Raw genomic sequence first — 72,089 nt, 5'->3', positions numbered from 1 at the left:
TTTTAATTGGCCTCCCCTTTATTCTAAGACTGTGTGGCCCCTGGTTCTGGACTCGCCCAACATTGGGAACATTTTTCCTGCATCTAGCTTGTCCAGTCCTTTTATAATTTTATACGTCCATATCCCCTCTCATCCTTCTAAACTCCAGTGAATACAAGCCTCGTCTTTTCAATCTTTCCTCATATGTCAGTCCCGCCATCCCAGGGATCCTACGCACACGAGGGGCAAATAATTAGTTTCCAACCAAGCCAATTAACCTTTGGAGGTCTTTGGAGTGTGGGTGGGTCTTCCTGCTTTCCCAATGGACCACTCTCTCTGTGACTTACTGGTTGTTGCATCCCTTCCCGCTCCCCGCCAGCTCCCCATCCCCTCTCTCCCCCCCTCCATCCCCTCTCTCCCCCCCTCCATCCTCTCCCCATCCATTACCCAATCCACACCCTCCCCCCTCTCTCATCCCCTCCCCTCCACTCCACCACCCTCCATCCCCTCCTCATCCCCTCCCCTTCCATTCCCCCTCCCCTCCCCCTCCAGCCCCTCCCTCCCCCCTATCCATCCCCCCCTCCCCTCCCCTCCACCGTTCCTCCCCCTCCCCTTCTATCCCCTCTCCCTGGCCCCCTCCCCTCCACCTCCTCCACCCACTCCATTCCTTCCCTCCCCTCCCCATCCCCTCCCTCCCCTCCCCTGTCCCTCCCCTTCCCCTCCCCCCTCTATCCCCTCTCCCCACCCCCTCCATCCACTCCATCCCTTCCCCCACCCTCCATCCTCTCCCCCTCCCTCCACTCCCCTCCATCCTCCCTCCATTTCGTCCCCCTCTGTCTCCCATCCCCTCTCAATGCAGAAAACCAGTTTCTGTTTCGAAACTCAATCGACCAGCAATCTAACTGGTGTGCAGGAAGGAACTGCAGATTCTGGTTAAAACTGAGGATCGACACAAAATGCTGGAGTAACTCAGCGGGACAGGCAGCATCTCTGGAGAGAATGATTGGGTGATGTTTCCGGTCGAGACCCTTCACACTGGTCAGAGAAAAGGGAAACGATAGTTTAGTTGAGTTGAGTTGAGTTGAATTTAGTTTAGTTTAGTTTAGTTTAGGTTTAGTTTGGTTTAGTTTAGTTTAGTTTATTCAGTTTAGTTTAGATGAGTTCAGTTGAGTTTAGTATAGTTTAATTCAGTTCAGTTCAGTTTAGTTTACTTTGTCCCACAGACCAGCAATCCCCACACATTATCCTACACATACTAGGGACAATTTTACATTTCCAGCACAAATGTATGTACGATTCACACCAGCCTAATGATCTTTAGGATTGTTTGAATTACTGTCATTCCCAATAGTTCAGTCCCACCTTATTTACAGTAAACCAAAAATAAAACAAAGGGCGTTGAGGGTGAACAGGTTTTTAAAAATGATTAGAATTTTGATGCAGAAAGAATATGTCTTCTGAAGACAAGAATGTGGAACGTCAGCTTTTGAAATAAAAAAAGTTTGGTAACTTATTTTTCCTTAGTGGCACGCAGTTTGGTGTTTAGAGTTTCCTTCTCGAAGCTTAGTTCAGTTTATTTAAGTTTAGTTGAGTTGAGTTTAGTTTAGTTTTGTTTAGTTTACTTTAGTTTCATGTAGTTTACTTTAGTTTAGTTTAGAGATACAGTGCAGAAATAGGACCTTCGGCCCACCGAGTCCCTGCTGAGAATCGATCACTAGTTCACACTAGTTATCCCACTTTCGCATACACTCGCTACACACTAGGGGCAATTTACGGAGGGCCCATGGACCTACAAACCTTTGGGAATCTTTGGGAGTGTGGGAGGAAACCGGAGCACCCTGAGAAAACCCACGCAGGTCACGGGTAGCACGTACAAACTCCATATAGACAGCACCCGTGGTCAGGATCGAACCTGGGTCTCTGGCGTTGTGAGGCAGCAACTTTACCGCTGTGCCACCATGCCACTAGAGATTTAACCATTCAGGCTGACAACCTTACTTCAGAAATGATGAAAGATTATTTGCTCCAGAATGTTACCACTTACTACAGATGACTTTCATAACTTCATAGGTGATAGGAGTAGAATTAGGTAATTCGGCCCATCAAGTCTACTCCGCCATTCAATCACGGCTGATCTATCTCTCCCTCCTAACCCCATTCTCCTGCCTTCTCCCCATAACCCCTGCCACCCGCACTAATCAAGAATCTATCTATCTCTGCCTTAAAAATATCCACTGACTTGGCCTCCACAACCTACTGTGGCAAAGAATTTCACAGATTCACCACCCTCTGACTAAACAAATTTCTCCTCATCTCCTTCCTAAAGATATGTTCTTGTATTCTGACGCTGTGCCCTCTGGTCCTAGACTCTCCCACTATTGGAAACATCGTCTCCACATCCACTCTATCCAGGCCTTTCACTAGGATAGAACTCGTGTACGGGGTAATCGCTGGTCGGCGTGGACTCGGTGAGGGCCCTTTTCCATGCAGTATCTCTAACCTAAACTAAACTAAACATTGTATGACTGTTACAGGGAGAGGTTGAGCAGGCTGGGTCTCTATTCCCTGGAGCACAGGAGGATGAGGGGAGATCTTACAGAGGTGTACAAAATCATGAGAGGAATAGATCGGGTAGACGCACAGAGTTTTGCCCAGAGTAGGGGAATCGAGGACCCGAGGACATAGGTTCAAGATGAAGGGGAAAAGATTTAATAGAAATCTGACGGGTAGCTTTTTCACACAAAGGGTAGTGGGTGTAAGAAACGAGCTGCCAGAGGAGGGAGTTGAGGCAGGGACTAACGCATTGTTTAATAAACAGTTAGACAGGTACATGGATAGGACAGTTTTGGAAAGATATGGGCCAAATGCTGGCAGATGGGACTATTGTAGCAGGGACATCATGGCCGGTGTGGGCGAGTTGGGTCGAAGGGCCTGTTTCCACACTGTATCACTCTATGACTCTATGACTATGGTGTTTAGAGTTTCCTTCTAGAAGCTTAGTTCAGTTTATTTTAGTTTAGTTTGGATTAGTTGAGTTGAGTTGAGTTTAGTTTAGTTTACTTTAGTTTCATGTAGTTTAGTTTAGTTTAGAGATACAGCACGGAAACAGAACCTTCGGACCACCGAGTCCTCGCTGAGAATCGATCACCCGTTCACACTAGTTCTCTGTTATCCCACTTTCGCATACACTCGCTACACACTAGGGGCAATTTACAAAGGGCCCATGGACCTACAAACCTTTGGGAGTGTGGGAGGAAACCGGAGCACCCGGAGAAACCCATGCAGGTCACGGGGAGAATGTACAAACTCCGTACAGACAGCACCCGTGGTCAGGATCGAACCTGGGTCTCTGGCGCTGTGAGGCAGCAACTCTACGTCTGCGCCACCGTGCCACTAGAGATTTAACCATTCAGGTTGACAACCTTACTTCAGAAATGATGAAAGGTTATTTGCTCCAGAATGTTACCTCTTACTACAGATGAGTTTCATAATTTCATAGGTGAGAGGAGCAGAATTAGGCCATTCGGCCCATCATCTACTCCGCCATTCAATCACGGCTGATCTATCTCTCCCTCCTAACCCATTCTCCTGCCTTCTCCCCATAACCCCTGACACCCGCACTAATCAAGAATCTATCTATTTCTGCCTTAAAAATATCCACTGACGGCCTCCACAGCCTTCTGTGGCAAAGAATTCCACAGATTCACTACCCTCTGACTAAAGAAATTCCTCTTCATCTGTTTCCTTGTATTCTGAGGCTGTGCACTCTAGTCCTAGACTCTCCCACCAGTGGAAACATCCTCTCCGCATCCACTCTATCCAAGCCTTTCACTAGGATAGAACTAGTGTACGGGTAATCGCTGGTCGTAGTGGACTCGGTGAGTCAAAGGGCCTGTTTCCACGCTGTATCTCTAACCTAAACTAAACTAATAAAAAGTGAAAAAGTTGTTCCTCATCTCAGTGACACTCAGGATAGTGGCACTAGTCGGAGAACTGGGGACGGGGGGACGGGGGGAGGTGGAGAGGGGAGACAAAGGATGGGTATCTTAAAGTTGAAGGAACCAATATTCACAAGCCAGCTTGCTATATCTGGTGTAAGAAATAACTGCAGATGCTGGTACAAATCGAAGGTATGTATTTCACAAAATGTTGGAGTAACTCAGCAGGTCAGGCAGCATCTCAGGAGAGAAGGAATGGGTGACGTTTCGGCCGAGACCCTTCTTCAGACTGATGTCGGGGGGGGGGGGGGGGGGGGGGGGGGGGGGGGGGGGGGGGGGGGGGGGGGGGGGGGGGGGGGGGGGGGGGGGGGGGTGGGGGGGGGGGGGGGGGGGGAGGACAGGAGAGAACTGGGAACGAGGGGAGGGGAAGAGAGGGACAGAGGAACTATCTAAAGTTTAGAGAAGTGAAAGCTCAAGCAAAATATGAGATGCCTGCTCCTCCAATTTGGAGGTGGACCTCGCTCTGACAGTGGAGGAGACCCAGGACAGAAAGGTCAGACTGGGAATGGGATGGGGAGTTCAAGCTCAGCCTCGTTTGTGGGCAGACGGAAAGTGAAAGTGTATTCTCGCGGAATTCATTGCGATCTCCGGTGTGAAGATCACTGGGGAACAAACAGCTTTTCTCTGCAGATATCGCCGCTGACGTTGGAGTCGACTCGTGTGTTTGCTGAGAGAAGTGCCGGCACATCTCAGCTCCGAGCGCCCAGGTTGTGGTCGGTCCAGTGAGGTTCTGTGTCTGCACTCAACACCGATTGTGCCGGAGGGGAGCTCCAAGCAAGACCGTTCGTCCATCGCCAACGCTGCAATCCCCTTACAGCTGCAGACGGTCGCTTCCTCGATCGGTGAGTGTTGCAGGTTCGTGTCCCAGTGATGGACAAGAAACGAAACATGTGGGAATCTTCAGCTAAACGTCACCCATTCCTTCTCTCCAGAGATGCTGCCTGACCTGCCTGAGTTACTCCAGCTTTCTATGTATAAAACGATGGTGGAACTTAAGATAACTTCAAGTAACCCTTGCTCGCCATCCGTCCCTCCCTCCTTCCCAGTTCTCCGACCTGTCTGACTGTCACCGCTTACGTTATCTCTGCCTTGTTGTCCCTGGCTAACAACGATCTATTCTCCATGTTCCATGATCTCCACCCCCTTTGTCTCGTTGTCACACCTTAACCTTCCTTATCTCTATGTCTCCCACTCCCCTGACTCTCAGTCTGAAGAAGGGTCTCGACCCCAAACGTCTCCCATTCCTTCAATCCAGAGATGCTGTCAGTCCCGCTGAGTTACTCCGGCTTTTTGTGTCCATCTTCAGTTTAAACCAGCGTCTGCAGTTGCTTCCTGCACCTTTATAGGTTAACTTGACCAAGTGAACCCGTTGGGCCCAAACCTCTCCTGCATTGGTGCAGCACCCTCTCTTCTCCCCCTCTCTCCCCTCCCCCCCCCCTCAACCCCCCTCCTTCCCTAGGACATAGATTTAAACTTTAAAATGAAAATAACTTAAAAAATATAGCACCGATTTCAATGAAACTTCTTCCATTAGCACCAGAGAGACCAAACTACTTCCATTAGCACCAAAGAGACTAAAATTGTCGCACTATCGTGTACCGTTCTGGTTGTAGTTCATGGACAAACAAACAAACCCCAAACGAGAGTTTTAGTATATAGATAAGGGTTAGCATGAATGTCAGGGGTTATGGGGAGAAGGCAGGAGAACGGGGTTAGGAGGGAGAGATAGATTAGCTTGATGGTCCGAATGGCCTAATTCTGCTCCCATTACATAGTCTTTATAGACATAACTTAGAGGTTTAAGGTGTGGGGAAGGGGGTGGGGAATTTGCTGGGAACCTGAAGGGTGACATTTTCACACAAAGGGTGGTGAGTGTATGGGACGGGCTCCAAGAGCATGTAGTTGAGGAAGGGACTATCCCAATGTTTAAGACACATGTAGACGGGTACATGGATAGGTCAGGTTTGGAGGGACATGGACCAAATGCGGGCAGGTGGGACTAGTGTAGATGGCACATGTTAGCGGGTGTGGGCAAGTTGGGCCTAAGGGCCTGTTTCCACGCTGTAAAATTCTATTACTCTATGACCCGAAATGTCGTCTGTCCATTTCCAGATGCGGCCTGTTCCTCCAGCACTTTGTGTTCACCCCGGCTTACGATGCTTCGACTTGCGATATTTCGACTTTGCGATGGTGCAAACGGCCGCGACCCGTAGCGAGCTTCTGGCCACGTCATCAGATGGTTTAAATGCATTTCAATTTACAATATTATCGGTTTGCGATGGGTTTCTCGGAACGTAAACTCATCGTAAGCTGAGGAGCTCCAGTACTCATGTATCAGGGTATCTGTACAGTGGGGGTGTGTATCCATCTGTGTGTGTTGTTTTGTTAGTACAAAAGGTAGGGGTTCATCCTGACCATGGACCTTTGCCTCAGTGTACTACAGTAACTCCACCATAATCAGGTGCACATATTTTTCGTTTAGTTTAGACATAGAGGGGAAAGAGGCCCTTCGGCCCGCCAAGCAATGATCACCCCGTGCACTAACGCTATCCTACACCCGCTAGGGACAATCTGCAATTTTTACCGAAGCCAATTAACCTACAAACCCGCATGTCTTTGGAGTGTGGGAGGAAAGCTGGAGAGAACCCACGCAGTTCACAGGGAGAACTAGCAAACTCTGTGCAGACAGCACCCATAGTTGGGATGGAACCCGGGTCCGTGGCGCTGTGAGGCAGCAACTCTACCGCTGCGCCACTGCGCCACTAGACCACAATCAGGTAAAGCAAGTATTGAAGGCGTGTTGCGTTTTATAGCATGAAACAGCAGGGCTATGTGCGATGTTATGTGTAGGAAGGAACTGCAGATGCTGGTTTACACCAAAAGACAAACACAGGGTGCAGGAGTAACCCAGCCAGTGTCTCTGAGAAAGTGTGTAGGATGGAACTGCAGATGCTGGTTTAGACACAAAAAGCTGGAGTAATTCAGGCAACATCTCTGGAGAGAAGGAATGGATGGCATTTCGGGTCGAGACTCTTCGTCAGTACTTCAATAGGTTTTTACTTTGTTTTCGAAATCCCCCAAAAAACCTTTCCAGTTAGAACTACGGTCTCTGCATTTGTCGCTTCGGATGCACGTTTCCTTTTTAGGAACAGAGCTCCGGTTGGGTGGGAAATACTGATTTATAATGTTGATATCTCGGTCACGCAATTAAAGGACATTCTTTTAGGAAGGAGAGGAGGAATTACTTTCGTCAGAGGGTGGTGAATCTGTGGTATTCCTTACCACAGAAGGCTCTGGAGGCAAAGTCAGTGGATATATTTAGGCAGAGAAAGATTCGTGATTAGTACGGGCATCAGTTATAGGGAGAAGGCAGGAGGATGGGGTTACTAGGCAGACATAGATCAGCCATGATTGAATGGTGGAGTAGACTTGATGGGCCAAATGGCCTAATTCTGTTCCTGTCACATGATCTTCACCTTGTTTCCCTTCCCTTGTTTGAGGGGTATCTCCACTGGACACTGCCCCCCAATGTCCAACAGTGGAAGGACCCTAGACTGATCCTCCCCACATGGAGCCTTGGCGTTGGCTGCATCAAGCTTCAGTGAGTCCCTCAGCACGTACTCCTGCAATCTGGAGCAGGCCAGTCAGCAACATTCCCCGACAGATGTCTGGCTGTAATTTCCTCACGGAAAGGAAGGAATTTTCAAGGCAACTACGTGGGACCAGATGGATTGTTCTTACCCATAGCTAGTAGGGACTCAATGGGCAGAATGGCATTCATCCACACGAAAATCATATTGTGATTCTCAGTGCAATAGTTAACATCCCTCTACATAAACACTGGTGCAGCGGGAGAGTGGCTGCTGCACTATGCCAGGGACCCAGGTTCGATCCCGACCATGGCTGCTGTCTGTACGGATTTTGTACATTCTCCCCGTGGCCTGTGTGGGTTTTCTCCAAGATAGACAATAGGTGCAGGAGTAGCCCATTCGGCCCTTCGAGCCAGCACCGCCATTCACCGTGATCATGGCTGATCATCCACAATCAGTACCCTGTTCCTGCCTTCTCCCTATATCATTAACAGCTTTATCTAACTCTCTCTTGAAAACATCCAGGGAATTGGCCTCCACTGCCTTATGAGACAGAGTTCCACAGCTTCACAACTCTCTGAGTGAAAAAGTTTTTCCTCATCTCCGTTCTAAATGACCTACCCCTAATTCTTAAACTGTGACCCCTGGTTCGGGACTCCTCCAACATTGGGAACATGTTTCCTGCCTCTAGCGTGTCCAATCCATTAATAATCTTGTATGTTTCAATAAGATCCCCTCTTATCCTTCTAAATTCCAGAGTATACAAGTTTCTTCAGTTTCATCTCACACTCCAAAGACGTACGGGTTTATAGGTTAGTTGGCTTGGTATAAATGTAAATTGTCCGTAGTGTGTGTAGGATAGGTTGAGTGTGCGGGGATCGTGGCCGGCGTGGACTCAGTGGGCTGAAGGGCCTGTTTCCGCACTGTATCTCTAAACTAAACCTTTTTGGTCACATCTTCAAAAAAACATACGTCGAGTGGATTCAGCTTTATGTTTTATTCCTCTTTCTGTTTCAGATCGCTGGATTTTGTCGAGTGTCCACTTCCGGTTTAGTGATGAGTGAGTGCTTGCAACTGGCCACTCTGGGCCGGCCTTTCCAGTTGGGAATGCTGTACGACTGCCGATCAGACACCCTGATCCCAGGTACTGGAATGTCTTCACACAAATCACAAAGTCACATGAGCCCAGAGTAGGTGAATCGAAAGAAATGGCAAGGGAATAACGTAAAGAGTGCAAGGTAAAGCAAGCAAAGTCCAATCAAGGATAGTCCAAGGGTCACCAAGGAGGTAGATAGTGGTTCAGGACTGCTCTCTGGTTGTTGTAGGATTCACATATACCTTCCACTCAATGAATTTCAACATGAGGGATTTTGTCAAATGCCCTCTGACATGGATTGATATGAGGGGTGATTTTATAGAGCTGCGTAAAATCATGAGAGGTCTACATCAGGTAGATTCACAGAGGTTCTTGCCCAGAGTAGGAGAATCAAGGACCAGAGGACATAGGTTCAAGGTGAAGGGAAAAAGACTTAATAGGAATCTGAGGGGTAACTTTTTCACACAACGGGTGGTGGGTGTATGGAACAAGGCTGCCAGAGAAGGTAGTTGAGCCAGGGACCACCTCAATGGGTAAGAAACAGTTAAACGGTTACATGGATAGGACAGGTTTGGAGGGACATGGACCAAATGCGTGGTGGTGGTGGTCAATGCAGCGTCATGTTCAAGTGATCAATCTCACAATGGTGACCACAACTTTGTCAGTTCTAGTCCAGTATGCAATGGATTGAACATTTGGCGACACGATGCCGCAGCGGTAGAGTTGCTGCCTCACAACGCCAGAGATCCGGGTTCGATCCCGACTACAAGTGCTATTTGCACGGAGTTTGCACTTTCTCCCCGTGACCTGCGTGAGTTTTCTCCGGGATCTCCGGTTTACCTCTGCTCCATGTCTAAACTAAACATGGATATGTGGAGAATATTTGAAGAAGCCCCAAATCACCATCTATTCATGTTCTCCAGAATTGCCTCCTGACCCGCTGAGTACCACTCAATGTATTTTTCGTTCAGTTTAGTTTCGAGATACAGCGCAGAAACAGGCCCTTCGGCCTACCGAGTCCGCACCGACCAGCGATCCCCGCACATTGTCCTTAATGTGTGTAGGATAGAGTCAATGTTACATTGATACCAAGCCAAGTAACTGACAAACCTGTGTGTCTTTGGTGTACGGGAGGAAATCGAACATCTCGGAGAAAACCCACGCGGTCACGGGGAGAACGTACAAACTCTGCACAGACAGCATCCTTAGTCAGGAATGAACCTGGGTCTCTGGCGCTGTAAGGCAGCTACACTACCACTGCGCCATCATGCCGCACCTGATCACGTGATCAGTCCAGTGAGTGTAGAGTGTTGTACTTTCAGCCCAAGACACAGCCTGTACAGAGATGGAATCTACTGAAGGAATATTATTCACGTTGAGTAATTTTCACAACATTAACAGTTTTGATCGCTGATTTATCCTGTAGGCATCACCTTGTGGGACTTGCAGACACTGCAGAGTCACCTTGACCGCCGTGACCAGCCCAGCACTGAGTTCCACATCATTGCGTCAGACTCCATGGAGAACAAAGCCGCTGCCCTCAACGTGTCAGGGTCACTGAAGGCAAGTCTGCTGGGTGGGTTAGTGGAGATGAAAGGGTCGGCAAAGTATCTCAGCGACACGAAGACATCAAACCAACAAGCACGAGTTACCCTTCAGTACAAAGCCACAACCAGGTTTGAACAACTGACGATGAGTCACTTAGGGAGGCAGAATATTACCTACCCGGGTGTGTTTGATGAGGGCTCCGCCACCCATGTCATTACAGCAGTGCTGTACGGGGCCCAGGCCTTCTTTGTGTTTGATCGAGTGGCTTCATCAGCAGAGAACATGCAGGATATTCAGGGCAACATGGAGGCGATGATTAAACGTCTGCCGAAGATTGCGATTGAGGGAGAGGCCTCCCTAGCAATGACAGACGAACAGAGTTCTCATGCCGAGAAGCTTAGCTGCACCTTTTACGGAGACTTCTCGCTGAAGAACAATCCCACCACCTTCCGAGATGCCATGAATATCTACGCCACCCTCCCAAACCTCCTGGGCCCAGGTGGGGAGCATGCAGTGCCCTACACAGTTTGGCTCTATCCTCTCGTTAAACTCGACTCAAAAGCTGCTCAGATGGTGAGGGAGATCAGAGTGGAACTGGTGAGTCGCTGCCAGGGTGTCCTGGAACAGCTCAGTGAGGCCGTGATGAGGTGCAATGACCTGATGAAAGACAGCATCGCCACTCAGTTTCCCAAGATCGGGCACGGGATACTTCAATTCAGAGAGATGTGTCTGAAATACAAACTGGTTTTCCAGGGGACCTTAGCCATAGTTTTGCCGTCCATTCGGGGCGGAGGGAAGGAGGAAGGGTTGCTGGGGGACATACTGAGGAACAGGGAGCAGTCACCATTGAAACACCAAGCACTGACCGCATGGCTGGATGACAAGGAATGGGAGATGATGGTCGTGGGACTTTGCATCAAGATATTGAAAGACATACCTGTTGTGAAATCAAGGAGAGAGTTGCATGAAGTGTTGATGGATCCAGCAACAGAGTACGTGGGCTGCTTCACATTCACAACACTGCATCAGGATTTCTACCTGACCGAAGCAATCGACTACCTCCAATCTCTCACAGCAGAGAAAATGCAGATGTCACCTCCTGCTGGCAGAGCCTGTACACCACAACACAGCGAGCGCTGGTTTCACTTATCGTCCGTAACCGAGAAGTTGAAGGAACGATCGGAATTGTTCCTGGATTTTTCCACAGCCAACAGTGAGGACGGGAAAGTAAAATTCCTTGTTGGATCCATGCGGGACGACACTAACATGGGTGCCTCTATTTACCTGTACAGGGGAGGGATTGTGAGGAGCCGCTGCTTTGAACCCCCGTCTCAGCCCAAGAGACCAACAGCGAGTGGGACAACACACGACAGTGTGACGCTGCAGTTAGACCCACCCACATGTGGTTCTGATGAGATTGTGGGCTACAAGGTAGAGTATCGAGGTAGCCAGCAGGAGAAATGGACAATACTAGATACACCTGACACATCCCACTCCTTCACCATATCTGGGTTGGAGCCACACCAGGAATATCACTTCCGATACAGAGCCGTGACCAAGGTAGGGGTCAGCAAGGCCAGTGAGACCTACAAGGTCTCCTTCCGGCCGACAAGTCCACCTGGTAAACCGGTCTTCCAGGATCAGTCACCCAAACCAACACCAAGTCAGATTGGAGTGGACGAATTTCATTCCAGGAATGAATACAAGGAAGAACCTTCGTTCAAGTCTATCGCATTGGACGGATCATGGGAGGAGGTTCAGACAATAGGGAGACAATGCCACGATAGTTCAGACGGACCAAAGAGAATCGCCCTGAAACTTCTCCCACAAGCTCAATTAATATCCAGAGGAAACCCTTTCATTTACAAGCTCTTCCTTGAAAAGGAGGTGTTTAATAACTCCAAGCACCTTGTGAAATGCACCTTAGGAAAGCCCACCACTACGCACAAGACGAAGACAATTATGGTCCTGGGGGCAACTGGGTCAGGAAAGACAACCCTCATCAACGGGATGATCAACTACATCTTGGGCGTGGAGTGGGGGGACAACTTTAGATACCAGTTAATACAGGAGGACACGGGAAAATCTCAGGCTGAGAGCCAGACCTCCTCCATCACTGCCTACCATCTCCACCACCAGGCAGGTTTTACCATCGACTGCTCTCTGACAATCATCGACACGCCAGGGTTCGGGGACACCAGGGGCATCAGCCAGGATCAACTGATCACTGACCACATCCGCGAGTTCTTCAGTTCTCCACAGGGCGTTGATCAGATCGACGCGGTCTGTTTCGTCGCCCAGGCCGCCCTGGCTCGCCTGACCCCCACACAGAAATATATCTTCGATTCCATCCTTTCCATTTTTGGCAAAGATGTCGCGGAGAACATTCAGATACTGGTGACGTTTGCGGACGGGCAGCTGCCCCCAGTTCTGGAGGCCCTGAAAGCCGCCGAGGTACCCTGCCCCAAAGACAAAAAGGGATTGCCAGTGCACTTCAAGTTTAACAATTCCACCATTTTTGCCCCGCATCTGACCTCTGGCGATGAGGGGAGAACTGACGACAACGGGGACGAGGATAATGGCTTTGACCTGATGTTCTGGAAGATGGGGACAAACAGCATGAACAAGTTCTTCGCAGCCCTGTGCTCGATGCAGGCGAGGAGCCTGCGCCTGACCAGAGAGGTTCTGAAGGAACGTAGGCAGCTGGAGTCTGTAGTGGCCGGGTTGCAGACTCAGATCCAAGCAGGGCTGACCAAATTGGAGGAGCTCAAGAAAACCCAACAAGTTCTGAACCAAAACCAGTCCATCCTGGACGAAAACAAAGATTTTGAGTACGAGGTCGATGTGACTGTTAACGAAAGGGGGAAAATCGCCAACAATGCTCCATTAGTAAACAACTGTACGGTTTGTGAATACAGTTGTCACGACCCCTGTACGTCAGCAGGTTATATTTTCAAATACTGGTGTTCATCAATGGACGGGTGGGGAAATTGTAAAGTCTGTCCTAACAATTGCGCCATGCGCAAACACCTCAGGGAAGAGTACAGGTATGTCTGTGTAACAAAAAAGGAGAAGAGGACCTACAACGAACTGAAGGAAAAGTATGAGGAGGCATACGGTGAGAAGATAAGCCAGCAGAAGATTATGGAGTCACTTGAGCAGGAGTTTACTGAGGTGGGGAACACAGTGCTGATGCTGATTCAAGAATTATCCCGGGGCATGAGACGACTTGAAGAAATAGCCCTGAGACCAAACCGGTTGTCCACCCCGGCTTACATTGACCTCCTGATTCAGGCTGAGAAAGACGAGGCGAAGCCAGGCTTCATTGAGCGAATTCAGGCACTGACCGCTGTGAAGAAGCAGGCAGAGCTCCTCGAAAGAATTGCCAACAACCAGAAGCTGTTACCAGAGGAAGGTGCAGTGGGAGGGGAAAGTACTGGAGAAATGTTCAAGGAAAAAATGTCAAACGTGATGAGTTGGTTCTCCAATCTCTCCCCCTTCTCAGCTCACCAACCAGTCTGACCGTCCCCCCGATTACATTGTATCTCAAGTCAAATCAAGTCAAGTTTATTTGTCACATACATATACAAGATATGCAGTGAAATGAAAGTGGCAACGCCTGCGGATTGTGCTAAACTGCAAAACAAAATAGAAAAACTTTTTTTTTAACACAAAAAATAAACTAATACAGTAAATTAAATGAGTCCCTGGTGATATGAGAGTTAACAGTCCTGATGGCCTGTGGGAAGAAAGCATGCAGGGACCACGGACTTGGCCAAGGAGAGGTTGCATATTGTGGTGAGCACTGGAGCAAGCTGAGTGGCACAAGACGTACTCCAAAGACGTACAGGTATGTAGGTTAATTGGCTGGGTAAATGTAAAAAAAATTTAAAAAAATTGTCCCTAGTGGGTGTAGGATGGTGTTAATGTACGGGGATCGCTGGGCGGCACGGACTTGGGGGGCGAAAAGGCCTGTTTCCGGCTGTATATATATGATATGATATGATAAGACTTTAGTACTCGCCCAGATATACCATCTGGGCCTACAGCTTTCCTCGTGTTCACAAGCGTCAGAGCCTGTTTGCTTTGTTGTCACCTTGCCCTGAGTAACTGATCTATTCAGTCTGAAGATGGGTCTCGACCCGAAATGTCCCCCTTTCTTTCTCTCCAGAGATGCTGCCTAACCCGCTGAGTTACACCAGCTTTTTGTGTCTATCTTTGGTGTAATCCAGCAACTGCAGTTCCTTCATACACAGAGGAGAGGTTTTCATTTCAGACTTCACCAATACCTTGTGGTTCCACATAGAGATGGGTCGCTAATGGGTCCTGTCTTTTTACTGGATACATAGTGGCGCAGCAGTTGTGTTGCTGCCTTACAGCGACAGTGACTCGGGTTCGATCACGACTACGGATGCTGTCTGTACGGGGTTTGTACGTTCACCCCATAACAGCGTGGGTTTTCTCCGAAATCTTCGGTTTCCTCCCACACTACAAAAACGTACAGGTATGTAGGTTAATTGGCTTGGTGTATGTGTAAAATTGGCCCGAGTGTGTAGGATAGTGTTAATGTGCGGGGATCGCTGGTCGGTGCGGGCTCGGTGGGCCGAAGGGCCTGTTTCCACGCTGCATCTCTAAACTAAACTAAAACATAAAATGCTTTGGACCTGTCCTTAATCTTGTCTGCCACTGTGTCCCTTTGCACTTATAATCAATTTTTAATTATTCACTCTGTCGGTATGGTGGCGCAGTGATAGCGTAGCGGTAGCGTTGCTGCCTCACAGCGCCAGAGACCCGGGTTCGATCCTGACTACTAGTGCTGTCTGTGCAGTTTGTACGCGCTCCCCGTGACCTGGAGTCCCCGTGACCTGGAGTCCCCGGGACTTGGAGGGCCGAAAAGGCCTGTTTCCGGCTGTATATATATGATATGATATGACCTGCGTGGGATTTCTCCAGGATCTCCCAGTTCCTCCCACACTTCAAAGACGTACAGGTTTATAGGTTAATTGGCTGGTATAATTGTAAATTGTCCCTGGCGTATGTAGGATAGAGTTAGTGTCGGGATCTGTGGTTGGTGCGGACTTGGTGAGCCAAAGGGTCTGTTTGCGCACGGAGAAAACTAAACTACATCTCGTGGTTCCACATAGATTGGTCTCCGATGGGTCTTATCCTTTTACTGGATAAACATAAAATGCTTTGGACCTGTTCTTAATCTTGTCTGCCAGTATTATTTTTTAATGCTCTTTGCACTTGTAATTAAATGTTTAATTTCCGCTCTTTACATCTAATACAATCTTATCCTCTAATCCTTCTATTATAAGACAATAACTGTAGATGCTGGTACAAATCGAAGGTATTTATTCACAAAAAGCTGGAGTAACTCAGCAGGTCAGGCAGCATCTCAGGAGAGAAGGAATGGGTGACGTTTCTGGTCGAGACCCTTCTTCGGACTCTATTCAGACTCATCCCCTATTCCTTCTACATACTTCCCCCTTTCAATTCAATTTTTAGTAACTTTTCTCTTCCAAAACCAATAGGATAAATGGTAGACATCGATCTCGTGACAATTATATCTTATACCAGACATTATTCTTTCTGAAGACACAAAGAATCCACCAGGTGGTGCCACCAATGGCTGCCTCTCCAACAGTATGTCCTTTCCTTCTTTGTGTTTTAATTGTATGTGTTAAATGTATGTTTTTAGTCTTCTTGAGTTTGTTTTATGTGGGGGGGGGGGGGGTGGGTTGGGGGAAACCTTTTTCTAATCTCTTACATCGACGGGGATGTGATTTTGTTGCATATAGTATCTCCATTGCACTGCAGTCTAACATCGAGGAGCTGGCGCCCTTTGCTGGAGATCGATTTTGAGAGCTTTAACCGCAGTCCCCTACGGGACTTTAACATCATGGAGTCCGCGATCCCTTTGCCAAGGGCCGACCTCAGAACTCCAACTGTGGGTGCTTGCGGACTTAACAAAACAGAGACCGACTTTGGGAATTCCAAGACACAGTGGCTTCGACCGCCCCGACGCCGGGGCTTCGACCGCCCTGACTCCGGGGCTTCGACCGCCGGCTGCGGGAGCTTCGATCGCCCCGATTGTGGATGATTCGATTGCCCCGATCGCGGGAGAATAAAGAGGAAGAAGCTTGGACTTTTTTGCCTTCCATCACAGTGAGGAATGAGGAATCCGCTGTGGTGGATGTTTATGTTAACTTTTATGTAGTTGTGTGTCTTGTAACTTTTTCTTTCGTATGGGTGTATGGTAATTCGCATATCACTGTACCTTAATTGGTACACGTGACAATAAAGACCTTTGAAGAATTGCAGATGCAGGATTTTTGCTTACAACAAAGTGTTGGAGTAATTCAACGGGTCACGCAGCATCTCTGGAAGACATGGGTAGGCGACATTTCACGCTGTGCTGCTTTTTCAAATTATTGTAGTAGGAGGGAGAAAGCTGGAAATAAAGTGGGGATGGGGGAGAAGATACTTGACAGGCTTTGTCCTGTCCCATCCCTTCAGCTTTCTCCCGCCTATTTTGAAACGTCACCTGCCCACATCCTAGAGAAATGCTACTTGACCCGCTGAGTTACTCCGGCACTTTGTGTTTCTACGCATTATCCTTTCAGACATAATCTGTAACTTTCCAACGGACTATTGTTTCAGATGATACTACGTTGTTGCTTCTGCATTTTAATGCATGTATGCCTGCTTTACATTGTATTGCAATTAATATATGGCTTATTCCAATAGAAGCTAATTTTTGAATTAAACATTACAGATGCATTTGGATGAATTAATGTGTGTGTGTAAACTTTGACGATTTGTTCAGAAATCAGGTTCTTGATCTGGGACAATTGAGTAGTCACCGGAAGCTACAAATCAAGGAGAATGTACACTACCTATTGAGGAAGGACTAGCCACGTCTTCCCATCTCCACCCCTTTTCGCCATCTGCAGAGACCGTTACCTCTGCAACTCCCTGTTTAACTCATCCCTTCCCACCCAAACCACCTCCTCCCCAGGCACCTTCCCCTGCAACCACAGGAGATGCAACACCTGTCCCTCTACCTCTTCCCTCGACTCTGTCCAGGGACACCGACAGTCCTTTCAGTTTAGGTAGAGGTTCATTTGCACCTCCTCCAACCTCATCTACTGTATCGGCTGTTCAAGACATCAGCGAGACCATATGTAGACTGGACGATCGTTTTGCTGAACACCTTCGGTCAGTCCGCCTGGACCTACCTGATCTCCCGGTTGCTGAACACTTTAATTCTCCCACCCATTCGCACTCTGACCTTTCTGTCCTAGGCCGCCTCCATTGTCAGAGTGAGGCTAAATGCAAATTGGAGGAACATCTCATATTTCGCTTGGGCAGCTTGCAATCCAGTGGTATGATTTTTAATTTCTCTAACTCATATCATCATTCAAGTAACCCCTACATTCTCTCTCCATCCCACCCCCACCTAAGTCGCACCAGCTTCTCGTTCTCATCCAACAATCAGCTAGCAATGGCCTGTTTCCTTCATTTCTCTGAAAGTTCTCATCAAAATTGCTGTAAATAGAGCAGTTAGTTACAATAATCTCCAGATCAAACAGTGATGAAATAGGCAAGTAATAACAATGATGATATGATTTAAAGAAGGGCAAAGGGTTAGTAGTCAGTGACAGGATGGTATGACTGGGGCTGCACAGTGGCGCAGCACGAGAGTTGCTGCTGTACAGCGCCAGAGACCGGGAATCGATCCTTACTTTGGAGTGCTGTCTGTATAAAGTTTGCACGTTCTCCCCGTGACCTGCATGGGTTGCCCCCGGGTGCTCCGGTTTCCTCTCATGCTCCAAAGACGTGCAGATTTGTAGATTAATTGGCTTGGTATAATTGTAAATTGTCCCTTGTTTGTCGGATGGTGTTTGTGTGCGGGAATCGCTGGTCGGTGCAGACTCGGTGGGCCGAGGGGCATGTTTCTGCACTGTATCTCTGTATACAAAAATTTATCTCATTGCACCTCGGTAAGTGGCAAATAACATACTGTACCATAATTGCAATAGAAGTTGTGGAATTTCTGGATATTAAAGGCATTAAGTGATGAGAGGGCGACACTCGAGTCCAATGACTGACAATTTAAAGAATTGAAACAAGGAACTACAGATGATGGTCTTCCCCATAGGACACAAAATGCTGGAGTAACTCATATCAGGCAGCATCTGTGAAGAACATGGTCAGGCTGCATCCGTGGAGACGGACACAAAATACTGGAGTATCTCAGCAGATCAGGCAGCATCTCTGGAGAATATGGATTGATGATGTCTGGGTTCGAGACCCTTCTTCAGTCACAATGACTGACATTTAGGAATGAGTAGGAAGGAACTGCAAATGCTGGTTTACACTAAAGATAGACACAAAAAGCTGGAGAAACTCAGTGGGTCAGACAGTATCTCTGGACTTTAGTGCGGAATAGCGCAGAAACAGGCCCTTTGTCCCACAGAGTTCACGCCGACCAGCGATTCCTGCACACTCGTATGACGATGATAAAGGAAAGGACATTGTTAGCTGTTTGCTCGGTGAGAACTAGTTAGACAATATGACTCAACAAGAGAAGCACCATTATCTGTACTTAAAATGTGTCCAGATAATGTGTAAAAAGGAACTGCAGATGTTGGTTTAAACCGAAGATAGACACAAAAAGCTGGGGTAACTCAGCAGGACAGGGAGTATCGCTGGAGAGAAGGAATGGGTGATGTTTTGGGTCTAGACCCTTCGTCTGAAGAAGAATCTCGACCCAAAACATCTCCCGTTCCTTCTCTTCAGAGATGCTGCCTGTCCCACTGAGTTACTCCAGCTTTTTGCGTCTATCTTCGGTTTAAACCAACATCTGCAGTTCCTTTTTACACATTATCTCTACTTATTCTCACCCTGCAAACAGCTGTCAGTGGCCGCTGTTTCCTTTATCATCATTACTTTTTTGCATGTCTGAGAAATATAGGCAAACAGAAAATAGGTGTAGTCCATTTGAGCCATATGATCATGGCTGATTATCCAGAATCACTTCCCCATTCCTGCTTTCTCCCCACGTCCCTTGATTCCGTGAGTCATGAGAGTTAAATCTAACTCTCTCTTGAAAACATCCAGTGACTTGGCCTCCACTGCCCTTCTGTGGCAGAGAATTCCACAGATTCACAACTCTCTGGGTGAAAATGGTTTTCCTCATCCCAGTCCTAAATGGACAGCCTCTTATTCTTAAACTGTGACCCCCTGGTTCTGGACCCCATCCCCACTCCCCCCCCCCCCCTCCACACCCGCCCCCTGGCACACCCACCCCATCCAGACCTCCCCCACCCACCCAAATCCTACCCACCAACCCCATCCACACCCCCCATCCACACACACCACACCCCCAAACCAACCACACACCACACCCACCACAATCCCACCCTCCCAACCAAATTCACACCCCCCAACCCCACCTACACCACCACTCATATCCCCCCAACCCCACCCCCCACCCCCACCTACACCACCACCCATATCCCCCCAACCCCACCCCCAACCCCACCCCAACACGGGGAACATTTTTCCTGCGTCTAGCCTGTCGAATCTCTGAAGAATTGCACATGTTTCTTTCATTCATTTGTTATCTCCACATCAGAGTTAATTATGTGCGTCGGCATCATTGCCATTGCACTGACATGTCCACTTCACCTTGGTCCTTGCTTTCGCTTTCACAACTGGTCGAAGCTTCCCCCGCCGAGCCCACAACGCCTCTGGTTTCCCGGCTGCTGACCAGTCCCGGCTGGGGTTCATCGAGCCCCCGGGCCCGGGGAGAGTCTCGCCGTTCACCTCGCCGGTCCTCAAGAGTCAAGTCAAGTCAAGTCAAATTTATTTGTCACATACACATACTCGATGTGCAGTGAAATGAAAGTGGCAATGCCTGCGGGTTGTGCACAAAAAGAATTACAGTTACAGCATATAAATAAAGTTAATAAGTTACTAAACATAGCACAAAAAGTGTCGACAAAAATTTAGTCTCTGGGGTTATCAAAGTTGACAGTCCTGATGGCCTGTGGGAAGAAGCTCCGTCTCATCCTCTCCGTTTTCACAGCGTGACAGCGGAGGCGTTTGCCTGACCGTAGCATCTGGAACAGTCCGTTACTGGGGTGGCAGGGGTCCCTCATGATCTTGCTTGCTCTGGATCTGCACCTCCTGATGTATAGGTCCTGCAGGGGGACGAGTGTAGTTCCCATGGTGCGTTCTGCTGAACGCACTACTCTCTGCAGGGCCATCCTGTCCTGGGCAGAGCTGTTCCCAAACCAGACTGTAATGTTGCCGGACAGGATGCTCTCTACAGCCCCAGAGTAGAAGCAATGAAGGATCTTCAGCGACACTCTGAATTTCCTCAGTTGTCTAAGGTGGTAAAGGCGCTGCTTAGCCTTACCCACCAGTGCGGCAATGTGCGTTGCCCACGTCAGATCCTCTGCGATGCGGACACCCAAGTATTTGAAACTGCTCACCCTATCCACAATAGACCCATTTATCTCCAGTGGCGTGTACGTCCTTGGATGTTTAGCCCTTCTGAAGTCCACAATCAGCTCCTTTGTTTTAGTGACATTCAAGAGGAGGCTATTGTCCTGACACCAGAGGGCCAGATCAGCCACCTCCTCCCGGTAGGCCTTCTCATCGTTGTTGGAGATCCGGCCCACCACCACAGTGTCATCAGCAAACTTGATGATGGAGTTTGAGCTAAACCTGGCCCTACAGTCATGTGTGTACAGGGAGTACAGTAGGGGGCTAAGGACGCAGCCCTGGGGGGATCCTATGTTCAGGGTGAGGGAGCTAGATGTGTGTTCCCCCATCCTGACCACTTGGGGCCTGGCAGTGAGAAAGTCCAGGACCCAGGCACACAGAGGGGTGCTAAGCCCCAGTTCCAGCAGCTTTTCAACCAGTCTGCTGGGGACTATTGTGTTGAATGCTGAACTAAAGTCAATGAACAGCATCCTCACATAGCCCCCCTGGCTGTCCAGATGAGAGAGAGCGATGTGTAGAACCTGGGAGACCGCATCATCCGTGGACCTGTTCGGACGGTATGCGAACTGTAGTGGGTCCATGTTGCGAGGAAGGAGGGCGCAGATGTGCTTCTTGACTAGCCTCTCCAAGCATTTCATGACAACCGAGGTGAGGGCCACCGGTCGGTAGTCATTTAAACACGCTGGAGAGGCATTCTTTGGCACCGGTACAATGATGGATCTTTTGAAGCATGCAGGGACCACGGACTTTGCCAAGGAGAGGTTGAATATTGTGGTGAGCACTGGAGCAAGCTGAGTAGCACAAGACTTTAGTACTCGCCCAGATATACCATCTGGGCCTCCAGCTTTCCTCGTGTTCACACGCGTCAGAGCCCACCTCACCTCATGCTCGGACACCGAGAATGTGTGCACATCCCCGGCGGTGGATCCCCCTCCAGCCTCGCTAGCCAGCGCCCCTTCGTTGCTGTTTTTAGACGGCGAGCTGGTGGTGTTACCCGTCTCAAACCGTGCGTAAAAAGAGTTCAGGTCATCAGCTAAGGAGGAGCCGGCACTTCCGGTTGAGGGGGTGCTGGACCTGTAGCTAGTTATAGTCCGTAGCCCCTGCCAAAGGCGCCTGGTGTCCTGCTGCTCCATCTGTGACTCCATCTTGTCCCGGTACCTCTTTTTTGCATCCTTCACTGCCCTTCGCAGTCGGTAGGACTCTCCCTTGTAGTCGTCCATGTTGCCGGATGCCAGGCCGGAGTTGTAAGCAGCGGTGCGAGCATTCAAGGCCACGCGAATAGACCTGTCCACCCAGGGTTTTTGGTTAGGGAAGATACTGACCCTTACCGTGGGGATGATGGTATCGGCTATAGTGGCAATGAAGTCCGTAACCGCTTCCGCAAACTCATTTACGTCTATGGAACTTTCTTGGAACATGTTCCAGTCGACTTCGCTCAGTGCATCCTGCAGCATGGCCTCTGAATGGTCAGCCCACCGCTTTACGTCCCTCGTCACTGTCGCTTGTTTGTACTCCGGCAGCAGGAAAATGGCAGCGTGGTCAGATTTCCCAAAAGGAGGGAGAGAAACGGCCTTGTAGCCTTTCCTGAACGGCGTGTAGCAGTGGTCCAAAGTTCTTTCCCCCCTGGTGACACACGTGATGTGTTGGTAGAAGTTGGGCATGACCTTTTTGAGATTTCCCCTATTGAAGTCTCCAGCCACCAGCACAGCCGCATCAGGGTTCTTGTTTTGGTGTTGACACAACACATCGTGTAGGGTGGACAGTGCCACGTCGGTGTCCGCATGCGGTGGGATATAGACGGCTGTGATGATCATCGAGCTGAACTCCCGGGGTAGGTAGAATGGTCGGCATAGGATAGTTAGATGTTCCAGGTCCGGCGAGCAGGAACGAGAAAGCGTCTTAATATTCCCAGGATTGCACCAGTTATTATTGGTCAAGAAGCAGACTCCTCCGCCCTTGGATTTCCCGGATTCTTCCGTTCTGTCCGCCCGGAAAACAGTGAAGGACTCGGATGGGCAGATCACCTGGTCAGGCACCAGCGGGGTCAGCCATGTCTCGGTCAGACAAAGGATGTTACAGTTCTTTATGTCCCTCTGGAATCTGATCCTTGCCCTGAGGTCATCCAGCTTGTTCTCCAGGGACTGGACGTTGGCCAGAAGTATGCTGGGCAGAGGTGGACGTAAGGCTTGGATTCTCAGCCTGTTCCGAACCCCCCCTCGCTTCCCTCGGTGTTTTTTCCGACTTTCCCACTGACCTGCGCTCCCACTGCTGCTGCTGCGGTGCGCTCCTTTGATGATCTCTATCGGAGCCCGCACTGGCAGCCTGGGTGGGGCTCCCGCTCGGACATGTTGTGCGTCGCCCGTCGAAGTCTCTTGCTGCTGCTGCTGCTGCTGCTTTCACTGTTCGCGGTTTGTGCGCTGGACGCGGAAGGTAAGTGGACAGTTTAATTCAGGACTGGACAAGGGATCAGCTTCAAAAGATGGGTTATTATTATTATTTTACCCTGTCAAAAGCGCACGGAGCCCCCGACCCACACGTCCGCCGGCCGGTCGACTGACCGACGGAATGGCGCCAACAAGCCCGGGCAGCTCGAGCAGGAGTGTTGTCCACTCGTCACGTGACGCTCCCGGCGATGGCCGAGCGAGGGTCTGATGGTCACGTATCGCGGGCCCGGGCGGGGTTACGGGATGGTGACGCGACGCGCCCGCAGTGAGCCGAGCCGGAGCGGCTGCGGGAGGTTTCATTGATCACGTGGCGCTATTATCTGAATGGTGTCAAGTTAGGAGGAGGGGGAGTTCAACGAGATCTGGGTGTCCTAGTGCATCAGTCAATGAAAGGAAGCATGCAGGTTCAGCAGGCAGTGAAGAAAGCCAATGGAATGTTGGCCTTCGTAACAAGAGGAGTTGAGTATAGGAGCAAAGAGGTCCTTCTACAGTTGTACCGGGCCCTGGTGAGACCGCACCTGGAGTACTGTGTGCAGTTTTGGTCTCCAAATTTGAGGAAGGATATTCTTGCTATGGAGGGCGTGCAGCGTAGGTTCACTAGGTTAATTCCCGGAATGGCGGGACTGTCGTATGTTGAAAGGCTGGAGCGATTGGGCTTGTATACACTGGAATTTAGAAGGATGAGGGGGGATCTTATTGAAACATATAAGATAATTAGGGGATTGGACACATTAGAGGCAGATAACATGTTCCCAATGTTGGGGGAGTCCAGAACAAGGGGCCACAGTTTGAGAATAAGGGGTAGGCCATTTAGAACGGAGATGAGGAAGATCTTTTTCAGTCAGAGGGTGGTGAAGGTGTGGAATTCTCTGCCTCAGAAGGCAGTGGAGGCCAGTTCGTTGGATGCTTTCAAGAGAGAGCTGGAGAGAGCTCTTAAGGATAGCGGAGTGAGGGGGTATGGGGAGAAGGCAGGAATGGGGTACTGATTGAGAGTGATCAGCCATGATCGCATTGAATGGCGGTGCTGGCTCGAAGGGCTGAATGGCCTACTCCTGCACCTATTGTCTATTGTCTATTGTCTATTGTCTATTGTCTATTGTCTATTGCCCCTGGCGCGTGAGCCGGGCGCGAGCGGGGACCGTTGGCCCGTCACGTGTCGCGCTCGGAGATGCCCGAGCGGGGAGGGTCACGTGGCGCACGCGGAGTAGCCGTTGCTCATTGGTCCCAGTGTCCTCCATTGGTCCCAGTGTCCTCCATTGGTCCCAGTGTCCTCCATTGGTCCCAGTGTCCTCCATTGGTCCCAGTGTCTGCCCGTTGGTCCCAGTGTCCGTCCGTAGATCTTGTTGTCCGTTGGTCCCGGTGTCCGTTATTGAATGGCGGTGCTGGCTCAAAGGGCCGAATGGCCTACTCCTGCACCTATGTTTCTATTTCCTTCACAACGCCTGCTTTGTTGTCTCCTTTTTCACACCTTGTCCTTCCTTAAGTCCTTGTCTCCCTCATCCTTGACTCCCAGTCTGAAGAAGGGTCTCCACCTGAAAAGTCACCTATTCCTTGTCACCAGAGATGCTGGTCTGACCCCTGACCTACTGCAGCTTTTTGTGTCTATAATTTCTTTAACTGCTGATGAAAGGATAACCCTCACATTCCAACAATTAGCCCAGTGAACACGCAAGGAACTGCAGATGTTGGAATTAGCTCAATTAATCTCTTTTGGTCTTTCTCTAAAGCTGGTTGGTGAACCCTATCTGAAAATATGCACTGTACTCCAGTAGACAAAACTGCTCAACCTGGTATGCAACCATTTCTCCCACTATCTCCCTGTGGGAGCAAGATCTAGATAATCTAGAAAGGTGCACAAAATATTCACAAGGAAGTTGCTTTGATTGGAGGATTTGAATTATCACGTTAAATGAGATAGGTTGGGACCTGGAGGGAAGGAGACTGAGAGTTCACATGATACAGGTTCATAACATTTGAGAGGCATAGATAACCAGTGTTTGTTTCCCATGCTACGGGGCCTCTAAAACTAGAAGGCAGAGGTTTAATATGAGCTTTAAACGAGATCTGAGGCATAAATTTTCACACAGTTTTTGATATGTGAAAATCAAAAGCTAGGATATTATTTTAAACCAATATAAAGGTTTGGGGCAGCTGGGGTATTGTGCCCAACTCTGGGGTATATTGAAAGGTTATAATGCTGTGCAGAGGGGATTCCCCTCATGAAGATTACTGCTCTGTGGAATGACTGAAGGAGTTGAGGTTTGTGAACTGGTGCAGGGAAGTTTATCGGAAGATTTTACAGAGGTGGTTAAATTCAGCAGAAACTGTATGAGGCCAACAGAATCATATGAATAAAGAAACGCATGAACTTGAGTGGTTCTTACTGTTGCTCATTTATATTTAAACTTTCCTCAATGTTTGTTCTCTCTCAAATAATTGGTGAAGTAGTTGACCTTATCCATTTCATCAAGAGAAAACTACAAATAGCCAGATCCAGAATACCAACTAAATAACCCCATAATAGAGACACAAACAGCTGGGCACAACTCAGCAGGTCAGACAGCATCTCTGGAAAAAAGGAATAGGTGATGTTTTGGGTCGAGACCCTTCTTCACCGTACTTGACTTGCATTTGTTTCATTTGTTGCTGCATTTCAACGTTTTATTGCCTCGACAGTTCAAATGATTGTTTTCTTTTTATTCTATTCAGCAGAAACGGATGAAGTGGTGGGTTTCCTTGGTTCGTCATTTTTACTGGATCCCAAAATCACGGTTTGATCCCAGCAATGAGATGTTTTGGACCTCATGGCAGCAACGAAGGCATTGTTATTTTGGATCACGTCCCAGGTCTCTTCACAGTGGAACCAAGTGAACAGTTCAAGAACTGGTCACAGTTCAATGCTACTAATGGCGCGCTGATGATAAATGGACTAAAGCCAGTGATGAGGGAAATTATACCTTTACTGTAGATGGCAAAGATTTGAAAACATTACAACTGCTTGTCATTGGTAAGACTTTTCACTTTTTGTGGTGAAGCATGTGAAATCTGGGGCTGTTGGTTTCAAGAAAGGTTTTGTAGGAAGCCTGCCCTGGTAGAACAAGCACTGTAATGTTAGACATTCAGTCAGCTATGATGTTCCTGCCATCTTATGGAGCGGTTCACTTGGGATTATGATTCAATGTCCACCGCTGCGCTTGTGAGTTCAAAGTCGTTGAAAAGAAGATGGGGGAGGGAGGGAGCGATAGAACAAAGGCTCAATGCAAAATATTGGAGTATCTCAGCGGGACAGGCAGCATCTCCGGATAGAAGGAATGGGTGACGTTTCGGGTGAAGACACTTCTTCAGACCAATGGGAATATTTTTAATAGGGTGAGGCCAGAGAGGCCTCAGTGATAAAATGTTTACAATGTAATCTGTTTAAAGAGGGTAGTTCGAAGGAAGAGAGATAACATAAACAAAGGAGTGGAAACACTATGAAACCTCCAGCATGGCATCCCATACTAGTGGATAAAGAAAGACTGAGTCAATATTACAAATAGAAAATGTACATCGGAACTGGGTGGTCAGCTTCAGTACTGTCATGGTTGGCCAGGCCTGGTAAACACAACAGACTCCTCTCACTGAGAGCACGTGAGCCAGGTGAATAATTATGTAAATCCGTTAGATTCATTGTCACCATTCTTTTCATAATGTGAATTTAAATCTTGCAGTTGACAAGGTCAATTCCAAATTATTTAAACATCCTTTGCACCACCTCGCCCAGGATTCACAGCAACTGGGACCTCAACGCCTGTCATCTCGTCGCCCTTTCTCCCGTCATGCAGTGACCCTCTGTGGCTCCGGTTTCAACATACTAGGAGCATGGAGAACCAGCTGGGAACAGATTTTGCGACCTCCTCAACTCACTGTCGCACCGAACACCACAGCCTCACCCGGCTCGGACATGCCCCGCAAAGAGTGGGTCACCCTGAACCGGCTCCACACAGGGGTCGGACGGTTCAACGCCAACATGCATCGTTAGGGGTTGCGTTCATCAGCAGCCTGCATGTGTGGAGCAGACCAGCAAACAGGGCAGCACGTCATTTTTGACTGCGCTGTCCTCCGCCCGCTGGTGGAGGGGTAGACGTCACGGCCCTCGACAACAACACATTGCACTACAGCGCCTGGAGGGCGTTACATAACTTCTGCTGCCTCAAACGCAAGAAGAAGACAACTCTCTGGGTGAAAAAGCTTTTCCTCATCTTAGTCCTAAATGGCCAATCCCTTATTCTTCAACTGCGACCCCTGGTTCTGGACTCCCCCAACATCGGGAACATTTTTTCTGCATCTAGCCTGTCCAATCCCTTAATAATTTTACATGTTTCTATTAGATCCCGTCTCATCCTTCTAAATTCCAGTGAATACAAGCCAAGTGGACCCATTCTTTCATCATATGTCAGTCTCGCCATCCCGGGAATTAACCTGGTAACGCTGTACTCCCTCAATAGCAAGAACTCGTGTGAATGGGTGATAGATGGCGTGGATTCAGTGGGCCGAAAGTTCTTTTTCCATGCCGTATAGCTAAAACTAAAAAAATTAAAAGCCAAGCCTCACGCAGATATATAGTCACTGAATTAATCTGATATATAATTACTGAATTAATCTGAGCGTTGGTCAACATTCAAATTAATAACATTGTTTGAAATGAAATATGATATCGCAATTGGCAGAGAACTCCACAAATTCACAACTTTCTGGGTGAAAAAGTTCCTTCTCACCTCAGTTTTAAATGGCCTTCCCTTTATTCTAAGACAGTGGCCCCTGGTTCTGGACTCGCCCAACATTGGGAACATTTTTCCTGCTTGTCCAGTCCATTTGTAATTTTATACGTTTCTATAAGATCCCCTCTCATCTTTCTAAACTCCAGAAAATGTTTGCTGTAAATATCCCTGGATTGTAAGTGAGTGGTGGAAACTTGGGGAGTTGATGGGAACGTTGGAAAGTGTAGAAAGCAGAACCTAGATCAGTACGGAACAAGGACAAAGTGGCCACAGGGTGGCGCAGCGGTAGAGTTGCTGCCTCACAGCGCCAGAGACCCGGGTTCCATCCAGACTATGGATGCTGTCTGTACGGAGTTTGTACGTTCTCCCCGTGACCTGCGTGGGATTTCCCCCACACTCCAAAGATATACAAGTGTGCAGGTTAATCAGCTTGGTAAAAGTGTAAATTGGCCCTTGTGTGTGTAGGATAGTGTTAGTGTGCGGGAATAGAAACATAGCAACATAGGAAATAGGTGCTGGAGTAGGCTACTCGGCCCTTCGAGCCAGCACCACCATTCACTATGATCATGGCTGATCATCCACAATCAGTATCCTGTTCCTGCCTTTTCCCCATATCGCTTGATTCCATTAGCCCTAAGAACTGTATCAAAATCTCTCGAATACATCCAGTGAATTAACCCCTACTGCCTTCTGTTGCAAAGAATTCCACAGATTCACAACTCTTTGGGTGAAAAGGTTTATCCTCATCTCAGTCCTAAATGGCCTACCCCTTATTTTTAAACTGTGACCCCTGGTTCTGGACTCCCCCAACAACGGGAATTTTTTTCCTGCATCTAGCCAGTCCAATCATTTAAGAATTTTATGTGTTTCTATAAGATCCCCTCTCATCCTTTTAAATTCCAGTGAGTATAAGCCCAGTCAATCCATTCTTTCACCATATGTCCGTCCCTCCATCCCGGGAATTAACCTGGTGAACCTACGCTGCACTCCCTCAATAGCATCGGCTCACCAGGTTAATTCCCGGGATGGCGGGACTGACATATGCTATTGCTGGTCGGTGAGCCAATGGGCCTGTTTCCACACTGTATCTCTACACTAAACTAAACTAAACTAAAGTAAACAGGCCCTTCAGCCCACACAGTCTGAACCCTGTCAGATAACATGTTGAATTAATCTTTGCCTGCACCTAATCCACGGTTGAATGGTGGACTAGACTTGATGGGCCGAAGGGCATAATTCTGCTCCTAGAACATGAACTCGTGAATCCATATCTCACTTTAGAGATGCAGCACGGAAACAGGCCCTTTCAGCCCACCGGGTCGGTGGCCACCAGCGATCCCCGCACACTAACACTATCCTATACCCACCAGGGACAATTGTTACCTTTACCAAGCCAATTAACCTACATACCTGCACGTCTTTGGAGTGTGGGAGGAAACCGAAGATCTCGGAGAAAACCCACGCAGATCACGGGGAGAACGTACAAACTCCATACAAACAGCACCCGTAGTCGGGATCGAACCCGCTGTAATGCAACAACTCTACCGCTGCGCCACTGTGACCGCCCTATATCCCTACATATCCATATCTTTAAGTCTCTTAAAGCCTCTTAGAACCACTTAGAGCCTCTTAAAGCCTCTTAGAACCTCTTAAAGCCTCTTAGAACCTCTTAAAGCCTCTTAGAACCTCAAAGCCTCTTCGCCTCAGAACCTCTTAAAGCCTCTTAAAGCCTCCTTGAACCTCTTAAAGCATCTTAGAACCTCTTAGAACCTCTTAGAACCCCTTAAAACATCTTAGAACCTCTGAAAGCCTCTTAGAACATCTTAATGTCTCTTAAACCTCTTAGACCCTCTTAAAGTCTCTTGGAACCTCTTAGAACATCTTAAAGCCTCTTAAAGCCTCTTAGAACCTCTGAAATGCGTCTGAAATGCATCTGAAATGCCCGTGATAATAATGGGATTAGCATAGGATTAGTGCAGGTTTGGATGCTGAGTGCCGGCACGGATTCAGTGCCGAAGGACCTGTTTCTGTGCTGAATGACTCTAACTCGCCAAAGGTGAAATGACTTTACACGATCTTGTCCAGTTCAATTTGTGACACTGACTGAAATATTGTCAGGGCTTTGAGAATTACAGCGCAGAAACATTACCACAGACGGCTGTGGGGGCCAAGGCAATGGGTATTCTTAAAGCCTTTCCCCCCTCCCTCTACCCCCCTCCACTCTCCACCCTCTCTCCCCTTCCCTCTCCCCTTCCCTCTCCCCCTTCCTTCTCCCTCTGCCCTTCCTCCCCCTCTCTCCCCCCTCTCTCCACCCTCTCCCCCTTCACTACCCCTTCTCTCTCCCCTCCACCCTCTCTCCCCTCCCTCCACCCTCCCCACCCTCTCCTGCTCTCTCCCCTCTCCACCGCCCCTCTCTCACCCTCCACCCTCTCCTCCACCATCTCCCCCTCTCCCCTCTCCCCTCCACCCTTTCCACCTTCTCCCCCTCTCCTTTCCACCCTTTCCCCCCTCTCCCCCTCTCCCTCTCTCCTTTCCATCCTCTCCCCCTCTGCCCCTCCACCCTCTCCTCCACCATCTCCACCCTCTCCCCTCCACCCTCTCCCCTCCACCCTTTCCACCTTCTCCCCCTCTCCCCTCTCCCCCTCTCCTCTCACCTTTCCACCTTCTCCCCCTCTCCCCCTCCACTCTCTCCCCTTTCCACCCTCTCCCCCTCTCCCGTCCACCCTCTCCCCTGCAAGAGGTGCCCAATGATCAGGAAGGCGTTACGCACAAACTCACCGTAAAAGCAGTGACGTTCCTCTGGAAAAGAAAGGGGCCAAGTAACAGCGTTTGGCAGCAGGGCATCGATTCAAAATGAAAGTCAGATGTAAAGGGTATCTCTAGTGTTTTTCAAGGCGGTCACTTGTCCTGGAACTTTCCCCAGTGCCCTGAAGCAGTTCAGCTCGTATATTCACCCTGTGATGAAACCCTAACAGTTACATCGCCCCCACATTTTGCCACATTGACCTTCATCAGTCAGAGTATTGAGTATAGAAATTGTGAGATCATGTTACAGTTGTATAAGACGATGGCGAGACCACATTTGAAGTATTGTGTTCAGTTCAGGGCACCGTGTTACAGGAAAGACATTGTCGAGCTGGAAAGGGTACAGAGAAGATTACGAGGATGTTGCCAGGACTAGAGGGTGTGAGCTACAGGGAGAGGTTGAGCAGGCTGGTGCGCAGGAGGATGAGGGAAGATTCCCTGGTGCGCAGGAGGATGAGGGGAGATCTTATAGAGATGCACAAAATCATGAGAGGAATAGATCGGGTAGACGCACAGAGTCTCTTGCCCAGAGTAGGTTAATCGAGGACCAGAGGACATATGTTTGAGGTGAAGGGGAAAAGATTTAATAGGAATCTGAGGGGTAACATTTTCACACAAAGGATGGCGGGGGTGTGGAACGAGCTGCCAGAGGAGGTAGTTGAGGCTGGGACTATCCCATTGTTTAAAAAGCAGATGGACAGGTACATGGACAGGACAGGTTTGGAGGGATATGGTCCAAATGCAGGCAGGGGGGGACTAGTGTAACTGGGACATGTTGTCTGGTCTGGGCAAGATGGGCCCAAGGGCCTGTTTCCACGCTCTATGACTCCAAGATCCTTTCTCACTCTATAAATGAGTAGGAAGGAACTGCAGATGCTGGTTGACATCGAAGATAGACACAAAATGCTGGAGTAATTCAGCGGGTCAGGCAGCATCTCTGGAGAGAAGGAATTGTTGGTGTTTTGGGTCGAGACTTTTCTTCAGACTAAGAGATAGAGATGGGGTGGGGGGGGGGAATATACTGGAGGCCGGAACAAATCCATACAGCTACCTTCTCTGGCAGCTCGTTCCACACACCCACCACCCTCCTGCACCTATTTTCGATGTCTCAGTGTTTCTATCTATCTCTGCCTTGAATATATCCACTGACTTGGCCTCCATTGCCTTCTGTGGCAATGAATTCCAATGAATTTCAAGTCGAGAATCTTCCATACAGACTGGACTGGACAGTCCGACCTGTTCATCTTTGGAGACCCGGGTTTGATCCTGTCTACGGGTGCTGTCTGTACGGAGTTTGTACGTTCTCCCCGTGACCTGCGTGGGTTTTCTCCCAGATCTTCGCTTTCCTCCTACACTCCAAAGACGTGCAGGTTTGTAGGTTAATTGGCTTGGTATAAATGTAAGTTGTCCCCCAGTGTGTGTAGGATAGTGTAGTGTGCGGGGATCGCTGGTCGGTGCGGACTCGGTGGGCCTGTTTCCGCTTTAATTTAGTTTAAAGATACGACGCAGAAACTGGCCCTTTGGATAAGGTTTCGGGTCGGGACCCTAAATTCCGAAACATCACGTACTGTATCTATGTCGACCAGCGATCCCCACTACACCAGGGACAATTTACAATTTTTACAGAAGCCAATTCACCTACAAACATGCACGTCTTTGGCTTGTGGGAGGAACCCGGAAAAAAACCCACGCGGGTCACGGGGAGAATGTGCAAACTCCGTGCAGACAGCACCCGTGGTCAGGATTGAACCCGGGTCTCCGGCGCTGTGAGGCAGCAATTCTACCGCTGCGCCACCCTGCCCACAATTACTCAGAGACCGTAGGTAATGATAAGATGGAGCAGGACATTAGGATCATTTAATACTTAATGATTTGCCAAGTCCAGTGGTAGCGTGTAATATTGGAGGAACAGCACCTCATATCTCGCGTGGGCAGCTTATACCCCAGCGGTATGAACATTGACTTCTCTAACTTCAAGTAACCCTTGCTTTCCCTGTCTCTCCGTCCCTCCCCCACCCAAGTCGTACCAGCTTCAAGGTCACCTTGTTGCGTCTCATTGTCTGTAACTCGTTTTCACCTAGCCCACAGCTAACAATGGCCTGTTTCCTTTAACCCAACCCACGGCCTGTTTCCTTCCTCATCGTTACTTTTTTTGTGTATCTTCCATTCATTTGTTCCATACCCCACTACAACACCGTCTGTATCTTTCATTTCCCTCTCCCCTGTCTGAAGAAGGGTCTCGACCCGAAACGTCGCCCACTTCTTCTCTCCAGAGATGCTGCCTTGACCTGCTGAGATACTCCAGCACTTTGTGTCTATCTCCAGAGATGCTGCCTGACCCGCTGAGTTACTCCAGCACTTTGTGTCTATCTCCAGAGATGCTGCCTGACTCGCTGAGTTACTCCAGCACTTTGTGTCTATCTCCAGAGATGCTGCCTGACCCGCTGAGTTACTCCAGCACTTTGTGCCTATCTCTGTTTCCGCATGTGTGCTATCTTTAAGAGCTCTATCTAACTCTCTCTTGAAAGTATCCAGAGAATTGGCCTCCACTGCCTTTTGAGGCAGAGAATTCCACAGATTTACAACTCTCTGACTGAAAACGTTTTTCCTCGTCTCCGTTCTAAATGACCCACCCCTTTTTCTTAAACTGTGGCTCCTGGATCTGGACTCCCCCAACATTGGGAACATGTTTCCTGCTTCTAACGTGTCCAATCTCTTAATAATCTTATATGTTTCAATAAGACATCCGAACAGGTGCATGGCACCTCCTCCAACCTCATCTACCGCATCCGCTGTTGCTGCCGTGGGCAACGCAAGGTTTAACCGGACTATGCCAGCTCAAATGGACATTAGTTTAGTTTGGTTTGGAGATTCAGAGTGGAAACAGGCCCTTCGGCCCATCGAGACCGCGCCGACCAGCGATCCCTGCACACTAACACTATCGTAGAGTCATGGAGTGATACAGCGTGGAAACAGGCCCTTCGGCCCAACTTGCCCAAACCGGCCAACAATGTCCCATCTACACTAGTCCCACCTGCCTACGCAAGGAGTGGAGGGGGTGGAGTGGAAGGAAGGAAGGGGGAGAAGTTGGAGAGGGGAGGGAGGGCGAGAAGATGGAGAGGGAAGGGCGAGAAGATGGAGAGGGAAGGGAGGGGGAGAAGATGGAGAGGGGAGGGAAGGGCGAAAAGATGGAGAGGGAAGGGAGGGGGAGAAGATGGAAGGGTGCAGGGAGGGGGAGAAGATGGAGGGGTGCAGGGAGGGGAGGTGATGGGGGTGGAGTTTGGATGGGGAGGGGTGTGGAATGAATAGATGTGGAGCAATGAGTGGAGGGGGGGGTGTGGATTGGGTAATGGATGGGGAGAGGATGAGGGGGAGAGGGGGATGGGGGGGTTGGTGGGGAACGGGAGGGGATGCAACAACCAGTAAGTCACATAGAGCGTGGGTCTTTGGGAAAGCAGGAAGACCAAACCGTGGTGGGGTTGGGTTGCAGCTGGTGGCAAAGTCAAAGAATGACTTGGAGAAGGGTCTCCACCCGAAACGTCACCCAGCCCTTCTCTCCAGATATGCTGCCCGACCCGCTGAGTTACTCCAGCACTCTGTGTCTGTTTCCAGAGATGCTGCCCGGCCCGCTGAGTTACTCCAGCACTCTGTGTCTGTTTCCAGAGATGCTGCCTGACCTGCAGCGGGTGGAGCTAAAGGCAGTAGCGCCACTATATGATCTGAGCAACTTGTGCAAACCCGGACATCCACCGTCCAGTGAGTATGTTTCACTGTTTTTTACAAATTGGATCACTGGCTGAATCCAGAGTGGGGATGGAAGTTGCTGGATGGAAGAACTTGTCTATCCCTCCCCCGGCTTCTAGTAGTTCGTGTGAAACATTTTCACCAGTCCACGTTAAGCCGCCTGTAAATAATGTAGCAGTCTGTCTCACTGCAGAGAGACACAGAAGTGCTGGAGTCACTCAGCGGGAAGGGCAGCGTCTCTGGAGATGGAGACCAAGTGCTGGGTAACTCAGCGGGCAGGCGGCATCTGTGGAGGTAAATACAAAGTGCTGGGGTAACTTAGCGGGTCGGGCAGCACCTGTGGAGATAGACACAGGGTGCTGGAGTAACTCAGCGGGTCGGGCAGCATCTGTGGAGAGAAGGAATGGGTGACCTTTCGGGTGAAGACTGAAGTCTGACTTGAGTCTGAAGAAGGGTCTCGACCCGAAATGTAATCCATCCCTTCCCTTCACAGATGCTGCCTGGCCCGCTGAGTTACTCCAGCACATTGTATCTATCTCAAGGCAAACTGATAGCAAACACCAGTAGGCGGCGACTGATCCAAAGATAAGCTTGGACTGAGCTCGCAGCGCCTGTGTGTGTGTGTGTGTGTGTGTGTGTGTGTATGTGTGTGTGTGTATATGGGTGAGTGTGTGTGTGTATATGTGTGTGTGGGTGTGTGTGTGTGTGTATATGTGTGTGTGGGTGTGAGTGTGTGCGTGTGTGGCCGATGTTTCAATTTATCATTCTGAATATGAGTTGAGAAATTGTCACCCCCGACAGTGGGAGGCTTTCAAATCAGTTGAGTCTTTATAAGAAGCCTCCGTTCGCCGCGACCAGCCAGTCCACTTTCAAATCCACTCAGGGTAAGTAGGTTTGCTTTCAGTCTTTGCGAAAGTTAACCCGGGCGGTCGGATTCCCTCAAAGCGCGGCTCAACTTTCCACTCAACCTTTAAAGTCACTTATAGAGAACTTGTTAGACGACAAGGGAACTCAGATAGACACAGAGTGCTGGAGTAACTCAGCGGGTCGGGCAGCATCTGTGGAGATAGACACAGAGTGCTGGAGTAACTCAGCGGGTCAGGCAGCATCTGTGGAGATAGACACAAAGTGCTGGAGTAACTCAGCGGGTCGGGCAGCATCTGTGGAGATAGACACAGAGTGCTGGAGTAACTCAACGGGTCGGGCAGCATCTGTGGAGATAGACACAGAGTGCTGGAGTAACTCAGCGGGTCGGGCAGCATCTGTGGAGTTAGACACAGTGTGCTGGAGTAACTCAGCGGGTCGGGCAGCATCTGTGGAGATAGAGACAAAGTGCTGGAGACCAGGGTTCGATCCTGACCTCAGGTGCTGTGTGTGTGTGCGCCTGTGTGCCTCGTTTGTACGTTCTCCCTGTGAATGTGAGGGTTTTCTCCGGGTGCTCCGGTTTCGTCCTATATCTGAAAGACGTGCAGGTTTGTAGGTGAATTTGGCTTCGGTGAAAAATTGTAAGCTGTCCCCAGTGTGGGTAGGACCGTGCTAGTGTACGGGGTGATCGCTGGTCAGCACGGACTCAGTGGGCCAAAGGGCCTCTTTCAGTGTTGTATCTCCATAGTCTGAGGTCACTATCATACAACGGGTGATCACTGGTCACTGGCTTTGTACAGAGTTGTAGGGGAATGTTTCCGCATGTTTAATAAATATATGTATGTATCAACATCTATCTATATACTGAAACTCTCGTTTGTTTGTTTGTTTGTTCCTGAACTACAGCCAAAATGGTGCAAGTTAGCACAACAATTTTAGGCCCACCTCACTCACCGTCGTCCCTTTGGTGCTAATGGAAGAAATTTAATTGAAATCAGCATTATATTTTTAAAGTTATTCACATTTTAAAGTTTAAATCTATCTCCGAGGGAGGGGGAAGGGGTGGAGTGAGGGGGGGGGAGGAAGGAAGGGGGGTTGAGGGGGATGGAGTGGAGGGGAAGGGGGAGAGGGGAGTGGGAGGGGGAGAAGAGGGTGATGCAACAATGCAGGAGAGGTTTGGGTCGAACAGGTCCACTTGGTCTAGTAATGTATAATATTTTTTTTTAACTTACAGCTGTCCATGTTATCTTGGTGTTCTCAAATTCTTTGTTGTTTTGCCTGCATTATGATCGTAGCTTCATTGGCTGTGAAGTGCTTTGGTATATTTTGAGTAATTGAGGCAGTGCAGCATAGGTTCACGAGGTTGATCCCCGGGTTGGCAGGACTGGCATACGAGGAAAGATTGAGAAGACTAGGTTTGTATTCACCGGAATTTAGAAGGATGAGAGGGGATCTGACAGAGACATATAACATTATAAAAGGACTGGACAAGCTAGATGCAGGAAAAAAATTCCCAATGTAGGGGGAGTCCAGAACCAGGGGTCACAGTCTTAGAATAAAGGGGAGGCCATTTAAAACTGAAGTGAGAAAAAACCTTTTTCACCCAGAAAGTTGTGAACTTGTGGAATTTTCTGCCAAGTGGAGGCCAAATCACTGGATGAATTTAAGAGAGAGTTAGCTATTCGAGGGGCTAGTGGAATCAAGGGATATGGGGAGAAGGCAGGCACGGGGTACTGATTGTGGATGATCAGCAATGATTACAATGAATGGCGGTGCTGGCTCGAAGGGCCAAATGGCCTCCTCCTGCACCTATTTTCTGTGTTTCTATGTTTCTATGAGCTGCAGAATCTATTAAATACATGTCCCTTCTCGCATAAGGTCATAAGTGATAGGAGCAGAATTAGGCCATTTGGCCCATCAAGTCTATTCCGCCATTCAATCACGGCTGATCTGTCTCTCCCTCCTAACCCCATTCTCCTTCCTTCTCCCCATAACCCCTGACACCCGCACTAATCAAGAATCTATCTATCTCTGCCTTAAAAATATCCACTGACTTGGCCTCCACAGCCGTCTGTGGCAAAGAATTCCACAGATTCACCACCCTCTGACTAAAGAAATTCCTCCTCATTTCATTCCTGAAAGAACGTCCTTTAATTCTGTGGCTTTGACCTCCGTAGATGTTTTCAAGAGAGGGTTGGATAAAGCTCTTGGGGCAAACAGAATCAAGGGATATGGGGAGAAAGCAGGAATGGGGTAGTGATTTTGGATGATCAGCCACGATCATATTGAATGGCGGTACTGGCTCAAAGGGCCGAATGGCCTACTCCTGCACCTATCTAAACACTTAAACTCTCATTTGTTTGTTTGTTTGTTCCTGAACTACAGCCAAAATGGTACACGATAGCGCGACAATTTTAGGCCCACCTTTCTCACCGTCTCAATGGAAGAGAGTTCATGGAAATCGGTGTTATATTTTTAAAGTTATTCACATTTTAAAGTTTAAATCTATCTCCTAGGGAGGAGGGAGGGAGGGAGTGGGAGGAGGGATGATAAGGGGGGTTGAGGGGGATGTCGTGGGGGGGGAAGGGGAGAAGGAGGGGGAAGGAGGGGAAGAGGAGAGGGGCAAGGGGGAGGAGAAGGTGCTGCACCAATGCAGGAGAGGTTTGGGCCCAACTTGGTCTAGTTTTCTATGTTTCTATGACCTCTGGTCCCAGACTCTCCCACTCATGGAAACATCCTCTCCCCCTCTATCCAGGCCGCTCACTATTCTGAACGTAAACTCTCTCTCCCCATTTTGTTTCTGCACAGCTCATAAAAGGCTGCAGTGGGTAACCTTGCACATGAAGAAGCTTCACCCAGCAATAAGGTGATCCATAGGGACTGTTCAACACACCTACCTCAGGCAGTTTTGTTGCCGATATTTTTCGTTGGCTTCTCTACCTCAGCACCCTGCATTATTGTGTTTTGTTCACAGAAGGTAAGTCACAGTGAGGGAGGGAGGGAGGCCAGGGCGCCGACTCAGTGGGCCGAAGGGCCTGTTTCCACGCTATATCTCTCAAGTGCAAAGGATGATCGATGGTCAGCATGGATTCTGCGGGCCTAACTCACCGAAGCAGCAAACCTCTCCTAATTCCTCAGTGCGGTCCTTTACATGAGAGGGGATCTCAGTGAAACATATAAGATTATTAAGGGATTTGACACACTAGAGGCAGGAAACATGTTCCTGATGTTGGGGGAGACAAGAACCAGGAGTCAAAGCTAACCGTTGATTTACTACCCCCTCCGAGTTTAGTTTATAGTTTAATTTAGAGATACAGCGAGGAAACAGGCCCTTCGGCCCACCGAGTCCGCGCCGACCAGCGATCCCAGCATATTAAAACTACCCGACACACACTAGGGACAATTTTACACTTACACCAGCCAATTAACTTGCATACCCCTGTACGTCTTTGGAGTGTGGGAGGAAGGGGAAGATCTCAGAGAAAACCCACGCATGTCGCGGGGAGAACGTACAAACTCCGTACTGACAGCGCCCGTGGTCGGCATCGAACCCAGGTCTCCGGCGCTGCAAGTGCCTTAAGGCAGCAGCTCTACCGCTGCGCCAAAGTTAGCCGAAGCATTCTTCTGAAACATCTATTTGTTTTCCGAAGCAGGCTTTGAAATGTGGTGCTGCTAATCCAGCGGATGTCTGAACAGTCGCATGGTGGCGCAGCGGTAGAGTTGCAGTGCTGGAGACCCGGGTTCGATCCCGACCGCGGGTGCTGTCTGTACGGAGTTTGTACCTTCTCCCTGTGACCTGCGTGGGTTTTCTCTTGTGATCCTCGGTTTAATTGGGATCATTGTAAATTGTCCCCAGTGTGTGTGGGACACACGGATTCTCTTGCCCAGAGTAGGGAATCGAGGACCAGAGGACATAGGTTCAAGGTGAAGGGGAAAAGATTTAATAGGAATCTGAGGGGTAACTTTTTCACACAAAGGGTGGTGGGTGTGTGGAACGAGCTGCCAGAGGAGGTAGTTGAGGCTGGGACTATCCCAACGTTTAAGAAACAGTTGGAAGGTACATGGATGGGACAGGTTTGGAGGGGTATGGACCAAGCGCAGGTAGGTGGGACTAGTGTAGATGGGACATTGTTGGCAGGTTTGGGCAAGTTGGGCTGAAGGGCCTGTTTCCACACTGTATCACTCCATGACTCTACGATAGTGTTACTGTGCAGGGATCGCTGGTCGGCGCTGTCTCGATGGGCTGAAGGGCCTGTTTCCGCTCTGAATCTCCAAACCCCAACTGAACTAAACTCCATTTTAGCTGGCGTAGTCAGATTAACCCTTGTGTTGCCCGCGGCAGAAACAGCGGTAGCAGTTGATGAGGTTGGAGGAGGTGCCGTGCACCTGATCCGATGTCTTATTGAAACATATAAGATTATTAAGGATTTGGACACGTTAGAGGCAGGAAACATGTTCCCAATGTTGGGGGAGCCCAGAACAAGGGGCCACAGTTTAAGAATAAGGGGTAGGCCATTTAGAACTGAGACGAGGAAAAACATTTTCAGTCAGAGAGTTGTGAATCTGTGGAATTCTCTGCCTCAGAAGGCAATGGAGGCCAAGTCTCTGAATGCTTTCAAGAGAGAGCTAGATAGAGCTCTTAAAGATAGCGGAGTCAGGGGGTATGCGGGAGAAGGCAGGAACGGGGTACTTATTGTGAATAATCAGCCATGATCACATTGAATGGTGGTGTTGGCTCGAACGCCCGAATGGCCTCCTCCTGCACCTTTTGTCTATTGTCCTTAGTATATTTTACAGCACAAGATGAAGCTGAGATTTATCGGCCGCCTGGCAGCTCGGTGATGTTTCTCGGAATGGGTGAAGAGGTGATGAATACTACTGGGGTACTCAACTGGGACAAAGTGGACATACGTTCAGGGAATCTGACCTCCACGGAATACGTTCTCCACTTCCATGTTAGCGCTACAAAACCTTCCCTGATACAGAAATACATGGGGCGCATCCACTTCATCCCGCTCAATGGCTCACTGGTCTTCAGCAATCTAACTTCCGCAGACACTGGCCTTTACCGACTTTCCATCAATCTACGGACCCGGATCATTCGGCACGTCAGGCTTTGGATCATGGGTAAGTTTCTCGCGCAGGTTGAAGTAAGAATAATGGGAGGCTTGGATAGAAACAACGAAACATGGAAAATAGGTGCAGGAGGAGGCCATTTGGCCCCTCGAGCCAGCACCGCCATTCATTGTGATCATGGCTGATCATCCACAATCAGTGACCCGTGCCTGCCTTCTCCCCATATCCCTTGATTCCGCTAACCCCTAGGGCTCTGTCTATCTCTCTTTTAAATTCATCCAGTGAATTGGCCTCCACTGCCCTCTGTGGCAGAGAATTCCACAAATTCACAACTCTCTGGGGTGAAAGCGTTTTATTTCTCACCCCAGTTTTAAATGGCCTCCCCTTTATTCTTAGACTGTGTGTGGCCCCTGGATAGAGTGGATGCGGAGAGTATTTTTACCACTGGTGGGAGAGTCTTGGACCAGAGGTCAGAACCTCAGAATTTTAGGACGTTCTTTTCAGAAGGAGATGAGGAGGAATTTCTTTTAAGGAAAAGATAAAAACAAATATTCAGGAAAAGCTGTTCCTGAGTTTGTAGGTGTGCGCTTTCAAGCTTCTTTGCCTGCTGCCTGATGGGAGAGGGGAGAAGAGGGAGTGGCCGGGGTGCGACTGGTCCTTGATTATGCTGCTGGCCTTGCCGAGGCAGCGTGAGGTGTAGATGGAGTCAATGGAAGGGAGGTTGGTAGAGGTTTGTGCGATGGTCTGGGCTGCGTCCACAACTCTCTGCGATTTCTCACGGTCTTGGACGGAGCTGTTCCCGAACCAAGCGGTATCTTTTGCCAGATTTATTTTGGAGATACAGCGCGGAAACAGGCTCTTCGGCCCACCGGGTCCGTGCCGACCAGCGATCCCCGCACACTAACACTGTCCTACACCCTCTAGGGACAATTTTAACATTCACCAAGCCAATTAACCCACAAGCCTGATGTAAAATTGTCCCTAGTGTGTGTGAGATAGTGCTGGTGTGTGGGGTGATCGCCGGTGGGCGTGGACTCGGTGGGCCGAAGGGCCTCTTTCGGCGCCATATCTATCAACTAAACCAAACTAAACAAAGTACAAAGTGAATTTTCTTCAACCGTGATACGGCCTTAAGAACAAAATTCTGGTTCAGGCTTAGACTTATTATCGCCACGTAGGCAAGGTTACTGTGAAAAGCTTTCTTTTCCCAGCGATCCCAACAGATCAGATATACCACACATTGATACAATCAGTTCAAACTCAAAAGTAAAACGTGGAGTAAAAGGGGAAGATATAGAGTGCAGAATATAGTTCTCAGCATTGTGGCGCACAGTTCCAGAGACAAAGTCCAATGTCCGCAATGGGGTAGAGGTGAATCGGACAGTAACCTAGCTTATGGAAGGGGCGTTCAGAAGCCTGGTAACAGAGGGGAAGAAGCTGTTCCTGAGTCTGGTGGTGCGCGCTTTCAAGCTTCTGGACAAGTCTTTGATGATGTTGGCTGCTTTCCCGAGGCAGCGTGAAGTGTAGAGGGAGGCGGTGGTGGGGGCGTCTGATCTGTGTGATAGACTGGGCTACATCCACAACTCTCTGTAATTTCTTGCGGTCTTGGGCAGACTGTTCCATCTGCTGCCATCATCTGTCGGCACTGGGCCTGTACTCGCTGGAGTTTAGAAGGATGAGGGGGATTGAAACGTACCGAATAGTGAAAGGCCTGGATAGAGTGGATGTGGAGAGGATGTTTCCACTGGTGGGAGAGTCTAGGACCAGAGGGCACAGCCTCAGAATTAAAGGACGTTCCTTTCAGAAGGAGATGAGAAGGGATTTCTATAGCCAGATGGTGGTGTATCTGTGGAATTCTTTGCCACAGAAGTCAATGGATATTTTTAAGGCGGAGATAAATAGATTCTTGATTGGTACGGGTGTCAGAGGTTATGGGGAGAAGGCAGGAGAATGGGGTTCTGAGGGAGAGATTGATCAGCCAAGATTGAATGGCGGCGTAGACTCGATGGGCCAACTGGCTGAATTCTGCTCCTAACACTTATGACCTTATGAAGTCTATGACAAGCCCATTGCATGTGTAGGAAAGAACTGCAGATGCTGGTTTACACTGAAGATAGACTCAAAATGGTGGAGTAACCCAGCGGGACAGGCAACATCTCTGGAGAGAAGGAATGGGTGAAGTTTCGGTTCGAGACCCTTCTTCAGACATTGTGTCTGGTTTCTCCTGCAGAGAGGGTGTCCAACCCTTCGATACGGAGCAACGGCAGTTCTCCAGGTGCCACCATCCAGCTCGAATGTACCGTTGTGGGAGATGCCCGAAGTTATTGGTGGCAGAAAGACGGAGTGGACATCCCCCATCACTACCTGGCAGAGGGGAACAGAAGCCTAGTTCTCCTAGATGTGACCAGAAAGAACTGTGGCATTTACACTTGTATCATCAGCAATCCTGTCAGCTATGTCCAGGCAGACTACACTCTCACCATTTACGGTAAGCTTGCCCTGCCGATGATACTGTACTTCACACTGGATCATACTGTATTTCAGACTTGATGACACCGTACTTCAGACTTGAGGAAACGGTACTTCAGACTTGATGATACAGTACTTCAGACTTGATGATACCGTACTTCAGACTTGATGATACCGTACTTCAGACTGGATGATACGGTACTCCAGACTTGATGATACGGTACTTCAGACTTGATGACACCGTACTTCAGACTTGATGATACCGTACTTCAGACTTGATGACACCGTACTTCAGACTTGATGATACCGTACTTCAGACTTCATGATAAAATGCGTTCTACGGCGAATCTGTAGAAGTTGGTGAGAGTTGTTGGGGAACATGCCGAACTTCCTAAGCCTTCTAAGGAAGTAGAGGCGTTGGTGTGCCTTCTTGGCCATTGCTTCAATTAGGGTGGATGGCATCATTGAAGCAGAATTAGGCCCTACGGCCCATCAAGTCTACTCCACCATTCAAATAGAGCTCAGAGCGTGGCTAATCTGTGGAATTCTTTGCCACAGAAGGCCATGGAGGCTGTCAATGGATATTTTGTAAGGCAGTGATAGATAGGATTCTGGGTGTCAGGGGTTAAGGGGAGAAGGCAGGAGAATGGGGTTAGGAGGGAGAGATGGATCAGCCGTGGTTGAATGGCGGAGTAGACATGATGGGCCGAATGGCCTAATTCAGCTCCTTTCACTTATGACCTTCTAACACGGTGCCCAGAACTGAACACAATACTCTAAATGCAGCCTCACCCACGTCTCATACAACTGCAACACGACCTCCCAACTTCTAAACTCAATGCTCTGACTGATGAAGGCCAAAGTGCCAAAAGCCTTTCTGATCACCCTATCCACCTATTTTCTCTGGGCATCCCTTTATGATCCTAATATGGAAGTTTTATTTTGCAGGCCTTCAGCAAATGGATATCGTTGTTATTGTGGCATCAATTGTGGGAATAATATTCCCTACTACGTCATTTATTGGACTGCTGGTTCTCTGTATCAGCAGGAAGAAACTGGTGCAAGGTATTTGTTGAATGGGTCTAATTTACTCCTATAAACCAAGGGAACCCAGATCAATTAATCTGATAGTAAGATGCTGGTTGACAAAAACTATACAGAGTAACTCAGCGGGTCAGGCAGCATCTCTGGAGAACGTGGACCGGTGACGCTCTGGGTTTAGTTTCGAGATACAGCGTGGAAACAGGCCCTTTCAGCGCCCACCGGGTCCGCGCCGACCAGCGATCCCCGCACACTAGCACCATCCCACACACACAGGGGACAATTTACACTTTTTACCGAAGCCAATTATTCGACAAACCTGCACGTCTTTGGAGTGTGGGAGGAAACCGGAGATTGCAGAGAAAACCCACGCAGGTCACGGGGAGAACGTGCAAACTCCCTACAGACAGCACCTGTGGTCAGGATCGAACCCGGGTCTATCTTCGGTGTAAACCAGCATCTGCAGGTCCTTCCTACAATGCTGAGGACTATATTCTCTGCTCTGTATCTTCCCCTTTGCTCTCCCTATTCCACTTGAGTTTGGCTTGATTGTGTTTGTGCATAGTAGAGTCTGAAGAACGGTCTCGACCCGAAACGTCACCCATTCCTTCTCTCCAGAGATGCTGCCTGTCCCGCTGAGTTACTCCAGCATTTTGTGTCCATCTTTGGCGTAAACCAACATCTGCAGTTCCTTCCGACACGTTACCTCATTTTTATTGGGTCGTGTGCAAAATACGTGGCAATAATAAACCTCAACTTCAACCTACTTTTGTGTTTATTTCTCCATAGCTCCGCTGAGGCAGCACAAACGATGGGTCCTACTACTGGTTGCCTCGAACACTATCTCTCTTGTCGCCATCTTCATTGCCCTCATTTTCTGGATGGTGATCAGAGGTATGAGCCCACATTATATTTTGTCAGACAGGTCTGTGAGCAAGGAAACAGAAACGTAGAAAATAGGTGCAGGAGGAGGCCATTCGGCCCCTCGAGCCGGCACCACCATTCATTGTGATCATGGCTGATGGTTCACAATCAGTAACCCGTGCCTGCCTTCTCCCCATATCCCTTGATTCCACCAGCCACTAGAGCTCTATCTAACTCTCTCTTAAATCCATCCAGTGAATTGGCCTCCACTACCCTCTGTGGCAGAGAAATCCACAAATCCACAACTCTCTGGGTGAAAAAGTTCCTTCTCACCTCAGTTTTAAATGGCCTCCCCTTTATTCTAAGACTGTGTGTGGCCCCTGATTCTGGACTCGCCCAACATTGGGAACATTTTTCCTGCATCTTGCTTGTCCAGTCCTTTTATAATTTTATATGTTTCTATAAGATCCCCTCTCATCCTTCTAAACCCCAGTGAATACAAGCCTAGTTTTTTCAATCTATTCCTATTCAATCTACTCCTATTTTCTATGTTTCTATGTTTCTATGATTGAACCTCCGTGTCATTACTGTGCATCATTATTGCAGGACCTGCCTCAGTCACTGTGGTTGCTTCCTGCACTGCGTTTGTCCTCCTGCTGTTCAACCTGTCGTTGACCATCACTGTTTGGAAATTGGGCTGCCATTGCATCGCGCGTCTCTTGGACTGCACAGGTAAGGAGGAGGTCGCCCACGGGGTGGAATGCCGCTCTCGGACGGCGGGACCGTTCCCCTAACTCCACTCCGCTCTCTGCACCCGACAGGTGTACGGGCCTGGATGGACGTCTGCGGTATCGTCAGCTCCTTCCTCGTTCTCGTCAGCTCAATCGTCATTCTCCTCGAAGAGACTCAGCAAAGAAGTAAGTTTGGCAACGGCCCGCTGTTACACATCCGGGAACACGGGAAACAGGCCCTTGAACCCACCTTACAAGTAGGGTTGCCAACTGTCCCGGATTAGTTGGGACATCCTGTATATTGGTCTAAATTGGTTTGGCCCGTACAGGACTGCCCTTGTCCCATATTAGGCGCGGGAGGCACTGCAGGACTGGACACTGTAGGCCCGGAGGACACTGTAGGCCCGGAGGACACTGTAGGCCCGGAGGACGCTGCAGGCCTGGACGCTGCAGGCCCGGACGCTGCGGGCCCGGACTCTGCGGGCCCGGACAGTGTAGGCCCGGGGGCCGCTGTAGGCCCGGACACTGTAGGCCCGGACACTGTAGGTCCGGAGGCTCGGGCTCCTCCTAACGGAGGTTGTATTACAACCCGCCTCCCGGCACGGGCGGCCGCCATTGGTGCAGCGGGAGCACGTGGACGCTGGCTGGGTGAGGTCACGTGGGGCGCGGGGCGGTGAAGTCACCTTTTGTCCCTTATTTGGGAGTGAGAAAGTTGGCAACCCTACTTACAAGTCATTAGGTCATAAGTTGTAGGAGTAGAATTAGGTCATTCGGCCCATCAAGTCCACTCCACCATTCAATCATGGCTGATCTATCTCTCCCTCCTAGCCCCATTCTCCCCGTGACCTGCGTGGGTTTTCTCCAGGATCTCCGGTTTCCTCCTTCGATTGTTACTCCTGTATCGGCACATTGTAGATGGCGTGATTGTGATCATGTACAGTCTTTCCGCTGACTGGATAGCAAGCAAGAAAAAGCTTTTCAAAGTATCTCGGTACACCTGACAATGATTCATTAAACAAAACTGAACGCATCAATTTTGCACAATTTACTTATGTATTTTTTATTTCAGGTCAAGGTTGCTACGAAACTATTCTAACCTGGAGCATACTGGCCCCAATTATCATCAGTGTTGTTCTGATCTTCCTTGCTTTTTTCGCAGTATGGCATGGTGAGTATTAAAGATTTAAACATCTTTTTATATAAGGACTACAGTTATGGCTCATAAGCAACAGGAGCAGGATTAGGCCATTCGGCCCATCAACTTCCAAGACGTACAGGTTTGTAGGCTAATTGGCTTGGTAAATGTAAAAATTGTCCCTAGTGGGTGTAGGATAGTGTTAATGTGCGGGGATCGCTGGTCGGCGCGGACCCGGTGGGCCGAAAGGGCCTGTTTCCGCGCTGTATCTCTAAACCAAACTAAACTAAAGTCTACTCCGCCATTCAATCATGGCTGATCTATCTCTCCCTCGTAACCACATTCTCCTGCCTTCTCCCCATAACCCCTGACACCCGCACTAATCAAGAATCTATCCATCTTTGCCTTAAAAATATCCACTGACTTGGCCTCCACAGCCTTCTGTGGCAAAGAATCCCACAGATTCACCGCCCTCTGACTAAAGAAATTCCTCCTCATCTCCTTCCGAAAGGAACGTCCTTTATTCTGAGGCTGTGACCTCATCGTGAAAGATTTTGCCAATAAATCCAGCTCTTGCAACAACTTTAACTTGAAGTGAAAGGATTGGATAGAGTGGATGTGGAGAGGATGTTTACACTAGTGGGAAAGTCTAAGAACAGTCAACGCCTTGGAATTAAAGGACGTTCCTTTCCAAAGGAGATGAGAAGGAATTTCTTTAGCCAGATGGTGGTGAATCTGTGGAATTCTTTGCCACAGAAGGCTGTGGAGGCCATCAGTGGATATTTTCAAGGCAGAGATAGATAGATTCTTGATTACTAAGGGTTTCGGGGGGTGTCATAATACTGACAATGAAACTCACCAGAACAACAGTGAAACTAGTAACTTGACTAGGGGGGGGAGGGATGGAGAGAGAGGGAAAGCAAGGGTTACTTGAAGTTGGAGAAGTCAATGTTCATACCGCTGGGTGTAAGCTGCCAAAGCGAAATACAAGGTGCTGTACCTGCAATTTGCGCTGGGCCTCACTCTGACAGTGGAGGAGGCCCAGGACAGAGAGGTCAGTGTGGGAGTGGGAGGGGGAGTTGAAGTGTTTGGCAACCGGGAGATCAGGTAGGTCCAGGCGGACTGAGCGGAGGTGTTCAGCGAAACGATCGCCGAGCCTGCACTTGGACTCACCAATATACAGGAGTCCACATCTTGAACAACGGATACAAAAGATGAGGTTGGAGGAGTTGCAGGTGAACCTCTGCTTCACACTATATACCTATTCTCCTGGATCCAATACTGCAAGAACTACGTGTGTCGGAAGGAACTGCAGATGCTGGTTTAAACTGAACAGAGACGCCAAAAACATGGAGTAACTCAGCGGGTTTGGCAGCATCTCTGGAGAGAAGGAATGCGCGACGTTTCGGTTCGAGACCCTTCTTCAGACGAAGGGTCCTTCAGAAGAAGTCTCACCCTGAAACGTCGCCCATTCCTTCCCTCCAGAGATGCTGCCTGTCCCACTGAGTTACTCCAGCACTTTGTGTCCATCTGCAAGAACTATATACCTGTACTCCAAGATCCCTCTGCTCTGCAACGCTCCTTAACTAGAGATGGTCTGGGGTTCAATGTCAAGAAGGGTCCTGACCTGAAAGGTTGTCTGTCCATTTGATAAAGGCCAAAGGTCATCTTCACCATCATGCCCACCTGTAATGCCACTATCAGGGAATTATGTACTTGAACCTCTGGCTCCATCTATTCTACAACAATCCCCTCGTTCTACTGTTCCTACCGTTCTCTGTGGAAGTCCTACACTGGTTCAAAGTTCCCTGGGAGAACACAAACTAAGTGGACTAAACGCAATAGTCATCATAAGGTCATAAGTGATCGGAGCAGAATTAGGCCATTAGGCCCATCAAGCCCACTCCGCCATTCAATCATGGCTGATCTATCTCTCCTTCCTAATCCCATTTTCCTGCCTTCTCCCCATAACCCCTGACAACACCCGCACGAATCAAGAATCTACCTGTCTCTGATTTAAAGATATCCACTGACTTGTCCTCCACAGAACTTCTGTGGCAAAGAATTCCACAGATTCACCACCTTCTGACTAAAGAAATTCCTCCTCATCTCATTCCTAAAGGAACGTCCTTTAATTCTGAGACTACGACCACCAGTCCTGGACTCTCCCACATCTAGTTTCCATGAGTGGAAAAAAGTCAATCTCAGATATTTGTTAAATGATTGAAGAAAAGATAAGCCATACAAGGTGAAAGAATTAACAAACTTTTTTTCTTTACAGTTGGAAACAAAGACACCACCAACAATGTAAATAATGAAGAGGAGCAACCGGTAATTAACTGCTGTTACTCAATAGAACATGGAACATAGAACTGTACAGCACAGGCCCTTCGGCCCTAGGGTTGCCAACTTCCTCACTCCCAAATAAGGGACAAGGTGATGTCACCGCCCTGCGCCCCACGTGAACTCACCCAGCCAGCGGCCATGTACACCTGCTCCACCAATGGCGGCCGCCCGGGCAGGGAGGTGGGTTGCTACGCAACCTCTGTTAGGCGGCGCTCGGGCTTCCGGACCTACACTGTCCGGGCCCACACTGTCCGGGCCCACACTGTCCGGGCCCACACTGTCCGGGCCGACAGTGTCCGGGCCGACACTGTCCGGGCCCACAGCGTCCGGGCCTACACCGTCCGGGCCTAAAGCGCCCCCTGGGCCTAATACGGGACAAGGGCAGTCCCACACAGGAAAACCAGTTTAGCCGAAAATACGGGATGTCCCGGCTAATATGGGACAGTTGGCAACCCTATTCGACCCACAATATCCATGCTGAACATGGTGCCACTTAAACTGAAGTGAAACTGATCTGTTCTGCCTGCATGTGATCCTTATCCCTCCATTCCCTGCACTTCCATGTGCCTATCCAAAAGCCGCTTAAACGCCACTATCGTATCTGCCTCCACCACCACCCCTGGCAGCACGTTCCAGGTCCCCACCACCCTCTGTGTAAAACACTTGTCCCACACATCTCCATTAAACTTTCCCCCCTCTCACCTTAAAGCCATGGCCTCTAGTGGTGGACATTTCTGGGGAAAAAAGGTTCTGACCGTCTACCCAATCTATCCACGCCTCGCATAATTTTATACCACTTGTATCGAGTCCCCTCAACCTCCAGCATTCCAGAGAAAATGATGTAGGTATTTACCTTACGGTCTAATGCTGATTTAATATGAGCGGAGAATGTCACACGTTTACAGAGCAAAATGTTCCTGATGTTGGGGGAGTCCAGAACCAGGGGTCACACAGTTTAAGAATAAGGGTCGGCCATTTAGAACTGAGATGAGGAAAAACCTTTTCACCCAGAGAGTTGTGAATCTGTGGAATTCTCTCCCACAGAAGGCAGTGGAGGCCAATTCACTGGATGTTTTCAAGAGAGAGTTAGATATAGCCCTCTGGGCTAACGGAATCAAGGGATATGGGGGGAAAGCAAGAACGGGGTACTGATTTTGGTTGATCAGCCATGATCATATTGAATGGCGGTGCTGGCTGGAAGGGCTGAATGGCTTACTCCTGCACCTATTTTCTATGTTTCTAAAGCTTTAGTGGGCTTTTAATCTAAGCTATTGACCAATACAAGGGTACAGTTATGTGCAGGAAGGAACTGCAGATGCTGGTTTACACCGAAGATAGACACAAAATGCTGGAGTAACTCAGCGGGACAGGCAGCATCTCTGGAGAGAAGGAATGGGTGACGTTTCGGTTTGAGACTACCTCAGACTGAGAGTCAGGGCAGAGGGAGACACAGAGAGAAGGAAGGTTAAGGTGTGAAAATGAGACATCAAAAGAGATGTGGTTCAAGGAAAATGTGGAATAGATCATTGTTAGCTGGGAGAAGGTGACAACAAAGAAAACAGCATCAAAATTGCTCTCCCTCTCTCTCCATCCCTCCCCCTCCCCTTTCCTAGTTCTCCGACCAGTCTGACTGTCCCCCGATTACATTTTATCTCTGTTTGCTTTGGCAAGATTTCGGACAGAACCCACGCGGGTCACGGGAAGTACGTACAAACTCCATACAGACAGCACCCGTATTTGGGATGGAACCCGGGTCTCTGGCGCTGCAAGCGCTGTGAGGCGGCAACTCTACCGCTACAGCACCGTGCCGCCCAAAGTGGTGGAGCAACTTGACACGGTGGTGCAGCGAATGCAGCGCCGGAGACTTGGGTTCCATCCCGACTACGGGTGCTTCTATACGGAGTTTGTACATTCTCCCCGTGACCTGCGTGGGTTTTCTCCGAGATCTCCAGATTCCTCCCACACTCCAAAGACGTGCAGGTTTGTAGGTTAATTGGCTGGTAAATGCCTTGGTAAATACGCTTGGGGAGCCTACAGCCCAGCGGTATGAACATTGACTTCTCCAACTTTAGATAGTTCGTCTGTCCCTCTCTTCCCCTCCCCCTTCCCAGTTCTCCCTCTGTCTTCCTGTCTCCACCTATATCCTTTCTTTGTCCCGCCCCCTCCCCTGACATCAGTCTGAAGAAGGGTCTTGACCCGAAACGTCACCCATTCCCTCTCTCCTGAGATGCTGCCTGACCCGCTGATTACTCCAGCATCTTGTGATACCTTCGATTTGTACCAGCATCTGCAGTTATGTTCCTACATAAAAATTGTCCCTAGTCGGTGTAGGATGGTGTTAGTGTGCGGGGATCGCTGGTCGGCGCGGCCCGGTGGGCCGAAGGGCCTGTTTCCGCGCTGTGTCTCTAAAGTTTGTGTGGTGATATCCCGTCGTTGCATGTTACAAGTGCATTGTATTTATTTCAGGAGGAGATTCAATTGAACAACATCAACACTGAACACGCAGCCTCTGAAGATGAGGGTGGCAAACTGAAATCATCGAGCCTTCGTGATGCTGAGAACGGATCTGCTGATCGCTCTCTCCACTGAGAAACACAGAGCCATTACAACAATCGCTGGTGCTTCCAATGGATCTTTGATGGCTTCCCGCTGCTATTGAAACGTGTTTACTTTAGTTTAGTTTAGTTTAGTTTGATGTCATAGAGACTTAGAGTGATACAGTGTACAAACAGGCCCTTTGGCCCACCTTGCCTACACCGGCCAATATGTCCCAGCTACACTAGTCCCAGCTGCCTGCATTTGGCCCATATCCCTCCAACCCTGTCCAATCCATGTACCTGTCCAACTGCTTCTTAAACATTGGGATAGTCCCATCCTCAATAGACAATAGGTGCTGGAGTAGGCCATTCGGCCCTTCGAGCCAGCACCGCCATCCAATATGATCATGGCTGATCATTCTCAATCAGTACCCCGTTCCTGCCTTCTCCCCATACCCCCTGACTCCACTATCTTTAAGAGCTCTATCTAGCTCTCTCTTGAAAGCATCCAGAGAATTGGCCTCGACTGCCTTCTGAGGCAGAGAATTCCACAGATTCACAACTCTCTGATTGAAAAAGTTTTTCCTCATCTCCGTTCTAAATGGCCTACCCCTTATTCTTAAACTGTGTGACCCTGGTTCTGGACTCCCCTAACATTGGGAACGTTTCCTGCCTCTAACGTGTCCAATCCCTTAATAATCTTATATGTTTCAATAAGATCCCCTCTCATCCTTCTAAACCCCTCTCAACTACCTCCTCTGGCAGCTCGTTCCTTACACCCACCACCATTTGTGTGAAAAATTAACCCCACTGGGTCCTATTAAATCTCACCTTAAACCTATGGCCTTTAGACTTTAGACTTTAAATTATAAAGTTTATTGTCCCGTGTACCGAGGTAGTGAAAAGCTTTTGTTGCTTACTAACCAGTCAGAGGAAAGACAACACCTGGTTGCAATCGAGCCGTCCATAGTGTACAGATACAGGGAATAACGTGAATAGCGTTAAGTGCAAGATAAATCCAGTAAAGTTCGATCAAGGATAGTCCGAGGGTCACGAATGAGGTAGATAGTAGTTCAGCACTGCTCTCTGGTTGTGGTGGGATGGTTCAGTTGCCTGATAACAGCCGGGAAGAAACTGTCCCTGAACCTGGAGGTGTGCGTTTTCACACTTCTGTACCTCTTGCCCGATGGGAGAGGGGAGAAGAGGGAGTGGCCGGGGGTGAAACTGGTCCTTGATCATGCATCAAGGACATTTAAGGCACCAGTGTATTCACCCGATCTATTTTCCCCGGGACCTGCATCTATTGTCTATTGTCTATTGCTCTTGTTCCCTCCCACTCTCCAAAGACGTGCAGGTTTGTCGGTTAAGTGGCTGCGGTAAAAATTGTCCGTGTGGGATAGTGTTGGTGTGCGGAGATCGCTGGTCGGCTTGGACTCGGTGGGAGTAAGGGCCTGTTTACGTGCTGTATATCTAAAATCTAAACTCTAAACTCTAATCAGTGTCTGCAGCATTATGGTGTCAATATTCTAAATGACATCTTTTTAACTAAAGAAATATGTAATTTTTTATGCTTCATGTTATTTATACTTAAATATTAATTAAATTTAAATAACACATTCAATGTATTGTTAATATTATTTATTATCGTACTTGGTGTGTAGGGAATGGATGTGAAAATGGGATAACATAGAAACATAGAACAAAGGTGCAGGAGTAGGCCATTCGGCCCTTCGAGCCAGCACCGCCATTTAATATGATCATCCAAAATGAGTACCACGTTCCTGCTTTCTCCCCACATCCCTTGATTCCATTAGCCCTAAAACCTAAATCTAACACTCTTGAAAACATCCAGTGAATTGGCCTCCACTACCTTCTGTGGCAGAGAATTCCACATATTCACAACTCTCTGGGTGAAAAAGTTTTTCCTCATCTCAGTCCTAAATGGCCAACCCCTTATTCTTAAACTGTGACCCTTTATTCTGGACTCCTCCAACATTGGGAACATTTTTCCTGCATCTAGCCTGTCCAATCCCTTAAGAATTTTATATGTTTCTGTAAGATCCCCTCTCATCCTTCTAAATTCCAGTGAATATAAGCCCAGTCGTTCCATTCTTTCATCATATTTCAGTCCAGCCATCCCGCGGATTAACCTGGTGAACCTACGCTGCACACCATCAATAGCAAGAACTAGTGTGAACGGTGATTGATGGTCGGCGTGGACTCAGTGGGCCGAAGGTCCTTTTTCCATGCCGTATAGCTAAAACTAAAAAAACTAAAAGCCAAGCCTCGGGCAGATATATACTTACTGAATTAATCTGAGCTTTGGTCAACATTCAAATTAATAACATTGTTTAAAATGAAATATGACGTTGCAAATGGAAAACTATTAAGGTCACAAGTGATAGGAGCAGAAATAGGCCATTCGAACCATCAAGTCTACTCCGCCATTCAATCTCCCCCTCCTAACCCCATTCTCCTGCCTTCTCCCCATAACCCCTGTCACCCACACTAATCACGAATCTATCTATCCCTGCCTTAAAAATATCCACTGACTTGGCCTCCACAGCCCTCTGTGGCAATGAATTCTACAGATTCACCGTCCTCTGACTAAAGAAATTCCTCCTCATCTTCTTAAAGGAACGTCTTTAATTCTGAAGCTATGAGTTCTGACCCTAGACTCTCCCACTAGTGGAAACATCCTCTCCGCATCCACTGTACAATGGAGGACCCGGCGTGGGGGGGACCACCTTGAGGGAGGGTGAAGAAGTGTGTGGGAGGAAACCGGAGATCTCGGAGAAAACCCACGCAGGTCACGGTGGAGCAGTGGTAGAATTGCTGCCTTACAGCGAATGCAGCGCCGGAGACCCGGGTTCGATCCCGGCTACGGGTGCTGTCTGTGCGGACTTTGTACGTTCTCCCCCCGTGACTTGCGTGGGTTTTCTCCGAGATCTCCGGTTTCCTCCCACACTCCAAAGACGTACAGGTTTGTAGGTTAATTGGCTTGGTATATGTAAAATGGTATCTACAACACACAATGCCTCAGAAAAGCCACCAGCATTCACAAAGACTCCTCACACCCCTGCAACAGTCTGTTCGAACTTCTACCATCGGGCAGACGATACAAGGCCTTCTACGCCCGCACCTCCAGACTCAGGAACAGCTTCATCCCCAGGGCCATAGCTGTTATGAACCGGTCCTGCTGAGCCGGATGGTCACATCGCACAGTGTGCCGGCACAGATCTACTTGCACTTTATTCTGTTTTAAAACTGTTTCTAATTTTGTTTCATTGGGTTGTCTAAATTTATACAGCTTAGCTAATTAATTCATTGCATCGTATGGAAGGCACATTCCCAATTTCGTCGTACCCCTCTACAATGACAATAAAGATATATTGTATTGTATTGTACTGTATTGTATTGTAATAAATGTCCCCAGTGTGTGTAGGATAGTGTTAATGTGTGTGGGGATCGCTGGTCGGCACGGACCCGGTGGGCTGAAGGGCCTGTTTCTGCACTGTATTTCTAAACTAAACTAAAAACTAAACTAAACAGTCAGAGAGGGAGGTTCCCCGATCGGCTGATTATTGGTTCGGGATAGCGTGATCACAACAGGGATCCTCCTCCACTGTCAGAGTGAGGCCCAGCACAAATTGGAAGAACAGCACCTCATATTTCACTTGGGCAGCTTACACCCCAGCGGTATGAACATTGATTTCTCTAACTTCAGGTACCCCTTGCTTTCCCTCTCTCCCTCCCCCATCCTAGTTCCACTGTCCTCCTGATTAAATATTACTGATTGTGTGCCTCGTCATCACCTTCTCCTCAGCTCACGACGATCCATTCCACATTTCCCCATGAATTTCGTCCCCTTTTCATCTCTCTTTTTCACTCCTTACCCTTCCAAATCTCCGTGCCTCCCTCTACCCCCCCCCCCCCCCCCACCGACTCTCAGTCTGAAGAAAAGGTTCCCGACCCTAAACGTCACCCGTTCCTTCTCTCCAGAGACACTGCCCGTCCCGCCGAGTTACTCCAGCACGTCTGTGTCTGTCTTCGGTGTACACCAGCACCTGCGGTTCCTTCCTACACGTGACTCTAAATGAGAACGTTTGCAATTTTGTCGGCACCAGAAACTTGGCGACACTTTTGTGTACTTTGTGTATTGAGTGCGAAAACTAAGAACTGGGTGGCACAGCGGTAGAGTTGCCGCCTTAGAGCGCTTGCAGCGCCAGAGACCCGGGTTCGATCCCGATCACGAGTGCTGTCTGTACGGAGTTTGTACGTTCTCCCCGTGACCTGCGTGGGTTTTCTCCGAGATCTTCGGTTTCCTCCCACACTCCAAAGACGCGCAGGTTTGTAGGTTAATTGGCTTGGTAGAAGTGTAAATTGTCCCCAGTGTGAAAAGGATAGTAGGTAATGGTCGGCCCAGACTCGGTAGGCCGAAGGGCTTGTTTCCGCGCTGTATCACTAAACTAAACTAAACTACACGGTACCTCGGTATATGTGACTTATCATTAAATCAGTGCACGGGTCAGTCAGGTTTGTGATATTTTTGTGTTTAATATCTTGTTCAGCCAGTTAACAGAATTGAATTGAATTGAATACATTTTATTCGCCAACTATATACACATACAAAAAAATTCCCTTGGTGCTTTGCTTGCAAGTAACACATGACACACAGTAAACAATTAAGAATGAAACAATTTAAACATGTGAATCTATGTGGATCTCTAAATGGAATAAAATAGTGCAAAAGGAGGCTACAAACTGTGGAGTTATACGTCACAAGAGGAAGGTTGACAGATTTCACAGAGGTTTCAGAAAGCAGACTGCTGGGGTGGAATGCATCCTTGACAAGGACTGTAACATCGTTAGGAAGGGTCTCGACCCGAAACGTTAGTTTGGTTTAGTTTATATAAGTGAAACAGTGCCAACAGGTCCTCTTCATAATAAGAGGAGTTGCGTATAAGAGCAAAGAGGTCCTTCTGCAGTTGTACAGGGCCCTAGTGAGACCGCACCTGGAGTACTGTGAGCAGTTTTGGTCTCCCAATTTGAGGAAGGATATTCTTGCTATTGAGGGCGTGCAGCGTAGGTTTACTAGGTTAATTCCCGGAATGGCGGGACTGTCATATTTTGAAAGACTGGAGCGACTAGGCATGTATACACTGGAATTTAGAAGGATGAGAGGGGATCTTATCGAAACATATAAGATTATTAAATGTGTTGGACACGTTAGAGGCAGTAAACATGTTCCCAATGTTGGGGGAGTCCAGAACCAGGGGCCACAGTTTTAGAATAACGGGTTGGCCATTTAGAATGGAGACGAGGAAAAACGTTTTAATTCAGAGAGTTGTAAATCTGTGGAATTCTCTGCCTCAGAAGGCAGTGGAGGCCAATTCTCTGAATGCATTCAAGAGAGAGCTAGATAGAGCTCTTAAAGATAGTGTCATGGTTACCGGTGTTCGAAATGAAGCAGATGACACGGAGAATTCTTCAAGAAGTTAAATGCCTTTATTTGCAAACAACGGCTGGAACAATCAGGATGTCAACCATCTGACTGCCCACTTAGTACACCGGGCAGCCTATTTTTAGAGGATCATTCTAAACCTTATCTCCTTTGCATTTCCTCATACCCACACTCCTTTCTTCAGTCCTTTATTGCTTTGTAGTACCTGTTTGTCCCGCCACCATTAAATCCCATTTAGTAATATATCCTTATCTCAATGCTCACATCCCTTCATATTTCGCCTCCCTTATTTCCTGCTAGTTCATCCCTCACATCCATCCATCACCCCAAGGCCTATGTTTTTCCTTATCTCTTCTCTTGCCACCATTAAATCCTATTCATTGATGAATGTCTGCATCTCTTCGGATTCTGCTACCCTTATCATCTAGGCTAAAGCAAAGGTAAAGGCTAAAGCAAAGGAGTGTTATGTTACAGAGACGTGTCAAGGGTAAGGAATGTCTAGAGCGCCTTAATTAGTTACAGAGAGGCGCCTAATGCCTAAGTAGTTACAAACCTTAAACAACAATGTATAAAATAATATCGTAACAATGTCTAATGTATAAAATAATATCAAGTAATATCATGCATAAAATAATATCATATTATCTCCCATAATAGCGGAGTCAGGGGGTATGGGGAGAAGGCAGGAATGGGGTACTGATTGAGAATGATCAGCCATGATCACATTGAATGGTGGTGCTGGCTCGAAGGGCCGAATGGCCTATTCCTGCACCTATTGTCTTTTGTCTAAAAAACAGGCCCTTCGGCCCATTGAATCTGCACTAGCTCCTGCTTAGCCTGAAGAAGGGTCTCGACCCGAAACGTCGCCCGTTCCTTCTACCCAGAGTTGCTGCCTGTCCCGCTGAGTTACTCCAGCATTTGGTGTCTACCTTTGATTTTAAACCAACACCTGTAGTTCCTTCCTACACAATGTAATACAGTAGCTGTTCAATTTTCAGTGTATATATTTGATACTCACGAATATCTATTTCACGATGTGCTCGGGTGGTGGGTTTGGTGTATTGTTTTTGCATTGCACATATTATTCATGTAAACTAGAATTTTTACATGAAAACTTTTAAATTTTTAGATTTTTTAAAAAAAAATTTAAAAAGAAGGCAGGCTGCTGGAGGAACTCAGCGGGTCGGGCAGCATCTGTGGAGGAAGGGTATTGGAGACTCTATCGGCTGTGCAGGGACCAGCCCGAAACTCCGACCAGCCCCCCAGATGCCGCCAAGTTCCTCCAGCAGTTTGTTTTTTCATCCCGGTGGTCTCGTGCGGCTTGGTTGATTCGAGAGTAAACGCGCTGTTGGAGAATGGATGGCCGGGCGAGGGGAAAGATTCCGTGCTCACGGCTCGAAAACATTGCACTCTCTCTCCCTCTCCCCCCCTCCCCTCTCCTCCCCCAAACTCTACCCCTCCCGGACTGAAGCTCCCGCGGACGGGGCAGATCGCTACTTCTGCCTTCTCCGTGATCGCGGCACTCCGTATTTCTCCTCCATGCAGCGATCCAGAAACGCCGACACGCTGACCGTCATTAACAGCTCCCGTAGCCTGCAGAACAGAGAGACACTACAATGAGGGAAGGCTGTGGATGCCAAGTCAGTGGATACTATTAAGGCACAGATAGATAGATAGATTCTCGATTAGTGCGGGTGTCAGGGGTTGTGGGGAGAAGGCAGGAGAATGGGGTTGGGAGGGAGAGATAGATCAGCCATGGTTGATTGGCGTAGTAGGCTCGATGGGGCCGAATGGCCTAATTCTGCCCCTATTCCTTATGACATGACCTCGTGACGAATGAGCCCCTAGATTAGTAGGAGTGTGCAGGAAGGAACTGCAGATGTTGGTTTAAACTGAAAGCGAAACCATAACTACCACGTTGGGGCAACGATTGTAAATTATCCCTAGTGTGTGTAGGATAGTACACACTTCAGTCTGAAGAAGGGTCTCGACCCGAAACGTCACCCATTCCTTCTCTCCCGAGATGCTGCCTGACCTGCTGAGTTACTCCAGCATTTTGTGAATAAATCGATTTGTACCAGCATCTGCAGTTATTTTCTTATAGGATAGTATTAATGTGCGGGGATTGCTGGTCGGCGCAGACTTGTTGGGCTGAAGGGCCTGTTTCCGCGCTGTATCTCTAAAGTAAACTAAAGCCCACAATGTCTGTGCCGAGGAGAATGACAAGCCAAACTGATCTAACATGTTCAGAAGGATGAGAGGGGATCTTATAGAAACATATAAAATTATAAAAGGACTGGACAAGCTCGATGCAGGAAAAATGTTCCCAATGTAGGGGGAGTCCAGAACCAGGGGCCACACATTCTAAGAATAAAGGGGAGGCCATTTAAAACTGAGATGAGAAGAAACTTTTTCACCCAGAGTGTTGCGAATTTGTGGGATTCTCTGCCACAAAAGGCAGTGGAGGCCAATTCACTGGATGAATTTAAAAGAGAGTTAGATCGAGCTCTAGGGCCTAGTGGAATCAAGGGACATGGGGAGAAGGCAGGCACAGGTTACTGATTGAGAATGATCAGCCATGATCACAATGAATGGCGGTGCTGGCTCGAAGGGCCGAATGGCCTCCTCCTGCACCTATTTTCTATGTTTGACACAGGCAGCACGTGCAAACACGCGTGTAAAAATATACAAACACACACACTTACACCATATCGGGTGGCTCACACACTTACACCATATCCTATGTGGAGAAGGGGGTGAGGTGGGAGAGATAGGTCAGCCATGATTGAATGGCTTAACTCTATTCCTATCCCTCTTATGACCTGAATGGAAATTCTCCTAACTCACCCACAAAACCTCGAACAATAAAATTATGAGAGGGGTAGATGGGGTAGACAGTAACAACCATTTTGCCCAGAATAGAAATGTCCAATGTTAGAGTAAAGTTAAACCTAATGTTATAGAGTCATGGAGTGTGGAAACAGGCCCTTCGGCCCGACTTGTCCATCACGCCCCATCCACACTCGTCCCACCTGCCTGCGTTTGGCCCATAACCCTTTCCTTTTCCACTCCAAAGAAGGGTCTTGACCCGAAACATCACCCATTCCTTGTCTCCCGAGATGCTGCCTGACCCGCTGAGTTACTCCAGCATTTTGTGTCCACCCTTTCCCATTAGTTTAGTTTAGTTTAGTTTAGTCCTGCAGGATGTGGGAAGACAGGGACGTCGCTGGAGCTTCTGGGAGCTACACCTGCAAGAACTGTGTCCAGGTGCAGCTCCTGAAGGGACGTGTGGTGGAGTTGCAGAGGCAGTTGGATGACCTCAGGGCCATCCGGGAATGCGAGAGTTTCCTCGACAGGAACTATTGTGAGGCTGTCACGCCAAGGGTCCAGGTCGAGCGAAGGTGGGAGACTGTTTCAGGGGGGAGTGGACGAGGACTACAGGAGACCCCAGTGGCTGTGCCTATTGCAAATAGGTATACCCTCTTGGGAACTGTCGGGGCAAAAGACGTTTCCAGTCTGAGTGGCGGACCTGTTGGCAAGGATACTCGACGGGGAGACCGAAGTCAGGAAGAGCCGTAGTGGTCGGTGACTCCATCGTCCGAGGGACGGACAGAAGATTCTGTGGCAGCAGGAGGGACTTGAGGATGGTCTGTTGCCTCCCTGGTGCCAGGGTTCAACACATCACGGACCGGCTTCAGAAAATCCTAGTGAGGGAAGGCGATCAACCTGAAGTCGTTGTGCATGTGGGCACGAATGATGTCGGGCGGAAGAGGAAGGAGGTGCTACAGCGGGAGTTTAGAGAGTTGGGAAAAACACTGAGAAGTAGGACGTCGAAGGTGGTTATCTCTGGACTGCTACCGGTACCTCGTGCTGGTGAGGCCAGGAACAGAGAGATAGAGGGTATGAATTTATGGCTGAGGGGCTGGTGCAGAGAGCAGGGATTTAGATTTCTGGATCACTGGGATCTCTTCTGGGCTAGGGGTGACTTGTACAAAAGGGACGGGTTACATCTTAACAGCAGGGGGACAAACATTCTGGCAGGCAGGTTTGCTAGTGTGACACCTGTGGCTTTAAACTAAGTAGTGGGGGGGAGGGGTTAACAAATTGTGAATATGAAGATGAGGTAAAAAAAGGGAATACAGGAGATATTGCAAAAGACTCTCGGAAGAATGGGAACAGAAGTTCTAGAGGGGAAAAGAAATTAAGGGCAGGGCCAATTGTGACCGATGTGAGAGGGGAGGTAAATACAGAAGTTAAAGTGTTGTACTTAAATGCGCGTAGTATAAAAAATAAAGTGGATAAGCTTGAGGCTCAGTTAGTCATGGGCATGTATGATGTTGTAGGGATCACTGAGACATGGCTACAAGAGGACCAGGGCTGGGAAATGAATATTCAGGGGTACACAACGTATAGAAAAGACAGACAGGTGGGCAGAGGGGGTGGGGTTGCTCTGATGGTAAGGAATGATATTCATTCCCTTGCAAGGGGTGACATAGAATCAGGAGATGTTGAATCAGTATGTATAGAAATGAGAAATTGTAAGCGTAAAAAGACCCTAATGGGAGTTATCTATAGGCCCCCAAACAGTAGCCTCGACATAGGGTGCAAGTTGAATCAGGAGATAAAATTGGCGTGTCAAAAATGTAATGCTACGGTGGTTATGGGAGATTTCAACATGCAGGTAGACTGGGAAAATCAGGTTGGAAATGGACCCCAGGAAAGAGAGTTTGTAGAGTGCCTTCGAGATGGATTCTTAGAACAGCTTGTACTGGAGCCTACCAGGGAGAAGGCAATTCTGGATTTAGTGTTGTGTAATGATCCTGATCTGATAAGGGGACTAGAGGTAAAAGAGCCATTAGGAGGCAGTGATCACAACATGATAAGTTTTACTCTGCAAATGGAAAGGCAGAAGGGAAAATCGAAAGTGTCAGTATTATAGTATAGCAAAGGGGATTACAGAGGCATGAGGCAGGAGCTGGCCAAAATTGACTGGAAGGAGGCCCTAGCAGGGAAGACGGTAGAACAGCAATGGCAGGTATTCCTGGGAATAATGCAGAGGTTGCAGGATCAATTTATTCCAAAGAGGTGGAAAGGGGGGTAAGAGACACCTGTGGCTGACAAGGGAAGTCAGGGACAGCATAAAAATTAAGGAGAGGAAGTATAACATAGCAAAGAAGAGTGGGAAGACAGAGGATTGGGACTCTTTTAAAGAGCAACAAAAGTTAACTAAAAAGGCAATACGGGGAGAAAAGATGAGGTACGAGGGTAAACTAGCCAATAATATAAAGGAGGATAGCAAAAGTTTTTTTAGGTACGTGAAGAGGAAAAAAATAGTCAAGGCAAATGTGGGTCCCTTGAAGACAGAAGCAGGGGAATTTATTATGGGGAACAAAGAAATGGCAGACGAGTTAAACCATTACTTTGGATCTGTCTTCACTGAGGAAGATACACACAATCTCCCAAATGTTCTAGGGGCCGGAGAACCTAGGGTGATGGAGGAACTGAAGGAAATCCACATTAGGCAGGAAATGGTTTTGGGTAGACTGATGGGACTGAAGGCTGATAAATCCCCAGGGCCTGATGGTCTGCATCCCAGGGTACTTAAGGAGGTGGCTCTAGAAATAGTGGAAGCATTGGAGATCATTTTTCAATGTTCTATAGATTCAGGATCAGTTCCTGTGGATTGGAGGATAGCAAATGTTATCCCACTTTTTAAGAAAGGAGGGAGAGAGAAAACGGGTAATTATAGACCAGTTAGTCTGACATCAGTGGTGGGGAAGATGCTGGAGTCAATTATAAAAGGCGAAATTGCTGAGCATTTGGATAGCAGTAACAGGATCATTTCGAGTCAGCATGGATTTACGAAGGGGAAATCATGCTTGACAAATCTACTGGAATTTTTTGAGGATGTAACTAGGAAAATTGACAGGGGAGAGTCAGTGGATGTGGTGTACCTCGACTTTCAGAAAGCCTTCGACAAGATCCCACATAGGAGATTAGTGGGCAAAATTAGGGCACATGGTATTGGGAGTAGGGTACTGACATGGATAGAAAATTGGGTGACAGACAGAAAGCAAAGAGTGGGGATAAATGGGTCCCTTTCGGAATGGCAGGCAGTGACCAGTGGGGTACCGCAAGGTTCGGTGCTGGGACCCCAGCTATTTACGATATATATTGAGGAAGGATATTCTTGCTATGGAGGGCGTGCAGCGTAGGTTCACTAGGTTAATTCCCGGAATGGCGGGACTGTCGTATGTTGAAAGGCTGGAGCGATTGGGCTTGTATACACTGGAATTTAGAAGGATGAGGGGGGATCTTATTGAAACATATAAGATAATTAGGGGATTGGACACATTAGAGTCAGGAAACATGTTCCCAATGTTGGGGGAGTCCAGAACAAGGGGCCACAGTTTAAGAATAAGGGGTAGGCCATTTAGAACGGAGATGAGGAAGAACTTTTTCAGTCAGAGAGTGGTGAAGGTGTGGAATTCTCTGCCTCAGAAGGCAGTGGAGGCCAGTTCGTTGGATGCTTTCAAGAGAGAGAGCTGGATAGAGCTCTTAAGGATAGCGGAGTGAGGGGGTATGGGGAGAAGGCAGGAACGGGGTACTGATTGAGAGTGATCAGCCATGATCGCATTGAATGGCGGTGCTGGCTCGAAGGGCTGAATGGCCTACTCCTGCACCTATTGTCTATTGTCTATTGTCTATTGTCTATATTAATGACTTAGACGAAAGGATTAAAAGTACCATTAGCAAATTTGCAGATGATACTAAGCTGGGGGGTAGTGTGAATTGTGAGGAAGATGCAATAAGGCTGCAGGGTGACTTGGACAGGTTGTGTGAGTGGGCGGATACATGGCAGATGCAGTTTAATGTAGATAAGTGTGAGGTTATTCACCTTGGAAGTAAGAATAGAAAGGCAGATTATTATCTGAATGGTGTCAAGTTAGGAAGAGGGGGAGTTCAACGAGATGTGGGTGTCCTAGTGCATCAGTCAATGAAAGGAAGCATGCAGGTACAGCAGGCAGTGAAGAAAGCCAATGGAATGTTGGCCTTCATAACAAGAGGAGTTGAGTATAGGAGCAAAGAGGTCCTTCTACAGTTGTACCGGGCCCTAGTGAGACCGCACCTGGAGTACTGTGTGCAGTTTTGGTCTCCAAATTTGAGGAAGGATATTCTTGCTATGGAGGGCGTGCAGCGTAGGTTCACTAGGTTAATTCCCGGAATGGCGGGACTGTCGTATGTTGAAAGGCTGGAGCGATTGGGCTTGTATACACTGGAATTTAGAAGGATGAGGGGGGATCTTATTGAAACATATAAGATAATTAGGGGATTGGACACATTAGAGGCAGGAAACATGTTCCCAATGTTGGGGGAGTCCAGAACAAGGGGCCACAGTTTAAGAATAAGGGGTAGGCCATTTAGAACGGAGATGAGGAAGAACTTTTTCAGTCAGAGAGTGGTGAAGGTGTGGAATTCTCTGCCTCAGAAGGCAGTGGAGGCCAGTTCGTTGGATGCTTTCAAGAGAGAGCTGGATAGAGCTCTTAAGGATAGCGGAGTCCGGGGGTATGGGGAGAAGGCAGGAATGGGGTACTGATTGAGAGTGATCAGCCATGATCGCATTGAATGGCGGTGCTGGCTCGAAGGGCTGAATGGCCTCCTCCTGCACCTATTGTCTATTGTCTATTAGTTTAGAAATACAGCGCAGAAATAGGCCCCTTCAGCCCGCCGAGTCCACGCCGACCAGCGATCCCCGCACTCTAACACTATCCCACACACACTGGGGACAATTTACAATCTTTACCGAAGCCAATTAACCTACAAACCTGCACGTCTTTGGAGCGTGGGAGGGAAGATCTGGGAGAGAACCCACGCCGGTCACGGGGAGAACGTGCACACTCCGCACAGACAGCGCCCGTGGTCAGGATGGGACCCGGGTCTCTGGCGCTGTGAGGCAGCAACTCTACCGCTGCGCCACCCAGTGAACTCACATCTCACCTGCTCCAATTGTCCTGTTTCCGCTTCATGCGCGTTTTTGTTGCCACTTTGTGAACTGTGATAAACGCATCAAATGTTAAAGTATTAACCTCTCCCCACCTTCCATCACCTACAGCTCCCCACAAGCCCCTCTCCCTCTCTCCCCTCCCCCTCCTCCCCCTCTCTCCTCCCCCTCTTTAGCCCCTCTCACCCTCCCAGTCCCCCTCCCTCTCCTCCCCTCCCTCTCCCTCTTTCTATCTCTCTCCCCCTCACCCTCCCTCTCCCTCTCTCCCACTCTCTCCCTCTATCCCTCCCTCCCTGTCCCTCCCCCTCTCCCCTATCTCTCTCCTCCTCCCTCCCCCTCTCCCCTATCCTTCTCTCCCACCCTCTCTCCCTCCCCCTCTCACGCTCTCTCCCTCTTTCTCCCTGTCACTCTTCCTCTCTCTCTCTCTCTCTCTCTCTCTCTCTCTCTCTCTCTCTCTCCTCTCTCTCTCTCTCTCTCTCTCTCTCTCTCTCTCTGCCATGACCATTTTTGTTCACCCTGCTATAGGAAGGTCCCTTCTAGTCTGTCCCATTTGCCTGAACCGTCCTCTCACCATCTAGAGAGCGGTCCTGACCTCCCATCTACCTCACTGGAGTTTAGAAGGATGAGAGGGCATCTTATAGAAACCGTATAAAATTATAAAAGGACTGGACAAACTAGATGCAGGAAAAATGTTCCCAATGTTGGGTGAGTCCAGAACCAGGGGCCACACACACAGTCTAGGAATAATGGGGAGGCCATTTAAAACTGAGGTGAGAAGAATCTTTTTCACCCAGAGAGTTGTGAATTTGTGGAATTCTCTGCCACAGAAGGCAGTGGAGGCCAATTCACTGGATGAATTTAAAAGAGAGTTAGATAGAGCTCTAGGGGCTAGTGGAATCAAGGGATATGGGGAGAAGGCAGGCACGGGTTTCTGATTGTGGATGATCAGCCATGATCACAATGAATGGCGGCGCAGGCTCGGGGCCGAATGGCCTCCTCCTGCACCTATTTTCTATGTTTCATTGGAGACCTTCGGACTATCTTTAATCGGACTTTATCTTGCACTAAATGTTGTACTCTTTATCTTGATTGTAATCATGTATAGTCTTGCCACTGACTGGATAGCATACAACGAAAAGCTTTTGATTTCAAAAGGTTCATTGGATTCATTCAGAGTGGATGTGGAGAGGATGTTGCCGTGAGTGGGAGAGTCTCAGACCAGAGGGCACAGCCTCAGAATGAAAGGAAAGAAGATGAGCAGGGATTTCTTTAGTCAGAGGGTGGTGAATCTGTGGGATTCATTGCCACACAAGACTGTGGAGGCCAAGCCAATGGATGTTTTTAAAGGCAGAGATAGATAGATTAGAAACATAGAAAATAGGTGCAGGAGTAGGCCATTCGGCCCTTCGAGCCTGCACCGCCATTCAATATGATCATGGCTGATCATCCAACTCAGTAACCTGTACCTGCCTTCTCTCCATACCCCCTGATCCCTTTAGCCACAAGGGCCACATCTAACTCCCTCTTAAATATAGCCAATGAACTGGCCTCAACTACCTTCTGTGGCAGAGAATTCCACAGACTCACCACTCTCTGTGTGAAGAAATGTTTTCTCATCTCGGTCCTAAAAGACTTCCCCCTTATCCTTAAGCTGTGACCCCTGGTTCTGGACCCCCCCAACATCGGGAACAATCTTCCCGCATCTAGCCTCTCCAACCCCTTAAGAATTTTATATGTTTCTATAAGATCCCCCCTCAGTCTTCTAAATTCCAGCGAGTACAAGCCGAGTCTATCCAGTCTTTCTTCATATGAAAGTCCCGCTATCCCAGGGATCAATCTGGTGAACCTTCTCTGTACTCCTTGTAAGGCAAGAACGTTTTTGCAATACTCCAGGTGCGGTCTCACCAATGCCCTGTACAACCCAGATTCTATGGGTGTCAGAGGTTATGGGGAGAAGGCAGGAGAATGGGGCTGGGAGGGAGAGATAGATCAGCCATGATTGAATGGCGGAGTAGACTTGGTGGGCTGAATGGCCTCATTCTGCTCCTAAAACCCACAAACAATTCCTTCTCTCCGGGAGGGCGTGCAGCGTAGGTTCACTAGGTTAATTCCCGGAATGGCGGGACTGTCGTATGTTGAAAGGCTGGAGCGATTAGGCTTGTATACACTGGAATTTAGAAGGATGAGGGGGGATCTTATTGAAACATATAAGATAATTAGGGGATTGGACACATTAGAGGCAGGAAACATGTTTCCAATGTTGGGGGAGTCCAGAACAAGGGGCCACAGTTTAAGAATAAGGGGTAGGCCATTTAGAACGGAGATGAGGAAGAACTTTTTCAGTCAGAGAGTGGTGAAGGTGTGGAATTCTCTGCCTCAGAAGGCAGTGGAGGCCAGTTCGTTGGATGCTTTCAAGAGAGAGCTGGATAGAGCTCTTAAGGATAGCGGAGTGAGGGGGTATGGGGAGAAGGCAGGAATGGGGTACTGATTGAGAGTGATCAGCCATGATCGCATTGAATGGCGGTGCTGGCTCGAAGGGCTGAATGGCCTACTCCTGCACCTATTGTCTATTGTCTAGACTATTGTCTAGACTATTGAATAGTCTATTGTCTATTGAGATGCTGCCTGTCACGCTGAGTTACTCCAGCATTTTGTGTCTATCTTCAGTGGAAACCAGCATCTGCTGTTGCTTCCTACACATGGAGAATCTTCACTTTCCAAAACATCTGAAATTTTATTTTTTCGAGGAGCAACAGTTTTACCTTCCTTTTGTTGGCTGCCATGTCCGTTTGACGTTTCTGCAACAAGTCCTGGCATCCTGTAGGTAACAGAGTGACAGTGTAGAGCGATAGAGTGATACAGCGTGGAAACAGGCCCATCGGCCCAACTTGCCCACACCTGCCAACATGCCCCAGCTACACTGGCCCCAACTGCCCACGATTGGTCCATATCCCTCCACACCCGTCCTATCCATTTTGAGTATTGAGGGCGTGCAGCGTAGGTTTACTAGGTTAATTCCCGGAATGGCGGGACTGTCGTATGTTGAAAGACTGGAGCGGCTAGGCTTCTATACACTAGGAATTTAGAAGGATGAGAGGGGATCTTATCGAAACATATAAGATTATTAAGGGGTTGGACACGATAGAGGCAGGAAACATGTTCCCAACGTTGGGGGAGTCCAGAACCAGGGGCCACAGTTTAAGAATAAGGGGTAGGCCATATAGAACGGAGATGAGGAAAAAAAATTTCAGTCAGAGAGTTGCAAATCTGTGGAATTCTCTGCCTCAGAAGGCAGTGGAGGCCAATTCTCTGAATGCATTCAAGGGAGAGCTAGATAGAGCTCTTAAGGATAGCGGAGTCAGGGGGTATGGGGAGAAGGCAGGAACGGGGTACTGATTGAGAATGATCAGCCATGATCACATTGAATGGCGGTGCTGACTCGAAGGGCCGAATGGCCTACTCCTGCACCTACTGTCTATTGAGTCTCGACCCGAAAAGTCACCTGTTCCTTTACATAAGTTCATAAGTGATAGATCAGAATTAGGCCATTCGGCCCATCAAGTCTACTCCGCCATTCAATCAAGGCTGACCGATCTCTCCCTCCCAACCCCATTCTCCTGCCTTCTCCCCATAACCCCTGACACCCGCACTAATCAAGAATCTATCTATCCCTGCCCAAAAAATATCCACTGACTTGGCCTCCACAGTCTTCAATGGCAATGAATTCCACAGATTCACCACCCTCTGACTGAAGAAATTCCTCCTCAGCTTCTTCCTAAAGGAACGTCCTTTAATTCTGAGGCTGTGACCTCTGGTCCTAGACTCTCCCACTAGTGGAAACATCCTCTCCACATCCACTCTACCCACTAAACCTGAATCCCTGGTCCTGGCCTCAAACTTTCTGTGGAGATGCTGCCTGACCCTCCGAGTTGCTCCAGCATTTTCGTCTTATCGCCACTGAGTAATTTATCTTTTTCCCACAATTAGAATCTAGAGATACAGCTGGGAAACAGGCCCTTGCTGACCAGTGACCGAGCACACTCGCACTATAGAAACATAGAAATTAGGTGCAGGAGGAGGCCATTCGGCCCTTCGAGCCAGCACCGCCATTCGTTGTGATTGCGGCTGATCATTCTCAATCAGTACCCCGTTCCTGCCTTCTCCCCATATCCCTTGATTCCACTAGCCCTTAAGCTCTGTCTAACTCTCTCTCTCTTAAATCCATCCAGTGAATTGGCCTCCACTTCCCTCTTGTGGCAGAGAATTCCACAAATTCACAACTCTCTGGGTGAAAAAGTTCCTTCTCACCTCAGTTTTAAATGGCCTCCCCTTTATTCTAAGACTGTGTGGCCCCTGGATCTGGACTCACCCAACATTGGAAACATTTTTTCCCGCATCTGGCTTGTCCAGTCCTTTTATAATTTTATACAAGATCCCCTCTCATCCTTCTAAACACCAGTGAATACAAACCTAGTCTTTTCAATCTTTTCTCATATGACAGTCCCGCCATCCCAGGGATCAATCTCATGAACCTAGTCCCGCCATCTCAGGGGTAGACGCACAGAGTCTCTTATATGTCTCTATAAGATCCCCTCCCATCCTTCTGCAGGTTAATTGGCTGGGTAAATGTAAAAATTGTCCCTAGTGGGTGTAGGATAGTGTTAATGTACGGGGATCACTGGGCGGCACGGACTTGGAGGGCCGAAAAGGCCTGTTTCCGGCTGTATATATATGATATGATATGATATGAATACAAACCTAGTCTTTTCAATCTTTTCTCATATGACAGTCCCGCCATCTCAGAGATCCTACGCACATGAGGGGCAATTGATTAGTTTCCAACCAATCCAATTAACCTTTGGAGGTCTTTGGAGTGTGGGGGGGGGGGGGGGGGAACCGGAGCACCCGGAGAAAACCCACGCAGGTCACAGTGGAGAAGGTACAAAGTCCGCACATACAACACCCGAGGTCGGGATGGAACCAGGGTCTCTGGCGCTGTGTGGCAGCAACTCTTCCGCTGCGCCACCCGCGGTCCAGTTTCATCTTATTAACCTGGAGCTCAGCCCTGAGACTCTGAGACCCTGGGGAAGGGTCTCGACCCGAAATGTCACCCCTTTCCTTCTCTCCAGAGACGCTGCCCGACCCGCTGAGTGACTCCAGCACTTCTGTGTCTCTCTGCAGTGAGACAGACTGCTACATTATTTACAGGCGGCTTAACGTGGACTGGTGAAAATGTTTTTCACATGAACTACTAGATAGACAAGTCCTTCCATCCAGCAACCCAATCCCACAACTCTGGATTCAGCCAGTGATCCAATTTGTAAAAAACAGTGAAACATACTCACTGGACAGTGGATGTCCGGGTTTGTACAAGTTGCTCAGATCATTTCCCTTTATATAGTGGCGCTATTACCTTTAGCTCCACCTGCTGCCGTTAAAATAAGAAGCACACACGTGGAAAGAAACACAGACAATAATAACTCAGCAGGTCACGTTGTATCTCTGGAAACAGACACAGAGTGCTGGAGTGACTCAGCGGGTCGGGCAGCATCTCTGGAAAGAAGGGCTGGGTGACGTTTATGGTGGAGACCCTTCACCACGTCATTCTTTGACTTTTTCACCAGCTGCAACCCAACCCCACCACGGTTTGCTCTTCCTGCTTTCCCAAAGACCCACGCTCTCTGTGACTTACTGGTTGTTGCATCCCCTCCCGCTCCCCTCCAGCTCCCCACCCCCACCCCCTCCATCCCCTCTCTCCCCCCCCCTCCATCCTCTCCCCATCCATTACCCAATCCACACCCTCCTCCCCTCTCCCATCCCCTCCCCCTCCACCACCCTCCATCCCCTCCTTATCCCCTACCCCTCCATCCCCCCTCACCTCCCCCTCCCTCTCCCCTCCATCCATCCCCCCCTCCCCTCCTCTCCACCGTTCCTCACCCTCTATCCCCTCTCCCTCGCCCTCTTCCCTCCATCCCTCCCCTCCCCCTCCATCCCCTCCCTCCCCTGTCCCTCCCTCTTCCCCCTCCCCCCTCCCCCTCTATCCCCTCTCCCCCTCCATCCCCTCCACCCACTCCATCCCTTCCCCCTCCATCCTCTCCCCCTCACTCCCCTCCCCTCCACCCTCCCTCCATCTCTTCCCCCTCTGTCTCCCATCCCCTCTCAATTCAGAAAACCAGTTTCTGTTTCGAAACTCAATCGACCAGCAATCTAACTGGTGTGCAGGAAGGAACTGCAGATGCTGGTTAAAACTGAGGATCGACACAAAATGCTGGAGTAACTCAGCGGGACAGGCAGCATCTCTGGAGAGAAAGATTGGGTGACGTTTCCGGTCAAGAACCTTCACACTGGTCAGAGAAAAGGGAAACGATAGTTTAGTTGAGTTGAGTTGAGTTGAATTTAGTTTAGTTTAGTTTAGTTTAGTTTAGTTTAGTTTAGTTTAGTTTAGTTTAGATTAGATTAGATTAGATTAGTTTGGTTAGGTTTGGTTTGGTTTTGTTTTGTTTGGTTTAGTTTAGTTTAGATTAGTTTAGTTTGGTTTAGTTTAGTTTATTTTATTCAGTTTAGTTTAGATGATTCACACCAGCCTAATGATCTTTAGGATTGTTTGAATTACTGTCATTCCCAATAGTTCAGTCCCACCTCATTTACAGTAAACCAAAAATAAAACAAAGGGCGTTGAGGGTGAACAAGTTTTTAAAAATGATTGGAATTTTGATGCGTAAATGCAGGAAGAATATGTCTTCTGCAGACAAGAATGTGGAACGTCAGCTTTTGAAATAAAAATAGTTTTAATTGGCCTCCCCCTTATTCTAAGACTGTGTGGCCCCTGGTTCTGGACTCGCCCAACATTGGGAACATTTTTCCTGCATCTAGCTTGTCCAGTCCTTTTATAATTTTATACGTCCATATCCCCTCTCATCCTTCTAAACTCCAGTGAATACAAGCCTCGTCTTTTCAATCTTTCCTCATATGTCAGTCCCGCCATCCCAGGGATCCTACGCACACGAGGGGCAAATAATTAGTTTCCAACCAAGCCAATTAACCTTTGGAGGTCTTTGGAGTGTGGGTGGGTCTTCCT

The 72,089-nt window shown here is 48.6% G+C and overlaps 1 long non-coding RNA gene across 1 annotated transcript; it reads left to right on the top strand.

Annotated features, from left to right (window-relative positions):
- The first annotated feature begins 45,680 nt into the window (after nucleotides 1-45,680).
- Nucleotides 45,681-48,962, top strand: LOC144602803 (uncharacterized). The gene is made up of 3 exons (XR_013548512.1): nucleotides 45,681-45,713; nucleotides 46,597-46,695; nucleotides 48,944-48,962. It is a non-coding gene; the product is annotated as an uncharacterized LOC144602803 (long non-coding RNA).
- The last annotated feature ends 23,127 nt before the right edge of the window (nucleotides 48,963-72,089 follow it).

Source organism: Rhinoraja longicauda, chromosome 19 (assembly GCF_053455715.1).
Source record: "Rhinoraja longicauda isolate Sanriku21f chromosome 19, sRhiLon1.1, whole genome shotgun sequence".
Lineage (NCBI taxonomy): Eukaryota > Metazoa > Chordata > Chondrichthyes > Rajiformes > Arhynchobatidae > Rhinoraja > Rhinoraja longicauda.
Note: the sequence above shows the minus strand (reverse complement) of the source record. Positions and strands in the feature narration are given on the sequence as shown.